We start from the raw sequence: 72,089 nt of genomic DNA on the forward strand, positions 1-72,089 counted from the left end.
ACCCGTTGATTTATGACGAGAGAGTGTCTGTATGTTTATGCGAGGTTTAATCTTACCCCAAATGAATTTAATCATAGCTAATCTTAGTCTACGAAAGAAACTATGGGGAGGAGAGATCGGGACTGTTTGAAAAATGTACAAGAAACGAGGTAAAATGTCAATTTTGATGGCGTTCATTCTTCCAAATCAAGATAGCTTCAATTTACCATATTTCAATAGATCTCTATATGTTCTATTCAGTAAAGCTTGATGGTTAAGCACAAATAATTTATTAGGATCTGAGGGAATATGGACCCCTAAATATTTCAATGATTCTTTCTGCCATTTAAATGGAAATTTAGTCATAAGTTGTGAGACTTCAGTCTGTGGGAGAGATATGTTCAAGGCCTCTAGACTTTAAAATTACTGACTGATCCAAACCTATCAAATTCTTTTAGAGTCATTGGAAATGTTATTTGTGGTTGGGATATATAGAGAAGTAAATCATCTGCATACAGAGCTGCTTTATAAGACTTAGATCTCACCTTGTATCCATGAATATTGGGATTATTTCTGAGAGCATTGGCCAGATGCTCCATTACCACTACATATAGCAATGGAGATAGGGGGCACCCTTGTCTAGTTCCATTGTTAATTGCAAATGGAGCAGAAAGATAATTACTTACTCTCACTCTTGCTGTTGGGCTTTTATATAGTGCCATAATTTTCTGTAGGTAGCAAGGGCCCAAACCTATCTGTCTTAAAGCTTCCTCCATGAAACCCCAGTGAACTCCATCAAAAGCCTTCTCTGCGCCTATAGATAGAAGACTTAGTGAAGTAGACTCAATTCTTGCTATAGAAATAATGAGTAGTGTCTTAATAGTATTGTCCCTAGCTTCTCATCCTTTGACAAAGCCTACTTGATCATTATTAACTAAAGAGGGGAGTAAAGGAGCTAACCTATCGGCCCAAGATTTTTGAAAATAATTTAATATCTATATTTAATAAAGACATTGGTCTAAAATGAGCAATTATTGAGGGGTCTTTTCCTGGCTTGGGGAGAACATTAATATGTGCCTCTATAGATTGGGGGACAAATCCAGCATTTCCATCAATTGCATTAAATGTTTTAGCCATTATTGGAGAGAGTTGCTCTCTAAACTGTTTGTAAAATGCCGGCGTAAAGCCATCTGGGCTCGGGCATTTACATGATGGGGAGGCCCGTATCGCAGAATCAATTTCTTTTATGGATATCACCCCTTCCAGAGTTTTCGTAAAATAACCCTTTAAACAATTTGTCAATAATTAATTTTTATTTGCCCATAGGATTGCAGACATAGAAAATAATAAACCCACCAATACTGACGCTCCCCAAGTCCAATGCCTCCCAGCCAACGAGCCAGAAGAAGTTGTATTGTGCAATGTATGTACACAGAATAAAAGCATTACCAAACAAAACTTAGGATAAAACAATGAGCAAATACCCTGCAGTAAGTAAAGAAATAATAGTAGTATTAATACATGTATATATGGGGGTCTAGCTAAGTATTTTGGTGAGGGATGAAGTATGTAGATGACTAAGATTAGACCCTTAGTCGAGGATCCCACTCTGCATATTCTCTCAAACCTAGTTGAAATAGAAACTCAGGTATATTGAAGTAAAGAGGAACCAAAGTGGTGAATTTGAAAGTAGTGATATCTGCTTCAACATGGAAGGAAAATTTAGATGAAAGGTCCTCAAAGGACTGGGAAAATTTGGATAAAAAGTCCTCAAAGGACTGGAGGGATCTAGACCTGTAATGAATTATCTCTACAAAAATATGCAGGATAAGGAGAAAGGATTACCAGCTTCATGAATAGTTCAAAAAATAGGTTTCTTTATTGTGAAAAAAGCTCTTTAAAAACAGATTTCATAGTCACATAGTGTAGCCAGGGCAACGCGTTTCGAACCCTAAAGATGCGTTCTTTGTCAAGACTGGCTTGCAAATGGCATACCCATGGTATATAAACCATTGTTCACCAATCACATACAAAATGGAAGTCACATGATACATAAATTTGCATACAAAAATATAAAACCAATTTGCAGAGTATATGCATAGTAAAAGCAATCACATGACAAAGAAGAAATCACATATGCATAGACAAGTTACTCGCTATAATGGAACAGTAGTTCCCTCCGTAAATTTAGTCCATTTGGTTGGCAAGTGTTCAGATGATACATCCAAAATGCTTCTCGATCGAGTGGGCGTCTCCTATTATCCCCGCCCCGAGGATCAAAGGTAAGTTTTTCAATGCCAAAGACCTGAAATGAGGATGTCTCTCTATTATGCTGCTCAATAAAATGTCAGGAGGCACAAGAAATGTTATGATTAGTGACATTAAAAATATCAGAAAGATGTTCTGCCACTCGCTGTTTTCATTTTCTTATAGTGCATCCCACATATAACAGATCGCAGCTGGCACATCTTATGATGTAAACCACATAATTACTGTTGCAATTCAGATAGCTTTTTATATTGTGTGTTTCACTAGAATCAGCATTAGTGAAGTTTTTAGTGATTTTTACATAGCGACAAATGCCGCATCTGGTGTAACCACACTTGTAAAACCCTTTACAATTAAGCCAGGTATGCCGTTTTTGTAGATTATTTGGGCGACTAGATGCCAATAGCCCCCCTATTGTTTGCGCTTTTTTTGCCACCACCAGAACTCCAGAATCAAGAATTTTAGATAATACAGTATCCTCATATAAAATGGGAAGATGTTTCAGTATTATATTTTTAATCAGTTGAAATTGTGAACTATATCTAAAGGAAATAACATTTCGATTTTTATGTGCTGTAATATCATTGCGATTAATCCTTGCCCTAGACAGATCAATTAGATCCAGTCTATTTTTACTGTCCACAATTTTTTCTGCTCTCTTTAACCCCTTAAGCCCCGAGGGTGGTTTGCACGTTAATGACCAGGCCAATTTTTAGAATTCTGACCACTGTCACTTTATGAGGTAATTACTCTGGAACGCTTCAATGGATCCCCCTGATTCTGAGATTGTTTTTTCGTGACATATTGTACTTCATGATTGTGGAAAAATTTCTTCGATATCACTTGCGTTTATTTGTGAAAAAAACGGAAATTTGGCAAAAATTTTGAAAATTTTGCAATTTTCAAAATTTTAATTTTTAAGTCCTGAAATCAGAGAGATATGTCACACAAAAGAGTTAATAAATAACATTTCCCACATGTCTACTTTACATCAGCACAATTTTGGAACCAAAATTTTTTTTTGTTAGGGTGCTATAAGGGTTAAAAGTTGACCAGTGATTTCTCATTTTTCCAACAAAATTTACAAAACCATTTTTTTAGGGAATACATCACATTTGAAGTCACTTTGAGAGGTCTTTATGACAGAAAATACCCAAAAGTGACACCATTCTAAAAACTGCACTCCTCAAGGTGCTCAAAACCACATTCAAGAACTTTATTAACCCTTCAGGTGCTTCACAGGATTTTTTTGAATGTGGAAGAAAAAAATGAACATTTAACTTTTTTCACAAAAATGTTACTTTAGACCCAATTTTTTTTATTTTCACAGGGGTAAAAAATGGACCCCAAAATTTGTTGTGCAATTTCCCCTGGGCACGCAGATACCCAATATTTGGGGAAAAAACACTGTTTGGGCGCACGGCAGGGCTCGGAAGGGAAGGAGCGCCATTTGACTTTTTGATTGTAAAATTTGCTTGAATAATTAGCGGACGCCATGTTGCATTTGGAGAGTCCCTGTGTGCCCAAACTTTGGAGCTCCCCCACAAGTGACCCCATTTTGGAAACTAGACCCCCCAAGGCACCTATCTAGATTCATAGTGAGCACTTGGAACCCCAGGTGCTTCACAAATTTATTCATAAAAATGAAAAAGTGGTTTTTTTTTCACTTTTTCATTTTTACAAATCAATTTGTGAAGCACCTGGGGGTTCCAAGTGCTCACTATGCATCTAGATAGGTGCCTTGGGGGGTCTAGTTTCCAAAATGGGGTCACTTGTGGGGGAGCTCCAATGTTTGGGCACACAGGGGCTCTCCAAACGCAACATGGCGTCCGCTAACAATTTGAGCCGATTTTCCATTCAATTCGTTAGCTGACACCATGTCGCGTTTGGAGAGCCCGTGATGTGCCTAAACAGTGGAGCTCCCCCACAAGTGTCCCCATTTTGGAAACTATACCCCTCAAGGATTTTATTAAGGTGTATAGTGAACATTTTGAACCCAGAGGTACGGCACAGAATTTGTTTACATTAGGTCATCATATTGAATAAGTTGTCATTATTCTTGAGCGCAAGTGCTCGCTACTTGAGTTTGCATCGGGTACTCAGGTATGCACCATGTACAGCGTGTGCTCGAGTGACATGCTCGAGTCCCTGCTCCGCATGTTTCACGGTTATTAGACACCCCAAAAAAAACATGCGGGGATCGCTCGTGCATGGCAGGCAATCCCCGTAAAGTTTTTTTGGCTGCGAAGCATATGGGGCAGAGACTCGAGCATGTCACTCAAATACCCACGATACTCAATGCATACCAGAGCACCCGATGCAAACTCAAGTAGCGAGCACTTGCGCTCAACACTAGTCACCATATCGTCATCTTTTTTTCTTACTTTTGAAAAAAATCCCAACCCCAGCCCTAACCCTAGCACAACCCTAACCATAGCACAACCCTAGCCCTAGCACAACCCTAGCCCCAGCACAACCCTAGCCCCAGCACAACCCTAGCCCCAAACCCAGCCCTAACCCTAGCCCAATCCTAACCCAAGAGTTTATTTTTGACGCCGTTCCTTGTGCGGTATAAGTGATTAGACGACTTTATTCTTCAGGTCGGTGTGATTACAGCAATGCCAGAATCATATGGGGTTTTTATGACTGACAGCTGTCACACACTAAAAGACGCATTTTTTGTAAAATCTAGTTTTTGCATCGCCATATTTTGAGAGCTATAATTTTTCCAGATTTTGGCAGACAGTCATGTGACGGTTCGTTTTTTGCGGGATGACTTGACGTTGTTATTGGTGCCATTTTCAGGCACGTGACATTTTTTGATCGCTTTCTATTCCGATTTTTGGGAGGCAAAATAAATAAAAACCAACAATTCAGGAATTGTTTTTTTTTTTTATTCTGTTCTGCGTGTGGTAAAATTGATGAGGTAGCTTTATTCTTCGGGTCAGTACGTTTACAGCGGTACCACATTTGTATCATTTTTCTATGTTTGGCGCTTATACACAATAAAAGCTATTTTATAGAAAAAAATATTTTTTAGCATCGCTTTATTCTGAGAGCTATAACTTTTTTATTTTTCGGCTGATTGAGCTGTATGGCGGCTTGTTTTTTGCGGGACGAGATGACGTTTTCAGCGGTACCATTTTTATTTATATGCGTCTTTTTGATCGCGTGTTATTCCACTTTTTGTTTGGCGGTATGGTGATAAAGCATTGTTTTTTGCTTCGTTTTTTTTGTTTTTTTTTTACCGTGTTCACTGAAGGGGTTAACTAGTGGGACAGTTTTATAGGTCAGGTTGTTCCGGACGCGGCAATACCAAATATGTGTACTTTTATTGTTTTTTTTTTTTTTTTTTTTTATAATAATATTTATTGATGGGTACATTATATTTTTATTTTTGGTGGATTATTTTTTTAATTTTTTTTTTATATTTTTGCAATTTTTTTTTTTTTTTCCACTTTCAGACAGTTTATACACTTTATTACTTTGTCCCACTCTGGGACTTTCACTTTTTTTTCTCTGATCGCCTGCATGGCACAGGAAAGCAGCACCATCCCTATGCCATGCAGGCTATCAGCGGTGCACAGTGTGAAGATTGTTTGGAGATGCACTGGGCATGTCCAAACAATCTTCCTGCTGTCTGGTGACCCGGATGTTGTCATGACGACATCGGGTCGTCATGGCAACACCCGGGAAGCCTTTCCAGACTGCGCTGGAAGCTGGAAGAGGAGGTGAGTATCGGCGATCACCTCCCCTTGCCCCCGCAATGCCGCGATCGACTTCGATCGCAGCATCGCAGGGGTTAATGTGCTGGGAGCGGTGCAGGACCGCTCCCTGCACATACTACCGGGTGTCAGCTGTGACAATCAGCTGACACGCGGCGGCGATCGCGCCCGCACAGCCTGTGTGCGCGCGCGATCGCGATGACGTACTAATACGGGTCTGGCTCTTAAGTCCCAGGGCACAGACGCGTATTAGTACGTCAGATGTTGTTAAGGGGTTAAAGACCAATCCGGATAACCCCTAGATTTCAATTTACTTTTACACCTGATGAATTCTTCATCCAATTTATTTGCATTGTTACAGTTACGTTTGATTCTTGTCAGTTCCCCCACAGGTATAACTTTTATAGTATGGCGCGGATGTCCGCTTTTGGCATGTAGAATGGTATTCCCAGATATGGGTCTGGAAAATGTGGAAGTAGTGATGGAACCGTCAAGAATCTCCAATTTTAGATCAAGAAATGATATACACTTAGAATCAAAGGTGTAAGTGAAAGAAAGATTGAATTCATTGTTATTTAAATACTTGATGAATTCCGGTATGGCAGACGCATCCCCACTCCAGATGAAGATCAAATCATCTATGTATCTGCCATACCAGAAAACATCACGAGCCCATGGATTGGCGAAGGTGTACAATGCAACATATTCCCAATGGGACATTACCATATTTGCCAACGATGGGGAATAGCTAGATCCCATGGATACTCCTCTACATTGGAGATAAAATTCCTGATTGTACATAAAAAAATTATTAGTCATAAGATATTGTGTACAAGACAAAAGATAATTAATTAAATCCAAGGTATAATTACTATACTTATTAAGATGGAAATCCAATGCTTGCAGAGCGACATCATATGGTATACTCGTGTACAAAGACACTACATCACACCCTAACCATGTATATCCCTCCTGCCAAGTGATATTTGTTAATTGGTCCAGAACGTCTCTTGAATCTTTAAGAAAACCTGCAGATCTCTGCACTAGCGGTTGAAATAATGTATCCATCCAATTACCAAGATGCTCTGTAACAGAATTAATATTAGAAATGATTGGTCTCATTGTGGGGGGATTGATGCCCTTGTGTGTCTTGGGTAGACCATATAAAAGTGGTAGCATGGGATGCTCAACAATGAGAAAGTCTTTTTGTTTAGCTGTAATAACCCCTAAAACAAAACCTTTGTTTATTATAGCATGGGTTGTTATTTTGCAATCTGTGGAGGGATTTGATGGAATTTTTGTGTAAGTAGTTGTATCAGACAAAAGCTCCAACATTTGGTTGTGACACATGTCTGCATCCATAACTACTACTAGTCCGCCTTTATCTGACATCTTAATAATGACATCCTCCATCCGTTTTAGTTCCTGTAATGCCTTCATTTGTTTTTTGCATAGATTTTTTTCTCAAAGTAATAAAAAGATGAAAGATGTCAATAAATTTGTAAGAAACCTGACGGTAAAAAGACATTTTTTTATCTGCACCTAGCAATATAGATCATGACAAAATAACCAATGAATTTCAGACTCTTAATTTTCAGGAACAATCAGCATTACTACACCTTCAAGATTTGGAAACGGAAAATCGCTCTCCACAACCTAGCATCAATTCAGCAGAGTTTTTTTCAGGGCGGAATCTTTTTTTTTATCCTATACAATCGAGAACGGGAGCAATGGATAAATTCCAGAAAACTATTCAACGTGAACTAAAAAATCTCCATATGCAGGTGGAAAATAACAGCTCAAAAAGTAATTTGAACAAAAAACAAATGAAGGCATTACAGGAACTAAAACGGATGGAGGATGTCATTATTAAGATGTCAGATAAAGGCGGACTAGTAGTAGTTATGGATGCAGACATGTATCACAACCAAATGTTGGAGCTTTTGTCTGATACAACTACTTACACAAAAATTCCATTCCACAAGAATGTGGTTGTGTATTTGGATGACATTTTGATTTATTCACCAGATCTGGAGTCCCATTGGCAGAGTGTACGTGAAGTTTTGCAGTTATTGAGTGATAATTCACTCTTTGCTAAGCTGGAGAAATGTGAGTTCGCTGTGCAGAGAATTAGTTTTTTGGGCTACATTGTCTCCAGCGAGGGCTTTGAGATGGACCCTGTGAAGGTTCAGGCTGTGCAGGAATGGCCTAGGCCTATTGGTTTGAAATCTATACAGAGGTTTTTGGGTTTTGCCAATTATTACAGGAAATTCATTAAGAATTTTTCTGTAATTGTTAAACCTCTAACCGATCTCACCAGGAAAGGTGCGAATACGGTCCCGTGGACTACTGAAGCCATTGAAGCGTTTGAGTATCTCAAAGAGAGGTTCAGTTCTGCCCCTATCCTTATACAGCCTGATGAGAACAAAACTTTTTTGGTCGAGGTCGATGCTTCATCGGTGGGGGTCGGAGCAGTTTTGTCTCAGGAGAACAAGGGTGGAGTACATCCTTGTGCCTTCTTTTCGAAAAAAATTTCGGAAACCAAACTGAATTATGATGTTGGAAATCGGGAGTTCCTGGCTATTAAACTTGCGTTTGAACACTGGCGTCATTTTTTGAAAGGCGCTAGATTTCCTATTCAGGTTTTCACAGATCATAAGAATTTGATCTATCTGGATGCTGCCAAGCGCTTGAATGCCCGTCAAGCTAGGTGGGCACTTTTTTTTTTCTCGGTTTCATTTTTCTGTTACCTATATCCCTGGTACTAAGAATGTTAAAGCCGATGCTTTATCTCGCAACTTCTCTCCTACGGTCGGTGCCGAGGAGGAGGAGAGCATTTTGCAGAAAGGAGTTGTGGTGGCGGCATTGGACTCCGATTTGGAGAATGGGATTCTGAATGCTCAAGATGATGCTCCATCTAACACTCCCCATGGGAGGTTGTTTGTGCCTAGAGCCTTTAGGAGAGCTTTGTTTGTGGAGTGTCATGAGTCTCGGTTGGCAGGTCATCCAGGAGTTTCGGAGACCAAGAGACTTATCAGTGGCAGTTTTTGGTGGCCTGGATGGCAGAAGGAAGTCATCAAGTGGGTGCGTCAGTGTACTGTGTGTGCCAGGTCAAAGGCTTCACATACTCCTGCTGCGTGGTTGCTTTGCCCTCTGGAGGTTCCTAGTGATTTGGTTCCATTCATTAAGTTGCCCTGCGCCAAGACACTCGCTAAGGCGTTTGTTAAGGAGATTGTCAAGCTCCATGGCGTTCCCACGTATATTGTTTCTGATAGAGGACCTCAGTTTGTGGCTCGCTTTTGGCGTGCTTTTTGTGACTGGTTGGGAGTTCATTTGTCATTTTCGTCTGGTTATCATCCTGAGTCTAATGGACAGACTGAAAGAAAGAACCAGGATGTTGAACAGTTTTTGCGTTGTTTTGTGGCGGACAATCAAGAGGTGTGGTCTGAGTTTCTGCCTCTCGCAGAATTTGCTCTTAACAATCATACATCCTCCTCTGCTGGGTGTTCTCCTTTTTTTTGTTGCACTGGGAGACATCCGTCTTTTGGTTCGTTCTCCAAATTGGGGTTGGCGGTGCCGGAGGAGGAGAATTTTTCCGGTGATTTGGAGAGAGTTTGGACTAATGTACGTTGTAACCTGCAAGAGGCTAACAAGAAGTCCAAGAAGTATTTTAACAGGAAACGTAAAGAGGTTTTGTTTACTGTGGGTGACATGGTTTGGTTGTCCTCAAAGAATTTGCGGTTGATGATTTCCTCTAAAAAACTGGGTCCTAAGTTTGTGGGTCCATTTAAAGTGCTTCAGGTTGTTAACCCATCTGCTGTCAGGTTGGATGTCCCTACTTCCTGGAAGATTAATCCTGTGTTTCATGTTTCCTTGTTGAAAAAGGCTGACGTTTCTAATAGGGACGCCACTGTCACAGTTCCTCCTGTGGTGGAAGACGGTGAATATGAAATTTCTCGTATTTTGAATTCAAGATGGCATAGAGGGATATTACAGTATCTTGGTTCCTGGAAGGGTTTCGGTCCCGAAGACAACTCCTGGGTAAGGACGGATGATGTCTCTGCTCCTAGGCTTGTTAAAGCTTTCCACAGGAGGTTTCCTGACTGCTGTACAAAGACGAGGAGATGCCACACAGTGGTAGACATGACCATGACCTGATTTTGAGTTGTGTTGCTGCCGTCAATTTCTACATTAGGTAAGTTTTTCAAATGAAATGGAAAATGTCTGATGTTCACCCTCTGATCTGTGATCTATGTTCTGTTGTGAATAAAATGTGGCTATAAGAGATTTCCCAATCATTGCATTCTTGTTTTCTTTCCATTTTTACACACGGCCCCAACTTTTTGGGAATTGGGGCTGTAATTTATGGTCATGTTCACAATGTTCACAAAGATAAAACATGGATATATCCATTTTCCATCGGATTTGTAGATAAAACTCGCCCCTTCGAGAGAAAGTTTGTAAGGAAAATGCGCAGCACTCGGATGCTATCCACGTCATTTGAGCAATGTCTGTCTTTTAGGGTTTAATGGGCAGGAGACGCTTGGAAACGCTAAAGGAACGTCACATAAATGTGTCACATACATTGACATGATGCAGATTTTAATTCTACATTGCAAACAATTTCTGCATGAAATCAGCAGAGACATTTATTTTCAGCGTGCAGATTACATTTTGTAAACTTCCATCCGCTTTCCTGCTGCTATAATACGCTGCGGCTTTTCCACAGAGAGAGGACCCTGGTCCACAACATTTTGCTTATTTTGTTGGGAATTGGGCCCTCCGGAGTATGGGAGCTGACACTGATATGGAAGGTTTTATGCTGTTTGTGCAGTATTTGGGACATTAATCTATCAATTATTCGGCCAGGGTATAACAGTATTTTTAGGTAATGATTTGTATTGTACTAATATTTAAAACTTTAATACAATAAACTTTACGATGTGATGTCAGGACTATGGCACAGTTATTTGGCTGGTGTATTTCAGTATTGTACAGCACTATTATTTGGGGACTTTCTGACGTGTATTTATGGACTGTGGGGTAGAATTATTTTGTGCACTGTATTGCACTATTTTCCATAGAACTGTGTGGCTATATTATTTGGCCAGCATATGGTAGTAGTTTTTGGCACTATGGATACTATTATTCTGAAACTTTGTGTCATCATTTTGTGGACTGTACAATTCTGTTCATACTAATGTAATTGCTTCTATTTTTATAATCTATGTAACATTTTGCACACCGTACGTGCGGTATTATTTTATGACAGAATTATTTGACCACTTTATGGAATTATTTTCTTATGGACTGTATGGTGCCATTATTTAGTTATTGTATCGTCGTTTTTAGTAATGTGTTACTATTCTTTAGAGGTTTCATATGGTGGGTATTTAGGGATTGTTTGGTGGAATTAATTTGACCACTGTATGGCAGTATTATTGAGGCATTATAATAGGCCCATTGTGTGAATGTTGAAAGTATATCCAGTGGAGCCGTCACCACAGGGAGTCTCACATGTAGACCCAGGTGATGTGTTTGACCTGAGAAAAATACCTCCACTAGCTTTGGGGGGAGGGTGGGAACAGTTCTGTCCATTCAGAGGGCTGATCCCAGTGAAGGAGAAAAGAGCCACATGGTTAGAGCTGGTGGAATGTCGTTGAAGGGATAGTATCTAGTCTGAGGATCTGGACCATGGATGAATCGATGGCTTATGGCGTAGAGATCAGCTACCACCTGAGCTGAATAAATGTGCTACAGTTGTGGGATCCGTGATCCATTGTCTGGATTTGATACATTTTCTTAAAGGACTGTTGCTACTGGATACCTTTGCTTCTATCGTTTTATGTGTCATATGGAGGATCGTGGACTGTGACTACAGACTATACTTGCTGGAGATACGAAATATGTGGGCCAACCAAAAGTTGGGGGATAGTGATTATCGCTTGGCACAAGTGCAGTGGAATTACCTCCCCGGGGAGGGAATCTTGTGGACTGAGTCAATTGTATTTTGGACATTTACCTGGAATTGCTGTATTACCGTGGATGTAAGGAATAAAATAGTGTTGCTTGTAGATGGTAAGCTTAGGAGCAGGGACCTCACTCCTCATGTAAGTTTAAACTGTCTTACCTTGTATTGAACTTATTGTATGTACATGTCCCTGCTTAATTGTAAAGTGCTGCGGAATATGTTGGCGCTATAAAAATAAAAATCATTATTATTATTAACCTGCCTAAGTAATTATTGAAATGCACCATCTCAGATCTTCACAGTATGGACCCCAAAATAGTAAGGATAAAAACTACAGCAAACACTGCAAATAAAAAAACTAAGAAAGTTGGAAAGCAAAGAGGAAGCAATAGGACTATGTGACCCAGGACCTGGTGCAGCCATCTACTAATGTGCAGGACACCCTGGGGACAATGTCCTCCCCATCCATTAGAACTACAAGGTCCAGCAGACAAGCAGCAGAGCACATCACTCCTTCCCTCCATGTTCCGCTGCCGACATTACCGCACATGGCCGCTAGATGGCGGGGCACCTCTGCTGTTGCAGCCAATACTAGCGTGCAGGTGAAGTCGCTGGCCACTAGGTGGCGGGGCATCTCTGCTGTTGCTTCCATTACAATTGCTGAGTGCAGTCGCTGGCCACTAGGTGGCGGCACACTTTTCCAGGCTGGAATGTTGAGTCTCCAGTCTGATATAACGCAGTGGATTGTGGGCAGCAGAGATGACAGCCGCCCTGTCTCCTCCACACTCCGCGGAGAGATCCTGTCAGTGAGCCGCCCTTCCTATCAGGGCGCCGGGGAGAGCCTGACCGCTGCCTCCATCCATCACCGGCCACTGCTGCGGGCACAGGTAAGTAGCAGCCCCGTGACCGCAGCCCATGTCCCGGGCTGAGAAGCCTCCGGCTGCTGATTGCTGCTGGCAGAGGCGATGGCAGCCGGGACTGGCAGCAGGTGATGGGTCCTGTGTGATGTGCGCACATACTGGTCAGATGGGGGCGCAGCAGTGCCAGGGACGCTGGCAGGAGGAGATGCCCATAGCGTGTGGTGTCTGGGGTGATGGGGTGAGACTGGCACCTGCCCTGGTAACGCTGCCAGTGCCCGGGAGACTTGTGCCGCTCACTGTGCCCGGGGAGACTCGATCACCTGCTGATCTGCCAGTATTCTACAGCTGGGATTGGCTGTAAGAAGCGGATTGTAACCAAGTCCTAGTGATTAGCTGCAGCGTCGCTATGTGCCATTGTGATCGTTATATACCAGGGATTAGCTGCAGCGTCGCTCTGTGCCATTGTGATCGTTATATACCAGGGATTAGCTGCAGCGTTGCTATGTGCCATTCTGTTCGTTACATTCCAGGTTACAATGTGACCCTATAAGATGTGAGTAGCCCCTGAGTAATAGACACGAGGAGGTGAAGGACCCTCCTGCTGTTCCTCCTGGCCCGGTGGCCGTGGCACATATGGACGTCCACTCCAGTGATGGGTATAAATGTTATTATATTATTTTCTGATAACTGAATATTTTATCAACTGTATTTTCTGCCGTTAATGTTAGTGCAGTCCCAGTGTGCTATGAGATATACCCCAGCACCTTCTCTCCTGCTGATCTCCCTCCCCTCAGTCCTCCGCCCTGCTGATATCCCCCCCTCCATTCCTCCGTGCTGCTGATATCCCCCCCTCCATTCCTCCGTGCTGCTGGTATACCCCCTCCTTCATTCCTCCATGCTGCTGATATCCCCCCTCCATTCCTCCATGCTGCTGATATCCCCCCTCCATTCCTCTGTGCTGCTGATATCCCCCCCTCCATTCCTCCGTGCTGCTGATATCCCCCCTCCATTCCTCCATGCTGCTGATATCCCCCCCTCCATTCCTCCGTGCTGCTGATATCCCCCCCACTCCATTCCTCCATGCTGCTGATATCCCCCCCACTCTATTCCTCCGTGCTGCTGATATCCCCCCCACTCTATTCCTCCGTGCTGCTGATATCCTTCCCACTCCATTCCTCCGTGCTGCTGATACACCCCCCCACTCCATTCCTCTGTGCTGCTGATACCCCCCCCACTCCATTCCTCCGTGCTGCTGATATCCCTCCTCCATTCCTCCGTGCTGCTGATATTACCCCTCCTCCATTCCTCCCTCCTGCTGATATCCCCCCCCCTCCATTCTTCCGTCCTGCTGGCCGGGTCCCCGCCTGTTTCTTCTCTTCTTCCATTGTTGGCTCGTGCCTGTCCCATCCAAGCAGTGGTGGTAGCAGGTATGGCCACTGACTTGGCTGCAGCAGTCACATGCCAACAGTACTGGGCAAGGAGCCTGGTGGGACCCGACCAGCAGCATGGAGGACTAGGGGGGATCAGCAAGGGCTGTTCAGTATTTCCATCCCACACTCAGCCCATACCTACATATAGAATGTGATGTCTGCAGCCGATCTATAGCTACTGATTGTTTGCAGCGGTCCTATGATCCACCACCAATAGAGAGGTTATTTCCCTGCCAGAGCGCTCAGCACATTGTGTATGGACTCCATAGAAAGTCTCTGGTCCTCACACCGCACTGTGTGCACGCTCCTGCAGCCGCTCACTGCTTCTGCTGCTCAGGGGTTTCTATAAAGTCTGCTGCATGATTGTTGGGGGTCTGAGGACCCCAACCCCTCAATCTGCAGGACGTTTAATCCCCTGCAACATATAAAGGAATCTTGTGAACTCCTCGGTGCACTTCACTATTGGGGGCGCTGTCCGGGATCGTCCTCACCCACTGGGATTCTGGCAATAATGAGAAGCGATAAATGACGAGTGAGGAAAATCCTGGAGAAAAGCCGCAAAGAGAAACCTTCAGGGTGTTTCCTACTGATTCTATAGAAATCCTTTTCTCCTCCAGTAACATAGTCTATTAGTCCCCATAGTGACCGCCTGGTGGTCAGGGGGTCCGGGGTGTTGTGCCCTGGTTGTCAGGGGGTCCGGGATGTTGTGGTCAGGGGGTCTGGTGTGTTGCACCTGTGGCCTCTGTACATTTATAAGGGTGGAGTCGCTGATATCAGCCACAATATAGTGAGACATAAAGATGGAGAAATGCTGGAGATCTCGGATCCACTGTGATCTCCTAGAAGAGATCTGCCGGTGACGCCCCAGAAACGATGACTGTTCGGAGCTCCGCACCTTGGATACGAGTGGGGTCTCATTCACACCTCCGTGATTTTCACGTGTGCAAGAAAAATGCTCCCGTGGTCCTCCGTGTTCGGGATATAAGTATAAGGGTCTGTGCACACCACGTCTTGTAGATGCCGGCGACCCGCTCAGCTTTACTACAGGAAGAAGCTGCAGAAACCGAGACAGGGAGAACTCCGAGCAGAAACCGCCTGGAGAACGGAGCGGTCACTTCTAACCGTGTGGCCTCTTCATAAACGTGAAACGGTTAAAGGACTGACCATGTGCACAGCGAGGCGGATTACATTGCAGGGTATATGGTCATTCTATCTATTTATTGGGTGGTTGTTGTTCAGACGGGTTGTGGAGCGTACCGGCCTGATAAAGGCGCTGTGTGCACAGAGCCTAAACCTGCAGCGGGAATCATAGGGTCAGCCATGAATCTCTGCTCGTAGATCACATTGCAAATGCACAAGGGATTTATTAGTGTGAACTCCCGGTAACAATGCTCACACTCACTGGGTGGATGTGGACCAAGCCTGCTCATATTCACCACCTAACATGTATGGTGTTTCTTCATGTCTGGGAAGGAAAGATCAGGCATATTGGATATCAGCATGCCCAATCCTTTTCTTCTGAGAGAAGCTGTCACCAGAGGCGTCTGACAGCGGCTATCTCTCTGGTGAGAATAAATGCCCTCTTGGCTGTGGAGTGTGCATGTGTATAGCGGGGGCAGGAGGAATAGTGACGGCTGGACAAGCTTTCTTATGGCGGCTATCCCATGACTATTTCCCGGAACAAACAGCGGTGGAATAAGTATTCATCACGTCACTACTATTCTAAGTAAATATATTTCTAAAGGTGCTATTGCCATGAAATTCTCACCAGATGTCGGTAACAGCCCATCCAATCCACACAGGCAAAGAAATCACCATAGATGTCCATAAATGAAGTTTTGTGTAATGAGAAATGACAATTTCTCAGCTGGAGGACTACGAGGCATCGAGTGATATCATTGCTACTAATGGAGACAAGTGTAGAGAATTCTGCTACTTCTGGGCTTAGGACCATTATGTGCAAAAAGTGTATGGTGTGTGTTAACAAAATAGGAATACCTCTTTAAAGGGGTTGTCCGAGCTTTTATACTTTTCAATGTGTGTGTCTAAGTTGCAGAATGCTGACCCCTTGTAATATACTCACTGTCAGCATTCTGCACCGTTGCCTACATACTATACTTCAGCATGTGACCAGCCTCACTCCTGGTTTTGGAGGACCTGGTCACATCCTGACTAGTCTTTTTGTGTTCTGTTCGGAGACTAGTCACGAAGTCACAACTAACACCACACCCAGTTTCTGCCAGACCCTCCTCCTTCAGCCTCCTGTGCCTGCACACAGTGCAAGGCGGCAGTGGCATGTCACAGCTGGTGGCACTAACCAGTCCAATCAGCTGCTAGCAGAGACATACAGGTGAACTGAATGGTGGAACAAGGAACTGAAAGCTTCTTCCTCCACTGATCAATCTCAGGAAAGGCTGGAGGTCCTGTCACTGATGATGATGGTAAAACAGTGCTGCTGTAGGTGCAGCGCAAAATCAGATTTTGCAAATGGGAAAGTAATCAGACCTAGGTATTTCCAGTAGCTGCAGAGCAGGTGACATTACTTTGACCGATGTCCTAATAGACCTTTCTTCAGTCAAGGTCTAATAGGAGCAGTAAGATGTCAGTCATGGGGGTCACTGTTAGGACCCCAACTTCTATAGAAACTCATCAGCACCGTAATCGTATCTCCCTCTCCTTCTGTCCAAACCATCTAGATGCTGTATTTGCTACTGACGGTAGGGTATAAGGGATTAAACTGCCAGGATCAGGAATAGCTCCTCCAGCAGCGGGACTGTGTAATACAGCTGTACGACTGCTGCAGATCTCGTAGGTGCCCTGACGACACCTGCCTGATGAAAATGTGCACTATTGAGCGGGTGCTGGATCCTGACTGTGAAGTATATTTTCGATGCTTCTCGGGAACCAGTTATTCTTAATCTTTCAGCAGGTTAAGGGTAGAGAGTCTGATTCCAGTGATGTGTCAATTACTGGGTGTGTTTTGCTGTTTTAATACAATCAGTATTTTATCAGCAGGACGTTATCACTACAAGACTAGGTGTCTCGTGTCTCCTAGTCCAACCACACCGCCATCACTGGTTAGCGGCTTTCTGTCAATATACAGTGTACATAGAAAGCTGCCAATCAATGGTGTGTTCGGGGTTATACAGGGCTCAACATCTGAGCTCTGCTACAGAGAAAAGTGTGATTCTATCACAATTGCTGCACCCAGTAAGTGGCACATCCCTGGAATCAGGGTCTCTGTCCCTACATCATGCTGCTGTCAGATTACATAGCAAAAACCGGCTGACAGATTCCCGTTAAGGCCCAGCTATAATATCACTGTAACACTATCATTAGATGTGAGCTCCCTATACCTGTATACCTGCTGCTGTGGTGCTGCACAAAAAGTTATTCACAAAACGAGTGTATACATGTATATCTATATCTCCTGAATGGTATTACTGCTAGATTTACTATAGATATACAGTACAGACCAAAAGTTGAATCTCATCAAGAGAATGCCAAGAGTGTGCAAAGCAGTCATCAAAGCAAAAGGTGGCTATTTTGAAGAACCTTGAATACAAGACATATTTTCAGTTGTTTCACACTTTTTTGTTAAGTATATAATTCCACATGTGTTAATTCATAGTTTTGATGCCTTCAGAGTGAATGTACAATTTTCATAGTCATGAAAATACAGAAAAATCTTTAAATGAGGTGTGTCCAAACTTTTGGTCTGTACTGTAAATATGAGGTTCTTAGCGCACATTTTGAGCAAATTGTGCGAGCCCATCTGCCAACGACAAGGCGACCTCTTCAGATGGGTCCCTACACTAACCTAACACTAATTTATTTACTAACTGGAACTCGGCCTCACAAATATCTTATTATTACTACCATTTTTACGATTTATTAAAAATGTACCTTTTATTATTTACTTTATTTATTAGTTTTATCATTTTTTTTATTACTCTTGTGACTCTAATAATGGTATTACTAAAATCCCTATGTCTAAAGCTTTTGATCCAGAAGAAGGCAAAAACCCCAGGACACATTCAGCCAATTTGTGTCACTGGGGAAAAATTCCTTCTTGACCCCGAGAAAAGGCGATCAGTCCTAGGACCCTGGATCAAACCTAATTATGTTATTACTAGTTATCTAATTAATATTGCAGTGCTAATTATACTACTACTATAGTTATTATTATTTTATATATAGGGCTTTGTTCTTTTTATAGATATTATACTATTATTAATATCCCGCTATTTTATTACAGAACTATTCTAACTTTTAGATCCGGTTTTGTTCTTTTTATAGATTTTATATTTATTACTTACGTCCTGCTATCTTATAGTACTATTCTAACTTTTCTATGACTATTTCACTTTACACTACTGATTGAGCTACTACTATAATTATTTTAATTTAGTGTTTTGTTCTTTTTATAGATATAACTATTTTATATTCTTACTATTATTAATACTGCTATTTTATAACTATTATTCTAACTTTTCTGTTATCATTAATACTACCCTATTCCTACACTGTTGATCCAGAAGAAGGCAAAAACCCCAGGACACATTCAGCCAATTTGTGTCACAGGGGAAAAATTCCTTCTTGACCCCGAGAAAAGGCGATCAGTCCTAGGACCCCGGATCACACTGCTATTCCACCTACTACTGTACTATTACTACGGATATTTTATTACTACTTTTATGACTTTCTTATTATCACTATTATAATTACTCTTGTTAGTCTAATACTGATCTATTCCCACTATATTACTATTCTCCTGCTATTATTATTACTGGTGTTTTTATACTTACGGGCCGGTAATGCCGCATCTGATGTTATCGGCAGAGAGGTCCCAGCAGGACGGTCCACAGGATGTTCTTCTTTCTTGTCATAGGGAAGACTTGGCTGACTTGGTGGTGGAAGTTGTGCGGCCTGGTCCTGCTTCTTCTTGTGCTGCTTCTCGGGAGCTTAATGTCCAGTTTGATCTTCTTTGCCGCCTTCTGCTCTTCTTTCTTGTCTTCCTCTTCATCCAGATAGTCCAGCATTTCTCTTAGAGCCATTTGTTCTTCTTCTTCCCGTTTCCTTTTCTCCCTGGCTTGGATGCTTATGGGTGGAGCGGGCCGTTCTCTCCTTACAGTATACCTTCTTTGGGCTTCTGGGTTGGTTGGCATGAGGCGCTCCTTCTTGTAGAGGGGAGAAGGGAGAAGCTTCGTACAATACGCCAGTCTTCTCAGTATCTCCTCAGGGGGGACGTATCCGGGGCACATGGTGACTGCTGACATCTTCACTGACAATGTAGCCAAATCCTATAAAACATCAGGAATAGTCAGCAGGGGTTTTGACTATAAATTCTGGTGCAGGGGAAGGGCAACATTGGGAAATGTATAGGATACTGACTGCTACATATGTCGGCTCCATTACAGGGGGATTTTCAGTTGGAACAAGTTATCACTTATACCTGGGATAGGTGATGACTTATAGATCAGTGGGGTCCGTCCGCTGGGAACTCCAGCTGTCACCAGAACTTTTATCCCCGTTAGATGGTAGAGGAGGTGCACATGCTCCACCGCCGCTCCATTCACCCTCTCTGGGGCCTGCAGGAGCTGTACTCAACGTTCTCTGGCACCCTCGGTGGTTGGGCGAGGGTACTGCCGCTGCCTCCTAACAGGATAACAGGGCCCTGTTCTGGAGATTGGTGGTTCCCAGTGGTCGGACTCTGATCTTATCCCGCAGATAGGTGATAACTTGTTGGGAGCTCCCCTTTAGTATGTGGTATATATGGAGGACGGGGTATCGTGCAGAATACTAGCAATACTACACTGCGGCCATCCTGTGTGCGCCGGGGCCGTTCCCCATGGAGGAGCGGAGCGGGGGGTAAATATCGGGATCTAGTCGCCGGATCCATCCAGATGGGAGATGTGACGAGTGCGGCCTCACCCCCTGATATCTCATCCTATTGTGTGTTGGGGAATAATAAGTTGGTGCTGAGCAGATTTCTCAGGACGTCTTGGTTGTGGTCTGTGAGTGCGTGTGATGGGATGTGGCTCCTCCGTTATCTTATAGACGTCTTATACCTGGAATCTCGCGCTGACTGCAGGTGTCTGTCTTCACACTCGGATGAGATATAACAGACTGACTTCTTTTTTTTTTTTTTTCCAAATTCAAACTGAGCAATCCTATTGGTTGTTCAGAAATGCAGTTACCATGGTGACAGAAGTATCTGAAGATTTAAAGGGACAGGATGCTGTTGTAGTGCTATAATACATTTTACTATAATGTTCCCCAAATACTGTATATTATGTGGCCCTGTGCAGATAATGTGGGGGCATATATAGCTCTCCATATATAGCTCTTCATATTTTACATAGATTCATTTAGAGGATCTGCAGAGATATTTTGGGGGAAAATAACTTATGGTAACAATTGAACGTGTATAAAGAAGGCTGGTTATCTATTAATGGTCATACGATTGCGGTTTATGTTCAATACAAATCTAAATATTAATCAGAAGTCACTGGGAGAGATTTATCAGCTAAATGACAGAATCCTGTAGTTCTGTGCAGCAAAATCTGTATTTCATGATTTGCTTCACATGTTTTAAACTCTTTCTGTGCCTTGTCTGACAAGAGGCGTGGCTTAGCTGAAAAGGGGTGTGGCTTATATGAGAGGGGAGGGGCCTAACATTCTACTCCAGAAATTACACCAAAATTGTAGCTCACATTTCTGGCAGAAAATAAGTAACTAACTAACTAGATGGTGTAAATGTGGAGAAGACAGTGTAAGAATGTGGCAGATGGATGAAATGGCCGCTGCGGGAGGAATATGACGCCCCACACTGATTATTACCAGTTCTTGCAGCTGCAGCGCTTACTGAGCGGAGTCACTGGAGGTGACGGGTGGGCGACCCCTGAATAGAATAATGCTCCACATCGCCAGCATGGTCTATTCACTGGGAATCATTCACTATAATATCAGTCAGCATTAAACTGAAGGAAACTTCCCAGCACCTCCTAACAGCTGGAAGTAAGTGCCGGGTGCTGTGACTGCATTATACACCGTGTGCACTGAGGGATCAGCAAACATTGAGGAGCAGATGAGAGAATCTGGTAACATTTCAGTTTGCCAGCCATGATGAGTTTTCCACAATAAATTGATTTGTGGCAAAATATTGATGGAAAAATACGTGTATAACACATGGAGGTCTTCTCTAACTTTTTTTATTCTCTTTTGAGTTTTTTAACACAAACTTAGTGTCCAAGTGATCTCAACCTATCTGACTAGAGGAAAACGGATGGTAACTATTAACTGCACTAACAGACTTTATAGGAAAAATCCAGCTCACCAGCAATGGAAATGCTGGAAATCCAGCGTCACAGTCATACAAAAATTTCTTTAACCCCTTTCTGGCATGAGGCGTAATAAGACATCCCTGTGCCCTGGGCCTTAATGACCAGGTACGTATTATTACACCTCGGCGATCGCGCCCACACACATGCTGTGCTGGCGCGTTCATCTCCGAGTGTCAGCTGATTCTGACAGCTGACACCCAGTATTCTGTGCCAGGAGCAGCCCGGCACATTAACCCCCAAAATGCTGCGATTTGAAGTGGATCGCAGCATTTCGGGAGCAGGCAGAGGTAAGACAGCCCCTCCTACCTTGGATCGGAGACCCCTCGCTGCCTCAGTGGGGTGGTCTTATTTGTTGCCATGGTGACCCGATGTCTTCATGACTACATCCGGGTCACCAGGCACCAGCAAGTTTGTTAGATCATGTGCAGAGCACTAACTATCTAACTTGTGTCAGTGCAGAGCTTACAGCCTGCATAGCTTAGAGATGCTGCTGCATCCCTATGCTATACAAGCAATCAGCCTGCAAAAAAATGAAAGTCCCATAGTAGAACAAAGTAAAAAAGTGTCAGAAAGTAAAAAAAAAAATTGGAAAAATATAAAACAAATGAAAAAATGTTAAAGAATAAAAATATATTATACCCAGAAATAAATATTATTATGAAAAAAACAAAATGATAAAAGTAAACATATTTGGCATCACCACGTCCAGAACGACCTGACCTCTAAAACTGTCCCACTCATTTACCCATTTAGTGAACACGGTGTAAAAAAAAGATGCAAATAACAGTGCTTTATCATCATACCGCCGAACACAAAATGGAATAAAATGCAATCAAAAAGACAAATGTAAATAAAAATGGTACCGCTGAAAACGTCATCTTGTCCCGCAAAAATGAAACCGCCATACAGCTCCATCAGCTGAAAAATAAGTTATCGCTCTCAGAATAAAACGATGCAATAAAAATACAAAATATGTAAAGAATATTGTAGATATAATCCCATGTCAATCATTGTATCCTATTTGGCAGGGGATTATAAAGATCTACTGCATACAGTTGCAACTGGATACTTCTACAGCCAAGAAGGAGGAAGGGGGCCCGAGAGAGTGAGTGACAAATATTTCACTTAGCAGCTCCAAGCCAAGAAATTACACCCCCACCAGCTAGCGGTGGGCTTCAACAGGAAGACCCCCTGGAGATCCAAGCCATGCCGTTCCCTTTGTGTCAGTCAATTATAATTCAATACCAAATTATGGAAATGCTATATGTCCTAGTTATTTATAAAATAGATTTTCAAGATCCCAAGAGAATGGGGAATGTCAGCCTTACTCACAGCCCAGTCTAGCGCGTAGGGATGGGGAGATACTAGACACAGCCTTTTGAAGACCCGTAGGGTCACTGTCTTTAGTCTCCATGCGTAGCAGGGGCCCGCCTGGATCGTGATGACACCAGAACCGGCTCCCTAGGACCGTCCATTAAGGAAGTATAACCCATTTTCGTTTTTGGAGTTTATAGCTGAGGGAGGCCATGGGTGGAGATTTAGGTCCAGTCCAAGGGGTAGGAGGGGGAGTGACCCAGAGAGTTTAAAAGCTCCTGCAGTTCTAGCCCAGGGCTTTTTCTCTGGGAGGTTGCGACAACACATCATGTGAGGGAAGTCATCTCCACAGAGGGACCCACAAGCCTACCATGTGGCAGCCCTCCCCCGCAAGCCAGGCTTTCCATCTGACTGGTAACTCACTCTTAATATCTGTTTTTATCTTTTGTACCACTACTATTGTGTTTGCATCTCTGACCATTATGTATTTATAATCCTTATGTATATAGGCGATGTGATGGCGATTAAATATATAGTTTAACTTTGGGCTGATCTTTTATCTCGATCCACGAATCCTCATGTCCATTGTACGGTCCAACTAACATGATACCGGGGCTGGTTTCTGGCCCGATAATTCCCGTTAATGGACCGGGGGGCTTATATCTAATAGAAACTGGTAGCAGCTCTACCAGGCTGACAAGGTTCTGTTTCACTGGGGCTAGTGGAAGGGGCCTCTCAGCCTGTCAGGGGTGTGAGCGAGTGTGGTGCCACGTCAGACACTGAGTGGGCAACCTCTTCTCACGCCCGGTATCTTCCTGTACCTGTGTGGACAGGGGTGTCTGTGTAGAACTGTACCAATCTGACATTACGCATCCTCGAGGGGGTGCGGAATGTCACGTTGGTGCAAAGGGCAGATCCATATCATGTGATCCATCAGACGTAACTGTGATGTCAGGCGGGTGGCGAGGTGTGGATCCTTCACATGTGGTGGCAGTGGTGGGATTCTGCGGGATCTCTCTGGTGCCATATCGCCAGAAAAAAATTAACATACCGGCATGAGCTGAAACGACACACACATGCTGCTGCTCCCAACGCACGTTTCGCCATCTGGGCTTTGACTAGGGACAAGGAACAAAAAGGCAGAGTTGGTATTTAAGCCGGAGTCAGCCAAAAAGGGTGCAAAGTGCTATATAGCAAGCCGCGATTAGCTGGTAACAGAGAGAGGGATTGTCATGCATGACAACGTCACATCCGGTCCGCGTGACTCGACTCGCTTGAGTGCATCAATAGGGCAGAAGTGACGGCGGTATGCATTCAGCGTTGGAGCGCAAAACAAGATGGCGACTTCTGCGCTCCACGTTAGAACACAAGGGTCAAATAACAGCCGGCTGGGCTCAGTGCAATAAATATACAAGGAGCCTCATGTCCTGAAACGTAAAACAGAAGTGTGAAAGGTGAATGAATGAATGTTAGTGACCTATTATGAATAAACAGTGTGTGGGGGGGGAACCAAATGTGAAAAATGTAAGAATGAAAGAAGAAAATTGAAAAATAAACTAAGTAATGAGTATACAGTACAGACCAAAGTTTGGACACACCTTCTCATTTAAAGATTTTTCTGTATTTTTATGACTTTGAAAATTGTACATTCACACTGAAGGCATCAAAACTATGAATTAACACATGTGGAATTATATACTTAACAAAAAAGTGTGAAACAACTGAAAATATGTCTTATATTCTAGGTTCTTCAAAGTAGCCACCTTTTGCTTTGATGACTGCTTTGCACACTCTTGGCATTTTCTTGATGAGGTTCAAGAGGTAGTCACCAGAAATGGTCTTCCAACAATCTTGAAGGAGTTCCCAGAGATGCTTAGCACTTGTTGGCCCTTTTGCCATCACTCTGCGGTCCAGCTCACCCCAAACCATCTCGATTGGGTTCAGGTCTGGTGACTGTGGAGGCCAGGTCATCTGGCGTAGCACCCCATCACTCTCCTTCTTGGTCAAATAGCCCTTACACAGCCTGGAGGTGTGTTTGGGGTCATTCTCCTGTTGAAAAATAAATGATGGTCCAACTAAACGAAACCGGATGGAATAGCATGCCGCTTCAAGATGGTGTGGTAGCCATGCTGGTTCAAAATGCCTTCAATTTTGAATAAATCCCCAACAGTTTGACCAGCAAAGCACCCCCACACCATCACACCTCCTCCTCCATGCTTCACGGTGGGAACCAGGCATGTAGAGTCCATCCGTTCACCTTTTCTGCGTCGCACAAAGACACGGTGGTTGGAACCAAGGATCTCAAATTTGGACTCCTCAGACCAAAGCACAGATTTCCACTGGTCTAATGTCCATTCCTTGTGTTCTTTAGCCCAAACTTGTCTCTTCTGCTTGTTGCCTGTCCTTAGCAGTGGTTTCCTAGCAGCTATTTTACCATGAAGGCCTGCTGCACAAAGTCTCCTCTTAACAGTTGTTGTAGAGATGTGTCTGCTGCTAGAACTCTGTGTGGCATTGACCTGGTCTCTAATCTGAGCTGCTGTTAACATGGGATTTCTGAGGCTGGTGACTCGGATAAACTTATCCTCAGAAGCAGAGGTGACTCTTGGTCTTCCTTTCCTGGGGCGGTCCTCATGTGAGACAGTTTCTTTGTAGCGCTTGATGGTTTTTGCAACTGCACTTGGGGACACTTTCAAAGTTTTTTTTTTGCTTTTTTCTTGCCATAATACAAATTCTAACACTCTATTCAGTAGGACTATCAGCTGTGTATACACCTGACTTCTGCACAACACAACTGATGGTCCCAACCCCATTTATAAGGCAAGAAATCCCACTTATTAAACCTGACAGGGCACACCTGTGAAGTGAAAACCATTTCCGGTGACTACCTCTTGAAGCTCATCAAGAGAATGCCAAGAGTGTGCAAAGCAGTCATCAGAGCAAAAGGTGGCTACTTTGAAGAACCTAGAATATAAGACATATTTTCAGTAGTTTCACACTTTTCTGTTAAGTATATAATTCCACATGTGTTAATTCATAGTTTTGATGCCTTCAGAGTGAATGTCCAATTTTCATAGTCATGAAAATACAGAAAAATCTTTAAATGAGAAGGTGTGTCCAAACTTTTGGTCTGTACTGTATATGATTGTGAACTAAAAGTAAACGACACAAAGTGAATAACAATTGATCATACTTTCCATACACTAATGAAAGTGCTACAGTGCATATATGAACAATAAAAAATGTGTATATAATTTATTTAAAACAATAATAAATATATAAGGATTGAGAGGAGCCACTAATTTTAAAAACCTCTATATCAAAAAAGCTATTGTATTAATATACAGCAGCCTGTCACTGGTATTTATTCAGATAAGTATGATGAACATAACTCCGGAATGTGAAGACCAATTCCTCGTTGGTGAAATATCATCAATTCAGATGCATTTTTATTGTGTAAAAGCGCCAAAACATAAAAAACTATATAAATGTAGTATAGCAGTAAATGTACTGACCCGAAGAATAAAGCGACCTTATCAATTTTACCACACGTGGAACAGCATAAAAAAAGTAAAAACAATTCCTGAATTGTTGGTTTTTGTTTGTTCTGCCTCCCAAAAATAGGAGTAGAAAGCGATCAAAAAATGTCATGTGCCCGAAAATGATACCAATAAAACCGTCAACTTGTCCCGCAAAAAACAAGCCCTTACATGACTCTCTCGGCCGAAATATGGAAAAATTATAGCTATCAAAATATGGGGATGCAAAAACTAGTCTTTGCAAAAAAAAGCGTCTTTTATGAATATGAATCTGGTATCGTTGTAATCGCACCAACCCGAAGAATAAAGTCGTCTAATCACTTATACCACACGAGGAACAGCGTAAAAAATAAGCTCTAGCATTAGAGTTACGGTTAGACCACGGCCTCATTATCAGTATTCGGTCAGTATTTTTTCTCAGGAGTGGGAACCAAAGCCAGGAGTGGGTGATAAATGCAGAGTTGGTGACTTGTTTCTATTCTACCTTTTCTCTGATTGTTCCTCTCCTGGTTTTGTCTCCAACTCCTGAGAAAAAATACTGACCAGATACTGATAATGGGGCCCTGGCCTTAGGGTTGTTTTAGGGTTAGGGTTGTGTTGACGTTGGGATTTTTTCAAAAGTAAAGAAAAAAAAAAAAATGATGACGATATGGTGACTAGTCTTGAGCACAAGTGTTCGCTACTTGAGTATGCGTCGGGTGCCGGGTATGCACTGAGTATCGCAGGTGCTCAAGTGACATGCTCGAGTCTCTGCCCCATATGTTTCACGGCTGTTATACAGCCAAAACAAAAAAACACATGGGGATTGCCTGCTATGCATCGGCAATCCCTGCATGTTTTTTTTTGTTGTTTTTTTGAGTGTCTAAAAACCGTGAAACATGCGAGGCGGGGACTCGAGCATGTCACTCGAGCCCTCGCGATACTTGTTTCATACCTGAGTACCTGATGCAAACTCAAGTAGCGAGCACTTGCGCTTAAGACTAATGACAACATATTCAATATGATGACATAATGTTATCAAACTCTGTGTTCTGTGTCGTACCTCTGGGTTCAAAATGTTCACTATACCCTGTGACAAAGTCACTGGCAAAGTTCTGGAGGGAAGATGTGTAGCACTGAGATTAGGAGCTCCAGTAATTAAATATAGGAAAAAGGTTCCAGCACACGAAGGGGTTACTCAGCCATCTTTAGTTCTAAGGTGGTTAAACACGTGTAGAAAGGAAGGAGGTCAGAGGATAAAATCCCAGCCTTTTAGAGCATTTGTGTGTAGGGTGGGTTTGGAGGTGAAAGCTCTGAGCTGTTTTGTCATGTGAAGGAAAGACAAACCTTGAGTTGTTTGTTCCTGAAGCGGGCGGTTACTCGTAGCTACAAGGACTGTGCCATACGTTATGTTTTGTTTTTCCGGTTAGGCCAGGAAGGCCGTGTTTGTTTTTGCTGTGGTTTATGCAGCATTCTTAATAAACCCAGCGAAGATTTAAAGAGACAATGTTCCTGTGTACCGCTATATGCAACCAAGTGAGCCGATCTACAACAACCCCTTGATAAAATCCTTGGGGGGTCTAGTTTCCAAAATGGGGTCACTTGTGGGGAATGTCCACTGTTTAGGTGCATCAGGGGCTCTCCAAATGCGACATGGCGTCCGCTCTCGATTCCTGCCAATTTTGCATTCAAAAAGTCACACAGTGCTCCTTCCCTTCTGAACCCTGCCGTGCGCGCAAACAGTGTTTTTTCCCCACATATCAGGTATTGGCGTACTCAGGAGAAATTGCACAACAAGTTTTGGGGTCCATTTTCTCCTCTTACCCTTGTGAAAATAAAAAATTTGGGGCTAAAAGATCATTTTTGTGAAAAATGTTAAATGTTCATTTTTTTCTTCCACATTCCAAAAATTCCTGTGAAGCACCTGAAGGGTTAATAAACTTCCTGAATGCTGTTTTGAGCACCTTGAGGGGTGCAGTTTTTAGAATGCAGTCACTGTTGGGTATTTCTGTCATATAGTCACTTCCACCTCCTATCCACGATCTGTCACAAACTCTCGCAACCCTTCAAACCTTATTCCCATCCGCCCAGCCCCCGCCTCCCCAGTCCCACTAACAGGATCTCTATGCAATGCTCGCTCCGTGTGCAACAAACTTTCCTACATCCATGATCTTTTCATTACTAACAAACTCTTCTTCATCGACATCACCGATACCTGGCTCACCACCTCTGACACGGCGTCCCCAGCTGCACTTTCGTACGGTGGATTCCATCTTTCTCACACACCCCGCTCCAATTTCAAGCATGGTGGAGGAGTAGGTTTTCTCCTGTCAGGCAACTGCTCCTTCACCCATATCCCACTGCCACCCTCCATTACTCTCCCCTCCTTTGAAGTACACTGTGTGCTCATCTACTCCCCCCTCCAACTGGCCGTCGTTTACCGCTCCCCAGGACTAGCCACCACCTTCTTTGACCACTTCAACACCTGGCTGCTTAATTTCCTTTCGGATGACATCCCCACTATCATCATGGGTGACTTCAACATCCCCATTGACACTTCCCACTCATCTGTCTCGAAGCTTCTATTCCTCACTTCCTCCTTCAGCCTTGCTCAATGGTCTTCAGCCCCCACTCACAAAGATGGCCACACACTGGACCTCATCTTCACCCTCCTCTGTTCCCTATCTAACCTCTCAAGCTCACCTCTCCCTCTTTCTGACCACAACTTACATTCTCTTACCTCTCCTCTCCAGGTACACAAGCCACACTCCACAAACTTGCACACCCTCACAGAAATCTCAAACACCTTGACCTACACTCAATCTCTGAATCCCTTCTCCCTCTCACAGGCATAAGTTCATTACACAATGCAAATGCTGCTGCCACTTTATATAACACCTCAATAGCTGCAGCTCTCAAATCGGTCGCCCCCTCACACGTATCACAGCTCGCCCATTCAACCGGCAACCCTGGCACACCAACCTGACTAAAGAACTGCGAAGGGCCTCCAGGGTTGCTGAGTGGAAATGGAAAAGGTCCCACTCCAACGAGCACTTCATTGCATTCTAACAGTCCCTCACTACCTTCAAGTCCACACTTACTGCAGCAAAACAAACATACTTCTCATCTCTCATATCATCCCTGTCTCACAACCCTAAACAGCTATTCAAAACTTTCAGTTCTCTCCTCTGTCCCCCAGCGCCTCCTTCATCTCCTCTCATCTCAGCCGAAGACTTTGCCACATTCTTCAAGCAGAAGGTTGACACTATCAGACATATCTTTTGACTAAAGTCCCCACAGCCCCTCCTCACACCTACTCAACCATCCTCCTCCAAAACCAGCTTCTCCACCATTACAGACAATCAACTCTCCTCTTTACTCTCCAAATCACACCTCACCACCTGCAAACTTGACCCAGTCCCATCCCACCTCATCCCTAACCTTAACACTATTCTCATCCCAACCCTAACCCACCTTTTCAACCTGTCACTAACAACTGGTGTCTTCCCCTCATGTTTCAAACATGCCTCGATCACACCCATCCTCAAAAAGCCATCCCTTGACCCATCCTCTCTGTCTAGCTATCGCCGCATATCACTTCTCCCCTATGACTCAAAACTACTGGAACAACACGTCCATTCTGAACTGTCCTCCCACCTCTCCTCTTTGACCGCCTCCAATCTGGCTTCCGACCGCACCACTCCACTGAAACTTCCCTGACTAAAGTCACCAACGACCTACTAACTGCCAAATCCAAGCAACACTACTCTGTCCTCCTCCTCCTGGACCTGTCATCTGCCTTTGACACAGTCGACCATTCCCTCTTACTACAGACTCTCATCTCTTTGCATCATGGACTTGGCCCTATCTTGAATCTCTTCATACCTAACTGACCGGACATTCAGTGTCTGCCACTCACACACCACCTCCTCATCTCGCCCCCTCTCTGTCAGTGTCCCCCAAGGTTCAGTCCTAGGACCCCTGCTCTTCTCCATCTACACCTTCGGCCTGGGACAGCTCATAGGGTCTCATAGCTTTCAGTATCACCTCTATGCTGATGACACACAGATCTACCCCTCTGGAACCGATTTCTCCTCCTTACTAACCAAAATCCCACAATGTCTGTCCGCTATTTTATCCTTCTTCTCTGACAGGTTTCTAAAACTTAACATAGACAAAACTGAATTCATCATTTTTCCACCGTCTCACTCAACCCCCCCCAACTGACCTATCCATCAAAGTCAATGGCTGCCCAATCTCCCTAGTCCCGCAAGCCCGCTGCCTCAGGGTAACCCTGGACTCTAACCTCTCCTTTAAACCACATATCCAAGCCCTTTCCACTTCCTTCCGACTCCAACTCAAAAAATATCTCCCGGATCCGCACATTCCTCAACCACGAATCTGCAAAAACACTAGTGCACGCCCTCATCATCTCCTGCCTTGACTACTGCAACCTCTTGCTCTGTGGCCTCCCTTCTACCACTCGCACACCTCCAATCTATCCTAAACTCTGCTGCCCGACTAATCCACGTGTCCCCCGCCTCTCCTCTCTGTCAATCCCTTCACTGGCTCCCCATTGCCCAGAGACTCCAGTGTGGGGCCAGCAATGGCAGCCCTGGGAGCAGCAGTACAGTATATCACTATAACCATAGTGAGCATCCAGGAGATGTGTGGCTGGCATGGCCGTGCTGTTTCTGCGGCAGAAGCCACATGATATAAAGACAAAGTAGCACTCTGTAGTGCTAAAGCATGGAAACATGAAATACATGGAATTTGAATGTCATTACTGCTTTAGATAATAAGAAAAAATGGAGATGTTTAGCACATAATTTGGCCAATTCTTGCAAACCCAGCAGCCAACGACAAGGCACTTTCCGGTTTGCTGGGAACTGATCTAATGTGAATCCTCTGCTAGGCTAAAGCCTGCATTTATGGGTAGCTAGGATCCTGCTGCAATTAAATCCGCCACAGGCTGGAGGGTGGAGCGCTCGGTCAGAGAGACAATATACAAATAGCAAAAAACTGTCACTTCCAAATCAGAAAACTGGTGTGTACAAGGCCACTCTGGAGCGGGGCTGCGCCCACTAGTCGGGTTCTGCCCGGGAGTATGTATAATGCATATATCACCGCCGTCCCCGGGTCAGAAACCAGCGACTCCGCACAGTGCCCAGTCTCTGCGCTGGAGGATTTATAAGTCTGCAGTTACACAGTGACCCGACAACCCCTTACAGCAGGGGTCTCAAACTCGGCTTGGTATATGGGCCGCACACGGAAAAAAATTTAATTTGGGGGGGCGCATTCTTTGCAGGACAAAGTGACATTTTTAGTGATACCATTTTTTTCTATACACCTTCTAAACATTTTTGCTGTTTTATTTTTTATAGCTTGGGTCGTTGTGGATGTAGCGATAATAAAACATGCACTTTTTTTGTTTACTTTAGTTTATACAGTACAGACCAAAAGTTTGGACACACCTTCTCATTTAAAGATTTTTCTGTATTTTCGTGACTATGAAAATTGTACATTCACACTGAAGGCATCAAAACTATGAATTAACACATGTGGAGTTATATACTTAACAAAAAAGTGTGAAACAACTGAAAATATGTCTTATATTCTTGGTTCTTCAAAGTAGCCACCTTTTGCTTTGATGACTGCGTTGCACTCTCTTGGCATTCTCTTGATGAGCTTCAAGAGGTAGTCACCGGAAATGGTTTTCACTTCACAGGTGTGCCCTGTCAGGTTTAATAAGTGGGATTTCTTTCCTTATAAATGGGGTTGGGACCGTCAGTTGTGTTGTGCAGAAGTCAGGTGGATACACAGCTGATAGTCCTACTGAATAGACTGTTAGCTGCTTTTTTCTTGCCATAATACAAATTCTAAGTAAAGAAATACGAGTGGCCATCATTACTTTAAGAAATGAAGGTCAGTCAGTGCGAAAAATTGGGCAAACTTTGAAACTGTTCCCAAGTGCAGTTGCAAAAACCATCAAGATCTACAAAGAAACTGTCTCACATGAGGACCGCCCCAGGAAAGGAAGACCAAGAGTCACCTCTGCTTCTGAGGATAAGTTTATCCGAGTCACCAGCCTCATAAATCGCAGGTTAACAGCAGCTCAGATTAGAGACCAGGTCAATGCCACACAGAGTTCTAGCAGCAGACACATCTCTACAACAACTGTTAAGAGGAGACTTTGTGCAGCCGGCCTTCATGGTAAAATAGCTGCTAGGAAACCACTACTAAGGACAGACAACATGCAGAAGAGACTTGTTTGGGCTAAAGAACACAAGGAATGGACATTAGACCAGTGGAAATCTGTGCTTTGGTCTGATGAGTCCAAATTTGAGATCTTTGGTTTCAACCACCGTGTCTTTGTGCGACGCAGAAAAGGTGAACGGATGGACTCTACATGCCTGGTTCCCACCGTGAAGCATGGAGGAGGAGGAGGTGTGATGGTGTGGGGGTGCTTTGCTGGTGACACTGTTGGGGATTTATTCAAAATTGAAGGCATACTGAAGCAGCATGGCTACCACAGCATCTTGCAGCGGCATGCTATTCCATCCAGTTTGCGTTTAGTTGGACCATGATTTATTTTTCAACAGGACAATGACCCCAAACACACCTCCAGGCTGTGTAAGAGCTATTTGACCAAGAAGGAGAGTGATGGGGTGCTACGCCAGATGACCTGGCCTCCACAGTCACCAGACCGGAACCCAATCGAGATGGTTTGGGGTGAGCTGGACCGCAGAGTGAAGGCAAAAGGGCCAACAAGTGCTAAGCATCTCTGGTAACTCCTTCAAGATTATTGGAAGACCATTTCCGGTGACTACCTCTTGAAGCTCATCAAGAGAATGCCAAGAGTGTGCAAAGCAGTCATCAAAGCAAAAGGTGGCTACTTTGAAGAACCTAGAATATAAGACATATTTTCAGTTGTTTCACACTTTTTAGTTAAGTATATAATTCCACATGTGTTAATTCATAGTTTTGATGCCTTCAGTGTGAATGTACAATTTTCATAGTCATGAAAATACAGAAAAATCTTTAAATGAGAAGGTGTGTCCAAACTTTTGGTCTGTACTGTATATAGAGCAGCATTTTTAGTGGCAAAATATTTTTTCATGTTTTATTTTGAAGTTTTTGTACCAAAATCTAGTAGTAACGTGCCCCACCCTGGTCTGCGTCTTGTAATGTCCCCCATCTTTGTCCCCATCGTGTTGTAATATTCTATGCTGGGCCCCATATTGTCGTAATGTCACATACCGGTCCCCATATTGTAGATATGTCCTCATCTTGTAGCAATGCCCCATCCTGGTCCCCATCTTGTTGTAATGTCCCCATCTTCTAGGAATGTCCCCATCCTGGTCCCCCTCTTGTAGTACTGTCCCCAGCCTGGTCCCCATGTTTTAGGACTGTCCCCAGCCTGGTCCCCATGTTTTAGGACTGTCCCCAGCCTGGTCTCCATGTTTTAGGACTGTCCCCAGCCTGGTCCTCATCTTTTAGGACTGTCCCCAGCCTGGTCCCCATCTGTTAGGACTGTCCCCAGCCTGGTCCCCATGTTTTAGGACTGTCCCCAGCCTGGTCCCCATCTGTTAGGACTGTCCCCAGCCTGGTCCCCATGTTTTAGGACTGTCCCCAGCCTGGTCCCCAACATTTTAGGACTGTCCCCAGCCTGGTCCCCACCTTTTTAGGACTGTCCCCAGCCTGGTCCCCACCGTTTTTAGGACTGTCCCCAGCCTGGTCCCCACCGTTTTAGGACTGTCCCCAGCCTGTTCCCCACCGTTTTAGGACTGGTCCCCACCGTTTTAGGGCTGTCCCCAGCCTGGTCCCCACCGTTTTAGGGCTGTGCCCAGCCTGGTCCCCACCGTTTTAGGGCTGTCCCCAGCCTGGTCCCCACCGTTTTAGGACTGTCCCCACCGTTTTAGGGCTGTCCCCAGCCTGGTCCCCACCGTTTTAGGGCTGTCCCCAGCCTGGTCCCCACCGTTTTAGGACTGTCCCAGCCTGGTCCCCACCGTTTTAGGACTGTCCCCAGCCTGTTCCCCACCGTTTTAGGACTGTCCCCAGCCTGGTCCCCATCTTGGAGGACTGTCCCCAGCCTGGTCCCCACCGTTTTAGGGCTGTCCCCAGCCTGGTCCCCACCGTTTTAGGGCTGTCCCCAGCCTGGTCCCCATCTTGGAGGACTGTCCCCAGCCTGGTCCCCACCGCTTTAGGGCTGTCCCCAGCCTGGTCCCCACCATTTTAGGGCTGTCCCCAGCCTGGTCCCCACCGTTTTAGGGCTGTCCCCAGCCTGGTCCCCACCGTTTTAGGACTGTCCCCAGCCTGGTCCCCACCGTTTTAGGGCTGTCCCCAGCCTGGTCCCCACCGTTTTAGGGCTGTCCCCAGCCTGGTCCCCACCGTTTTAGGACTGTCCCCAGCCTGGTCCCCACCGTTTTAGGACTGTCCCCAGCCTGGTCCCCATCTTGGAGGACTGTCCCCAGCCTGGTCCCCACCGTTTTAGGACTGTCCCCAGCCTGGTCCCCATCTGTTAGGACTGTCCCCATCTATTAGGACTGTCCCCAGCCTGGTCCCCATCTTGGAGGACTGTCCTTTATGCCGTTCTACACATACAAGAGAAAAAAAAGATTCTTCTCACCTGTCCTCCGTTCCCTCGGCGTCTTTTCTGCACCTGTGGCCCGCAGGCACCATAGACCCCGATCCAGGAGCTGCTGGCAGCTGCGCTTCAGTTCAGTGTACTGCCGCGCAGAGACTGGCTCTCTGTACAGCAATACCAGTGGCAGCCTCCGGCCTATCAGAGGCCAGCAGCTGACATCTGCGCGTGTCAGTGACGTCATACACTGCTGCGCTGGACGCAGATGTCAGCTGCTGGCCTCTGATAGGCCGGAGGCTGCCACTGGTATTGCTGTGCAGAGCAGTACACTGAACTGAAGCGCAGCTGCCGGCAGCTTCTGGACCGGGCCGCCATCGGGGTCTATGGTGCCTGCGGGCCGCGTGTTTGAGACCCCTGCCTTACAGCAAACCAACCATTTGCTTTGTGTGTAATACCAGGGTGAACCCAAGGTTATGGAATGATTTGTACTCACAGAACTATAATAAAACAATAGATTTGTCACTTAGTTGATTTTCTTATAGAATGATCAGACTCGCAGAATTGCAAGAAATCAGTTCTGCAGTTTTGTAGGAAAGACTTTGCCCATAAATCCAAAAGACTTTGCTAAAACATCTGAAAAGAATTCTGCCACCATCCCTTTCTTTTAGGAAGGATAATGGCCGTTCTCTTTCTTCCCTTTCAGAAGGCGTTTAATGTGTCCAGCGACTGCTCTGCACTTATACCGCTGGCAAACACCGCAATGAGGAGCGACGTCCAGGAAAGTCAGGCGTGCGGCTTACTACGTCTGGGGAGGCGCAAAGAAGCGCTGGAGAGCGCAGAACTGCTGGGAATGGAATTGGAGACATTATAGGAAAACATTATTTGTCCAACTTGAGAAGAAAAAGTTGCTTTATTATGTTTAAAAGTAAAAATGGATGAAACTTACTATTATGCTCTAGTTAAAAAAAAAAGGTATGGAAAAGTTGTCATATTTGCATTGGTCCAGGATCTCCTTCTGCCAGTGACACCTATGTGGGAATGGAGCTGCCAACACCTGGGACCAGCGCTGATATAGTGTTGTGGGAAAACGCTGCAAAGTCAGAATGCTTTAAAAAATAAGTGTTGTGTAGGGGGGGGCATGTCCGGCAGCCATTGGGTGCGTATGTGTCCAAGGGGGCTCCGAGCTACACAGAGGGCTCATCCCGGCATGGAGGGCCATCAGTGTGACTCCTCTTGGTTACAAGAAGCTTATGGGCCCATTTTCAGATGAGTTTGGCTGTGCTCCATTAGCATGGCCTACGCGATGCTCAGAGTTGCGGCCTCACTTGAGCTGAGGTGGGAGACCAGAGGACCTTGTCTGCCATTGTCCTGTTACGAATGGGCCCCAGACTGTGAGACCCGACTCAGAAACACATGGCCCCTTAGCAGCGCTTCACTAATTGGTACTGTCCCTTACCACAAGATGGCGTAGTTGGCCCAGACCAAGGGTGCAGTTCTAGGTAGACATTGTTCCCCCTGATACCATCACCTATTTACCAGCGCTCAGAGGGAGAGCGAGAGGAGACTGAGGAGCAGGGCACAGATACGCCCTCACAGACATTATCGGGCGCACGTACAGTCTGATGTCAGCCATACCAGTGCAAGTGGCAGTATCTCTCATTAGTCAGCACATGTAATATGCAGGTACTGTTATGTCTGACCTTATTCTGAGCATAGTACTCTGCTGCCCTCATGTGGTGAATGTGAAAACTGAAACATCTCTGCACATATAAATAAAAATGATTATTGTATCATAGCACCAACATATTCTGCAGCACTTTCCAATTAAGTAAGGACCTGTACAGACAATAAAAACAATACAATGTAACACATTTTATCCGTTACAGGAGGAGTGAGGGCCCTGCTCGCAAGCTTACAATTTATATACTGAACTCGCTCAGTATCTTAAGCTGTGCAAAGCCCCCCGCTCTCATTGTCTGATGCCGGTGAAATCTGCAGCATTAACTCTGGCTTTGTGGGGTCCGTCCTTTTCAGGCTCATTATAGCTCATTTGTTAATTCTACTTTGGCTACATGAATCCAGTTCTCTATGAATTTGTCTGTCACCCCTCCCCCATCAGATCCTCTTGTTTGTGTGTCTGGAGTAGATCATTAGTGATCCAGTCTCCTTGGGAAACTGTGCGATCTCCTTTTGCGTTGGATTCTATCCTTCTCTTCCTGCCCCTCTTGGAGTTGTACACCCCCGGTAGCACACCGGACCCTTACCTTATTCTGTGACAGAGACCACCTACTACACGGCTCATTAGAAGGGGAGATGTAGTGTCCGTCCTTTGCTCGGCTTCACCTGCATCCGGCTATTGCTAACCCGGGCTGTGGAGTCAGTAAGCCAAACCTCCGACTCCTCCATTTCCAGGCCTCCGGCTCCCTCATACACGGCTCATGTGTAAGTGATAAATTTACTGTAGCACAGATTCATCTCAGCTAAAAGTCTAGACCCTTAGATCAGGAATAGGACAGACATTTATAGGACATTTCAGAACTTTACCAAATTCTTGTGAAAAAAATATTCCCCACAAACTACTGTACCCAATTTATTATATATTTTAGGAGTCTGAGTTGATCCATTTTATACGGACTCCACCAAAATGGGCTTCATCTCACAACAGAACAGCAGATAAGCTGCAACTTGTTAGGGTGCTTTCACCTTGCATTCTGTGTCCCCATCGGGGCATACTTCCGAAGTTCCCCAAAAAACAGGGTCCAGGCGTATTCACTGACTGGACATAGTAGACTGGGTCTGGGTGTCTGTCTCCGGGAGGCGTATACTGGACGTTCGCTCAGTTTGCATCATTACAGTCTATGGCCCCTTTGGCGCATACTCCTGGACCTTGTTTTGTGGGGGTATTTCAGACATATTCCCTAGTATCCACGGCTCTTTTTAGGGAATGTACTGATCTCCACCTATGGCCGGGATAGTTTCTCGGCTATGTACATTGCAGAGGGCATATCACATCCCTCCATCCCTTGCCCCTTGGGTCTGCACCTTACACCTTCATTGCAAAATTCTTCAACTGTAGGGACAGAGACTTTCTTCTTTGCTTGTCTCGAAAAGACCATATGTAGTTTGAGAATACTCGCTCAGTTCTGTCAAATTCCTGAAGGAACTCAACCTTATATACTCCATGTTCTCTCTGCCTCGCCTGAAGGTCATTGCTGACAACCAGTCTGACTTCTTTGAAATCCCACTGGAGGCGTTTTCACGTTATCTGTCTTCAGGTGGGCTTACTATTCAGTCTTTTGTACATATGCCCGGGGAGTTTCTATCCTAGTCATGCGCACCCTAAATTGTACCCTTTACAACATTGAAATTTATATAAAGAAGGTATGTGTGTATTCTTGTACTGTACGGAACTTGTGTGTCCTATTACCCATCTGGATATTTATATACCCCCTCCATTTATACCAGTCGTCATGCACAAAGCTGTTGCTTTCATGCTACTATATAGTTCCCCACTAGTAATCTGGCTCCAGTATTTGACTGTACTCGTGGTATAAATAGGGAGCGGTCCCGGCTGTTGAGCCCTGACACTGATGTGGACTCCTCTGTAATATTGCAGTGTATGGGGACTGGGTCTGGTGCTCTTCCATCTCCTCGTCTAGGACACACTCCTGTTATCCTTTCACTCATGACTGCCTCTCCCACATAGAATAAGAAAGCACAGCAGCACTCTGTAAGGACCAAGACATATGCAAACACTAAGAAAATAAGATCTAAACTGCACTATTGCTAAATAAAATGTACTTAGAAAAAATCAAGGTTCTTAGCTCCTAAATTGGCCAATTCATGTGTGCCCGTCAACCACAGCAAGGTGACCTCTGCATGATGGGTAACTATTTTCCTAAACATGCCTCTCTTGGGCTATAAGCCTACAATTTTAAGTGGGCAGTTAGAAAGCAACACTAATTAAAAGCACCCTTGGGTTGATGGGTGGAGTGCAGAGTCAGAAAAGGAGGCAGTCAAAACCTCCATGGTAAACTGCAAGAAAACAAAAAACCTGACCACCACCTCTTGGCCCTTACAGAGTGCTGCTGTTCTTTCTTATTTTATGTTATGCAGTCATTGCAGCGTGCACCTGTTCACACTATATGGAGGCTGTTAGGGATCCGGGTGGTGGAACCTCTGTGCTGCGGTGCAAGGAGGGACCAGAGGGGCGTAACTAGGTATCAACTCGGACTGACCAAGGTCGCACGGCGGCTCACTCGACTCCGTGAACCAGGGAAGGACCGAGCAGAGGGACCAATTGCTACTCTGGGCCAGTCCTTGTATGAGAGCAGGTGACTCCCATGGGTCAGAAGGCAGGGACTGACCAGTACAGCAGATGAGCACGGCAGGCAGACTGACGGGTGATCCGGGTAGACGGACTGGCGGACACCACAGGTAACTGGCAGGAGCCTCTGGGTAGGCTGGCTGGTAGGCACGGCAGGTAACTGGTACGTTCTCCAGGTAGGCAGGCAAGCCTGGCCCATAGACAGACTGGCGGGTTTGGACCGTAGGCAGACCGTCGGGCTGGAGAGTGTACTTGCCTGGCGAAGTGGACTGGTAGTCAGGCTGGCGGACTGGACTGGTAGTCAGGCTGGCGGACTGGACAGGTAGTCAGGCTAGCAGCGGGACCTGAGGGCTGAAGCAGAGTTTAGAACACCGAGCTACAACCTTGCACAGGCACCTCCATTTTGGAGGAGGTTCCTTTTATATGATAAGACCTCCGGCCATTGGCCGGGAACTCCTTAGGACGGCGCGTGCGGCCCCTTTTAAGAGGGAGGGAGCGCGTGCCCTAAGCACAGTGCCCGGGAAGCTGCACGCGCCGGCAGCAGCAGCAGGAGAGCCGGAAGGTGCCGGGCCGTGAGCGCGGCGGTAAGGGGGACGGCGTCTCTGCCTATCAGGGGGCAGAGACGCCGATGCTACAGAGGTTCTGGTCAGGTTTTTGTTTTCTTGCCTCTCCCACATAGATCTTGCCCTGGTGCCGGACTCTGCCTTGGCTGCAGTCATTTTCTATTATTACCTCTGTCACTCCATCCCAGATCTTACTCCTCTCCCTGTTCCCCTCTTGGGAGGGTCCATTTCCAAGGCCACTGTGACATATAAATCCATCTTGTGTCTCTCTCCTTCTCCTTTTTTTTTATTTCAAAATAACAATGAGGACCGTATAATACAACAGGTATGGGAAACTTTTGAAGCATTTGCTCATGATATCCTGGCTCCTGCTGTGAGGGATGTGAAGATGACTGAGGTATCACACAGGAGCTCCAGTACCTGTGGAGCATAAGTCCCAGTGGCCGGCAGCCTTACTTGTTACACTCCCTCTGCTTAGAGATGATGAGCAACATGGTCCTTTTATGTATGACAGGAATACTAAATGGGGACAAATGTGGTAAACTACTTACCTATATGGCAAATCGTTACTGTGACCCCATGGTAATCAGGGCACTTAGGGGCGAGGAGAGGAGAACTAGAGGGGACCCTAAACATGTTCTGTCGGAGTTTGATAATTTTTACCAATCTTTATTCCTCATACAGGCCTGTTTATTACTTCAGTTTGATGTAAAAATTCTAGATAAAGTATTGGAAATTCCTCTGCGTTCATATATTCGGCAAATTATTCATTGTGACCAAACTGACATTGTGCCAGGAAAGTCGACAACCCTCAACCTCCAGCGTTTTTATTTATTTTTCTCTAAGGAGGACACGTTATGGTCTCACTTAATGCCAATAAAGCCTTCAGCTCTATTGAATGGTCTGTTCTTTGGGCGACCAAGCGTTGGATGGGCTTTCGGCCAGTGATTACTAAATGGGAGAAGCTCCTATACGCGGACACTGTGGTGCGTATATGCTTCCCCCTGATCCAGGGCGCGCAGCAGGGATGTCCGCTGTCCCCAATGCTGTGACTGTAGTGGAGCCACTGGCCGCCCTTATCCGCTCCACCCCAGAGATTCAGGGGTTTATCCCGGCCCCAACACACAGCAAACTTAGTCTCTACGCAGACAGCACTTTCCTGTACCTGCAAGGTGCTAACGTGTCAGTACCAGCAGCGCTGAATGTGATTGATGAGTGCGGCCTCTTCTCAGGTCTAAAAATCAACTGGGATAAGTCTTTTGTCTTCCCTGTAGACCTGAAAGTCACCTCCAGACAAGCCTCCCTCCTATCTTTGATATGGGTTTCAAAGTTCTCTTATCTAGGAGTCCAAGTATCTACATATTTAGATGAATTCACTACACAGCTTCGCTCTTTTGTTGATTATAAAAGCTAAGATAAGGAGATAAGAGAAGTTACTCCTGTCGGTCGCGGCTCACATCAGGTTATATCCCCAATATATGTGAACTTCAATACCTTCAATAAGCGTAACTCCATCTTTTCCTCATTCATTTTGCAGGGTCACAGAACTGGGATCCATCGCCCGGTCCTGTAATATGCTCGGGTGAGGGGGTGGCTTTATCGGACCCTAGACTGTATTATTGGGCGTATTATTATCCTTTTGCGCATTATTGGTTTGTTCAGCTTTCCTGTATATGTAGGTGGAACAGGGATGACTTCCTGAGATCCCTTGTGGCCATTGTTTGACCCTATGACCCAGAGATTAAACACCCTTTGCACATACTTTTTTGCTCCTCCAAGAGCATACATGGAAAGCTCTGGCCCGCAGGGTGATTTATATTTGGCTTGCGGCACCAGAACCTCCACCCCTATGTGGAGCCCATTACCCTGTATGGAGGACTATGTGGGGCACATTATACTGTATACTGATTGGCTCACGACTTTGTCCAAGGTTTTCATTTTGGCCCTCTGTGTGTTTGAGTTTGACATCCCTGTTCTAGAGGGCCCCTTCAATACATAACTGATTTTCATGCAAGCTATATCAATCTAGACCATGGTATGGAAACTTTTCTGTGCTCCTTTTTCTCACAATCATACCCCTCTCTGGCATAGCAGCACTCTTATTGAATTATTAGATTTGGAGTGAGGGCCTTTATGGGAAAGGGCAGGCTCGGTTTACCTGGATCAGGTCTATGTGGCTGGTGACCCATTTCATGTTCTGAAGTGAAATCTTCTTTACCCTTCCATTTCCTACAGCTTAGACAATTAATTCCTAGCTATTCCGAGAGAGCTGCTCAACTCTATATCCTACATTGCACATATTACACCACAGCCAGGATGAGTAGGGTCCAGCCCCAGTTCCTGGATGTATGCCTCATGTGCCGCAAGGGCCAGGGGACGTTCCTCCACCTTCTGTGACACTGTCCAGAGATTTGGGCTTACTGGCCAAGTTGGTTAGATTCCTACATGACAGTATGGAGAAGCCTGTCGCAGAGGACCCTGTAACCTGCCTTTTGGTTCTTGACCTTGAGGCGTGCCCGGGTCACTCCTAACTGCCTGCACTCTTTTGGGGCTGGTGGAAGGGTGAGAGCGTCGATCCTCATATCTGGTGGCAGAGTTTGTGGTATGGTGGAGTGTTCGTCATTTTTTTCCTTCTTACTGTTCCTCGGTCTCACCCCCGGCCCATTCTCTGTTTCCGGGCCCCCAGTGGGAGCAGTTTATTTTTATTTTTTTATTATTAAAATTGTTTGATCCCAGGCCTTCATAATGTACAATCTCATGGCAGTGCACTTGGTATACGTGATATTTTCTTTGCACATCGGTCCCTCCTAGTTGTACACTGCATGTTCGGTTGACTTGTTCTTTTGTTGTACTGTAGTATGTACTTCATTCTGTATTTTCTTAATGACATTGCCTGGATCGTTGTCGTCCGGCTGCAGAATGATTTTGGCACCAGTCAGACACCTCCGTAATGGTACTGAATGGTGGATAAGAATCTGCCTGTATTTCTCAACATCGAGGACACCAAGAAATGGGCAACGTTAAGTGCTGTAGATGCAATGGTCAACCAAGGAAACGTAGTGCAGCAGATGAAAGATATATCAGGATTACTTCCCTTCAGTGTTGGAATATGTCCAGCAGTGTCATCAGCTCTAAGCTCCGTTTGTTTGTTTAGTTAAATGTCCATTTATGATGCCATACCTCTGTCTTTTTTTGTGCATATATTTGTGTTTCTTCAGATATTTTGTTATACCATGCCTGAGGAAGAGACCTAAGAAGTCCTGAAGGCTTGCTTTGTAACATCGTTTATTTTATTATTTTTGTTAGCCATTAAAAGATATCATAACTACAAGATTATCTTGTTTTTTCCTACTGAGAGCAATCTTTTTTTTTTTTTTTTTAATTAGCTAACAAGTAGAGATGAGCGAACATTTCAATGTTCGGTTCGGAAATGTTCATAGAATATTTAGACATTCGCCGAACATTTCCGAACACCATACTGTTCAATGGGGGGGGGGGACAAAAAAAAAGCATATGCAACACCTTCACTCTGGCCCAAAAGCTGTCAAAACACATCAAATTAAGGGTGTAGACACCAGGAAAGTGGGTCAATTGATGCCAGAGTACAAATACTATATTTATTATTACTATTGCAGCGACATTTATTCCGTGGTGCTTTGCATGTGAAAAGGGGTCACCGACTGGTACAAGAGGAGAGCGGACCCTGCCTGCGAGGGTGCACAAACAATCTGCAAGGGATGGTTGAGGATACAGTAGGTCAGGGTACAGCTGGTTGTGCAAAAGTACGCTGGAGTGAGGGTTACCACATATTGTACGCTTGTCAGAAGAAGTGGATCTTCAGCTTCTTTTTCAAGGTTTCCATGGTAGGCGACAGTCTGATGTGTTGGGGTACAGCGTTATCACAGTAGGGGAGATGCATGGAACAAATCTGCTGAGAGCCTAAATCACGGTAAGCTTCCAAGAGCTCACAACTGAGCAGATAAACCCCTGCACCAATTAATATGAAGGTGAAAGGCTTCTAATGACTGCAGGAGTGGGAGGAATCAAACACTTCTGGCTCCTCTCTGTGACGGTAAACCCATAACACCTTGCAAGCTTCAACACAATGTTCACAAGGTAGACAGCAGTGGTGGTCGGTCTCCTACACAACGAGCTAACTCCATGATGATAGAGGACAACATCTGCAAGTAGTTTGTATGTTCTCCCCGTGTTTGTGGGGGTTTCCTTCAGGTTCTCCGGTTACCTCCTCAGTGAAAAAGCAGCCATACAGCAGTGTTCACAGTTCAAAAAATTAGGGACTGACACCACCATTTGCGTGGCCAACAGTTTGGAGATGGTGGAGTTCGACCTCTTAGCTTTGTCATGTGTGGGAGGAAATTTGTAAGAAGTAAGGGGCAGACCTAGCACCACACTAAATATAAATTATGTATTTGAGCCAATGTCCCCATGAATGCAAACAAGCATAAGAAAAAGACAAGGGGGATTGGGACAAATCCAGGGCACCAAATACAATTAATAAATAGATATAAAGACACTAATGTACAAAAATATGCAAAATTTTATTAGTCTCAAAGCACACTACATAGGACATTATTAAAAAACATGATAAAAAACATACACAGGACAAAGAAGGAAAAAAATCCACCCAGACAGAAGAAAAATAATCAATAGATATGTCAAAGATGTATTACACAACTGTGCAAGATAAATGTACTTCAATAACAATGGTACATAATTCCAAATATCGCTAAAATATATATGGCATGTTATAGATAAATCAATTGGTAAGAGAGCATAGTGGAAAATATCTATGCTCCACTATCGAGCCCACAAATAAATGAAGTATAAAGCAATATAGGAATAAGGAGAGTACCAGAAAATAAAGATGCACAGAGAAAAGGAAAGAGTATAAATAACCTACGCGTTACGCCAAATGCTTATGAAGCCATGAAGCCATAAGCATTTGGCGTAACGCGTAGGTTATTTATACTCTTTCCTTTTCTCTGTGCATCTTTATTTTCTGGTACTCTCCTTATTCCTATATTGCTTTATACTTCATTTATTTGTGGGCTCGATAGTGGAGCATAGATATTTTCCACTATGCTCTCTTACCAATTGATTTATCTATAACATGCCATATATATTTTAGCGATATTTGGAATTATGTACCATTGTTATTGAAGTACATTTATCTTGCACAGTTGTGTAATACATCTTTGACATATCTATTGATTATTTTTCTTCTGTCTGGGTGGATTTTTTTCCTTCTTTGTCCTGTGTATGTTTTTTATCATGTTTTTTAATAATGTCCTATGTAGTGTGCTTTGAGACTAATAAAATTTTGCATATTTTTGTACATTAGTGTCTTTATATCTATTTATTAATTGTATTTGGTGCCCTGGATTTGTCCCAATCCCCCTTGTCTTTTTCTTATGTGTGGGAGGAAACAATCTTTTACGTGACCACAAATGCGGGACTGAGGGCTGGCTGTGGTGCTGATAGAGGTCGGAGTATGGTGAAACGGACAAACTGCTGGACCGTGAGTGAGGTGCAAGCACAGATGTAACGGTGGATTGAGAAACGTGGTGTGCTCAGTGAAACAAACACAGCAGGCATGTCTGCTTCTGATACAGCTGACAGGCTGTCATTCAGCCTGACTGGAGCGGGTACAGAACTAGAAGTTCTGCGGTGGGAGACCTGCGTGACAATACTTGGCACGGTAACAGAGGAGGAGGAAGAAGCAGCTGATGCGGTTGATGAGGCAGCTGATGGTTGTTGAGGTCCGCATTTTAGCGCGGTAAGATTACCAGCGTAACACATATTGTGTGCGCATGTGAAGGTTCATGCATGTAGTAGTCAAATCATTAGCACTTTTTCCCTCTACTGAGTTTTTTATCGCAAACTTTGCAGATAACGCGATCTGGCTCATCCTTTGCGGTCTCAAAAAAAAAAAGCCCAGACTAGGCAACCTTTGCCGCCCCTGCGAGCTGCAGACCAGCGGCCGCTTCCAGTCACTGCCACGGTTGTTGCGAAGGATGCAGTGCTCCTCGTGTTTGCATTACTTTGTGTCTGCGCCATAGGACACAACGTAACCTTCTCGTCTTCCTCCTCCACCTCCTCAGATGAGCTACTCAGCTGCGTACCTCTGGGTTCACACCAAGTTGGATGAACAACCTCATCATCTCATGTGCTATCCCATTCCTCACCTTCAGAGTCACCCTCCTCCTCTTCTTGCCCCGACCGCACAGTACAGTCGAGGGTCACGGAGCTACTCTTACTCAACTCCCCCCTCCCCCCCTGTATGGAGAACAATATCTGTCCCAAACAATTTTAAGCGGAGATGTAGCCTGCTTTATATACCAATTTTGAGTTTATCAGGTCTGTGTACCCCTTTTGTGGAGAAAAATATTGGCACCAAAAAATTTATTTCACTAGAGTATAACTATTGTAAAGGAGACCAAAACCTCTTCGAATACAGCCAACCCAGCACATCGAGATCCAATCAGGAGTGTTCACATTTCCCTAAATTAGGGCCTAAAACCACCGAAGTGGCATCAATTTCACTACAGTAGAAATTGTAGAATTAGGAAGGACACCTCTTCCCCTACAGCCAATCCAGTAGATGGAGATCTAATTAGGATTCCCCACATTTCCAAAAATTAGGGCCTAAAACCTGCAGCAGCAGCAAGAGCAGGCACACAACCCACATCACAGACGCAATTCCGCAAGATCAATGCAGCAAACTAAAAACTACAACATCGCCTACTCTGTACAGTCTGCAGTTATGGTGCAAAAGTCCTTGGAGATCCATGACTTGTTCATCTTGATGAAAGTTAGGCGGTCAACACTTTCATGGGACAGCCGGCTGCGCTTATCCGTCGGGACACGACCAGCAGCGCTGAAGACACGTTCTGAGGGAATGCTGGCTGTCGGGCATGATAAAACCTCCAAGGCGTGACAGGCGAGCTCAGGCCATTGATCCATTTTTGAAGACCAAAATGTAAAAGGGTTAAAATCCTCCCTGATAGTATTCATATTGAGCTCTAGATACTCCTCCACCATCCTCTCCAGTCGTTTACCATGTGTCAAACTTGTACTCTGTTGTGCTGGTGCATGAGCTGGTCTAAAAATGTGTGAAAGGACTCAGAAATTGCTTCTGCCACTTACGCTGCTGCTGCTAATGTTTTGGCGTTGACAAACTGACGTGCTGGAGGTTGAAAGACTACAGCTGCGACGCACACTGTGTGCCTCACTCCTATCTTGGGGAAAAGCTCTATTAAGGTTGCTTAAAAGCTTGTTTCGAAACTCCAACATTAGCAGGTCCCTTTCCAGGGCGGGAAGCATCTGGCAAAATTTAGTTTTATAACGTGGATCTAACAAGAGTGGCAACACAGTAGTCAGCATTATTTCGAATCCTAACTATACGAGAATCATGTTGCATATAGTGCATCAAGAAGGCACTTGTATGTCAGGCTCTTCCAGGTGGTCCAAAGCCAGGCTCTGTTGCTGGCTGCGTAACACTGATGCTTTTTTCCTCCGTCCCCTCCTGCAAACCACGTTCAACAGAGAGGGGATGATTATCCTCTTCATCCTCTGACAGCTACTCGCCCATCACCTCTTCCTCCTCCTCCTCCATTTGTTCCTCGGCTCTTGCACCTTCACTAACAGTATGTCTGGTGTCACCAAACCCCTCGATCGCCGGAATCCACCGTCACTTGGCATCCGCCTGTGTGACGATAGTCTGGAACTTTGAGACATTCTTATCCCTTCCGCATCCTCCTCTTCTTCTGGGACAACCACCTCGTGCTGCACACTATTCAAATTCTGCTCCAGCATGTGTATGACCGGAATAGTGATGCTGATGATGGCATCGTCAGCGCTAACTATTTTAACCCCTTTCTGACCTTGTCAGTAATAGTACGTAGCTGTGCCCTGGGACTTATGGACCAGCTACGTATTATTACGCGCGCTGCGATCGCGCCCGCACACAAGCGGGGCGATCGCCGCCGAGTGTCAGCTGATAGCACCGGGTGTCAGCTGTGACAATGTGCTGGGAGCGGTCCCGCACCGCTCCCAGCACATTATCCCCCGCAATGCTGCGATCGAAGTCGATCACAGCATTGCGGTGGCAAGGGGGGAGGTGATCGGTATACTCGCCTCTCCTGCCGGCGTCCAGCGATGTCTGCGGCGGCTTCCGGATGTTGCCATGACGATCCGATGTCATCATGACAACATCCGGGTCACCAGGAGGCAGGACGTTCCTTTGGTCATGCGCAGTGTGCGACCAAAGTAATGTCTCCCCGGTGTGCAGCGCTGACAGGCTGCATGACAAAGAGAGTTGCTGCTCTCTATGCCATGCAGCCGATCAGGCAGCAAAAAGTGAAAGTCCCATAGTGGGACAATGTGTAAAAGTAAAACAAAAAAAAAAAGTAGAAAAGTGAAAAAAAAAAAATGTAAAAAAAATTGTAAAAATATAAAAAAAAAAGAAAAAAAAAATCCCCCAAAAATAAAAATATATTGAACCCATAATATTTATTTATTATGAAAAAAAAAATAAACCAATAAAAGTACACATATTTGGCATCGCCGCGTCCGGAACGACCTGACCTATAAAACTGTCCCACTAGTTAACCCCTTTAGTGAAGACAGTAAAAAAAAAAAAAAACGAAGCAAAAAACAATGCTTTATCATCATACTGTCAAACAAAAAATGGAATAACACGCGATCAAAAGACGAATGTAAATAAAAATGGTACCGCTAAAAACGTCATCTTGTCCCGCAAAAAAACAAGCCACCACACAGCAACATTGTCCGAAAAAAAAAAAGTTATAGCTCTCAGAATAAAGCGACACCAAAAAATATTTTTTCTAGAAAATCGTTTTTATTGTGTAAAAGCGGCAAAACATAAAAAAAACTATATAAAAAATGCACTGACCCGAAGAATAACGCTGCATTATCAATTTTACCACACGCAGAATGGCATAAAAAAAACGCAAAAAAACAATTCCTGAATTGTTACTTTTTGTTTATTCTGCCTCCCAAAAATCAGAATAGAAAAAAAATGTCACGTGCCTGAAAATGGTACCAATAAAAAAACCTCAACTTGTCCTGCAAAAAACAAGAAATCACATGACTCTGTCGGCCAAAATATGGAAAAATTATAGCTCTCAAAATATGGTGATGCAAACACTAGTCTGTGCAAAAAAAAGCGTCTTTTAGTGTGTGACCGCTGTCAGTCATAAAAACCCGATATGAATCTGGTATTGCTGTAATCGCACCGACCCGAAGAATAAAGTAGTCTAATCACTTATACCACGCGAGGAATGGTGTAAAAAAATAAACACTAGGGTTACAGATGTGCTAGGGTTAGGGTTGGGGTTGTATTAGGGTTGGGGCTAGGGTTGTTTTTTTTTTCAAAAGTAAAGAAAAAAAAAAAGATAATATGGCGACCAGTGTTGACCCAAGTGCTCGCTACTTGAGTTTGCATCGGGTACTCGGGTATGCACTGAGTATCGCGGGTGCTCGAGTGACATGCTCGAGTCTCCGCCCCATATGCTTCGCGGCCAAAAAAAAACGTTGCTGGGATCGCCTGCCATGCACGAGCGATCCCCGCATGTTTTTTTTGGATGTCTAACAACCGTGAAACATGCGGGGCGGGGACTCGAGCATGTCATTCGAGCACCCGCGATACTTGGTGCATACCCGAGTACCCGATGCAAACTCAAGTAGCGAGCACTTGTGCTCAAGACTAATGACAACTTATTTAATATGTTGACCTAATGTTATCAAATTCTGTCGTACCTTTGGGTTCAAAATGTACACTATACCCCTTGATAAAATTCTTGAGGGGTCTAGTTTCCAAAATGGGGTCACTTGTGGGGGGTTTTCACTATTTCGGCACATCAGGGGCTCCCGAAATGCGACATGGCGTTCGCTCTTGATTCCAGGCAATTTTGCGTTCAAAAAGTCACACAGTGCTCCTTCCCTTCTGAACCCTGATGTGCGCCCAAACAGTGTATTTTCCCCACATATGGGGTATTGGCGCACTCAGGAGAAATTGCACAACAGTTTTTAGGTTCCATTTTCTCCTCTTACCCTTGTGGAACTAAAAAAAATTGGGGCATTTTTGTGGAAAAAGTTAGATTTTTTTTATTTTCACGGCTTCATGTTCTAAACTTCTGTGAAGCACCTGGGGGTTAAGGGTGCTCACCACACATCTAGATAAGTTCCCTCAGGGGTCTAGTTTCCAAAATGGTGTCACTTGTGGGGGTTTTCCACTGTTTAGGCACATCATGGGCACATCCGCTAATTATTCAAGCAAATTTTACATTCAAAAAGTCAAATGGCGCTCCTTCCCTTCCGAACCCTGCCGTGCGCCCAAACAGTGGTTTTCCCACACATATGGGGTATTGGCTTACTCAGGAGAGAATGCACAACAAGTTAGATGGTGCAATTTCTCCTGTTACCCTTATGAAAATGCAAAAATGGGGGCTGAAAAACATTTTCGTGGGAAAAATGTGAAAATGTTATTTACATTGCTCCATGTTATAAACTTCTGTGAAGCACCTGGGGGTTCAAGATGCTCACCACACATCTAGATAAGTTCCCTGAGGGGTCCAGTTTCCAAAATGGTATCACTTTCCACTGTTTAGGCACATCAGGGGCTCTCCAAACGCAACATGGCGTCCGCTAATTATTCAAGCAAATTTTACATTCAAAAAGTCAAATGGCGCTCCTTCCCTTCTGAGCCCTGCTGTGCGCCCAGTGTTTTTTCCCCACGTATGGGGTATCTGCGTACTCAGGGGAAATTGCACAACAAATTTTGGGGTCCATTTTTTCCTGTTACCCCTGCAAAAATAAAAAAATTGGGGTCTAAAGTAACATTTTTGTGAAAAAAGTTAAATGTTCAGTTTTTTCTTCCCCATTCCAAAAATTCCTGTGGAGCACGTGAAGGGTTAATAAACTTTTTGAATGTGGTTTTGAGCACCTTGAGGGGTGCAGTTTTTAGAATGGTGTCATTTTTGGGTATTTTCTGTCATAAAGGCCCCTAAAAAAAAAATGGTTTTGTAAATTTTGTTGGAAAAATGAGAAATCGCTGATCAACTTTTAACCCTTATAGCGCACTAATAAAAAAAAAATTTGGTTCCAAAATTGTGCTGATGTAAAGTACACATGTGGGAAATGTTATTTATTAACTATTTTGTGTAACATATCTCTCTGATTTACCGGAATAAAAATTCAAATTTTGAAAATTGTGAAATTTTCAAAATTTTCGCCAAATTTTCAATTTTTTCCACAAATAAACGCAAGTGATATTGAAGAAATTTTACCACTATCATGAAGTACAATATGTCACGAAAAAACAGTCTCTCATAATCAGCGGGATCTGTTGAAGCGTTTCAGAGTAATTACCTCCTAAAGTGACAGTGGTCAGAATTGTAAACATTGGCCTGGTCATTAACGTGCAAACCACCCTCGGGGGTAAAGGGGTTAATAATAGCCATTTCAAAACTGTGCAGAAGGGTGCAGAGGTCCTTAATCTGTTCCCACTCCGTAAACGTGATACGCCCCACGTCCGTACTGCGTTGGCACAGGCTATACGACATGACATACTGCGTCAGGGCTCGTTGCTGCTGCCACAGTCGCTGCAACATGTGCAGAGTGGAATTCCACCGCGTTGGCACATCACTATCAACCTGTTAACTGTCATGGAGAAAGACCTCTGTATCAATGCAAGTCGATGACATGAGGGGTGCGAACGGCGGAGGTGAGCACACAGCTTCCCGACTTTCTGAAGCAGCTCATCCAGGCCGAGATAGTGGCGGAGAAATCGCTGTACCACCAGGTTGAGGACGTGAGCCATGCAAAGCACGTGTGTGGGTTCGCCTTGGCGTAGAGTCGCAAACAGGTTCGCACCGTTATCGTACATGGCCTTACCTGGCTCCAGGTTCAGCGGAGACAGCTATTGCTGAAACTGAGCCTGGAGAGCTGTCCACAACTCTTCAGCTGTATGACTGCGATCTTCAAGGCATATTAATTTGAAGACTGCCTGGTTGCTGTGCTGCGCAGTATGGAGGTGGTGTGAATTTGCTCTGCACTGTGGGAACGCGTGTCTCGTTAAGGCAGAGGTTGATTGCCAAGTGAAGCATAGTGGATTGTCCTTGCAATTTAGCAAATGGAGTTAGGGATTTAGTCAGGATTGATGGCTAATTATCTGCCTGTATTTTTCAGCTTTAAGGACTCCATCATACAATTCCATCAGGGAGGCGTCTGATTGCCTCCAACATTATTCTGCAGCAGCAAAACGACCACAAATATACAGCCAATGTCATTAAGAACTGTAAATGGCAAAAAGAAGAAAAAGGAGTCCTGGAAGTGATGATATGTCCCCACAGAGCCCTGATCTCAACATCAAGTTTGTCTGGGATTACATGAAGAGACAGAAGGTTTTGTGAAATCCTACATAGGATCTGTGGTTAGATCTCCAAGATGTTCGGAACAATCTCCCTGTCGAGTTCCTTCAAAACTGTGTAAGTGCATCCAGAAGAATTGATGCTTTGGTGATGTATTGTGTTCATTCACTTTGTATTTTGTTAATTGATAAAAATAGACACTTCTACTTTTTAAACCATTTTCACTGTGCAGCATTTTTCCACACCTGCCTGTCTAGTTGATTGGAGGGGTTTCGGTCCTGAGGAACGGTCTTGGGAGCCTGCCGACAACATCGTTCTCCCCCCTCTTCCCCCCTGCGATTTTTGAGCAGTTTCTCCGTCGGGTTGGCCTAAAGAACAGTGGGGCGTCAGGGGGGTGCTGCCACAGCAGTAACTCACGTGCCTCCTCAGCGTCGTCCTACTCTCCATCGTCAGCGTTCGGCGTCTCCTCCCATCAGGTCGGCTCGCTGAGGTTTGCCTCTTGCAGCTCTCCTCTGCACAGCTGCAACAGCATGGTGTTTTCCATTTGGCCTTAGGGGGCGTGGCCGGTCTCTGCAGGAATTTAACCCTGCTTTGTCCTGCAGAGATCAGGAGTGGTACCTGGCGACTACCTGTGGCCAAGACTATCCTCGCCACCAGAGACTCTAGTGAAAACCAGTTAGTTGCTTAGTCACGCCACTCCAGGGTAAGCCCGGCCCCAGGAGCAGTGGGTCCACACCCAGCCGTGTTACAGGAAGTTTCATCAGGTTTTATTTTAAGTACATTAAGACAACTTTTTCTGTTGAACAACTTCCTTTGTAGAGAAGCTGTCACTTGACATAAATGTGTAATTTTTTCCGTTCTCATGAATCTGCGTCATTTAGTTTTTCATTCCTGTGCCCCTTCATTTCTAAAAGATGGCACTTTACGCCTTGTGTAAAGTAGTCTTTTTAGCCAACTCGGAGTGGTCTTTAACCCCTTACTGGCCAGGGGCGTATTAGTACACCCCAGGCCATCACCCCTGGTTCAGCACTGGCTCCGGCGCTGAGCCCGCACTGAACCAGGCACATGTCAGCTGATTCTTACAGCTGACATGTGGCTGCAACAGCCGTTGGTGGAATTGCGATCCACCCGCAGCTGTTAACCACTTAAATGCCGCTATCAATCTCCGACAGCGGCATTAGCCCCGCCCATTGGTGACCTGTCACGTGATCGCGGGTTACCGATGCGTGGGCATGGCAACCTGGGGTCTGCAGCAGACCCCTGTGGTTGTCATGTCTTGCTTGCTATGAGCGCCACCTAGTGGTTGGCGCTCATAGCACATGAGCATTTCTGCTACATAGAGGCAATCTGGTCATCGCCTTTCTGAAGCCGAGCCGATCAGGTATCTGCAGCTTCTGGTCTCCTGTGGAGACTATTGAAGCATGCAGAAAGTGGAAAAAAATGTTTTTAAAAATATGAAAAAGGTAAAACAATATATAAAAGTTTAATTCGCCCCCTTTCGCCCCATTCAAAATAAAATAATAAAGAAAAAACACATATTTGGTATTGCTGCGTTCAGAATCGCCCATTCTATCATTATAAAAAAAAGAATTAATCCGATCGGTAAACGGCATAACGAGAAAATTCTAGACGCCAGAATTATGTTTTTTGGTCGTCACAACATTGAAATAAAATGAAATAACGGGTGATCAGCTCGACACGCAAAAAATAAGCCCTCACTTGGCCCCAGATCCCGTAAAATGGAGACTCTACGGGTCTCGGAAAATGGCGCCATTTTTAGCAAACTTTGGATTTTTTTTTCACCACTTAAATAAAAAAGAACCTATACATGTTTGGTGTCTACAAACTCGTAATGACCTGGAGAATCATAATTGCAGGTCAGTTATAGCATTCAGTGAACGTGGTAAAAAACAAACAACCGTTGAATAGCATTTTTTGTTGCAATTTCACCGCGCTTGGAATTTTTTTCCCCGTTCTCCAGTACATGATATGGTAAAACCAGTGATGGCGTTTAAAAGTACAACTTGTCCCGCAAAAAATAAGCCATCACATGGCAATATTGAACTAAAAATAAAAAGACTATGGGTCTGGGAAGAAGGGGAGCAAAAAATGAAAATGCAAAAATGGAAAATGCTCCGGTCATTAAGGGGTTAAAAAGCCTCCCATGTAGAGGAGTTTTGTATCACTACCACTTAGCTAAAGGGACAAGATTAATATATAAGTAAGAGGAGTGGAGTGGCCGATGGAAAAGGGAATAAAACCAATCCCAGATTCAGAAGAACAGCGGCATTTACACCAAATAAATGTTACAGATTTATGACAAGTGACAGATCCTATTTAATGTGATTGTTTCTGTGACAAAACAGACATTTTCTGATGTTCTATAACTCCTTTCCATATAAATGTATTGTGGGCTCTAGATGGCACCGTGTATGCTATCATTGTAATCTCCATTACTGGATAGAATTAGAGAAGAAAGACTAAGGCTAGAAGCTGTGACCAAAAATTATCAAAAGTGACTGCAGATTTTATTTGTATTTTTTTTAGGCAAAAGGAGTTAATAACAGCGACCACCTGACTGGGGTCTTACATCTTCAAGCAACTATTCCCAATCATCCGGGGAATCTACAAGAAGAAATGTCTTGTTTGCAGCCACTGATTTCTCTGCCTCCATTCAGTCCACAGTTGTGGATTTGTCCGGCTGAATCTTCCATGAGGCTTTTCCTCCATCACTGACTGCGAGGATCCATCACAGAACTGCCATAGATTCAGCTTATGTGCTCAGACATCACTGGGAGCCCCCCAGCAATGTATACATGACATTGCCGGAACAGACCACCCCACTGTATCCAGAGCTGATCACTCCGTACTAGGACCCTGTAATAGAAGTGGACGGCCCCCACACACAGGGGGCAGCTGTGGACGTGGTCCTGTGCCGGCTTCATTAGGGCAAGGTATATAGAGGATCTCATCTGTACCGAGAAGCCGGACGAGCAGTCCTGCAGCAGAAGTGACCGAACACTGCGAGGGTCAGTACCTAGGACCACCTCTTGGGAGGAGGAGGATGTTTTAATGAAGTATAAAAACTTAGGACACTATAGTCCTGATTGATCAATGCAATTATGCCAGAATTCTGGTGTAAATCACTTTGAAAAGTCACAATTTTTGTGCATTGTTGAGTTGATCAAAAATGTTGTGACGTTTGGTGTTTTCACGTCAGTTTTGCCCAGCTTCACCAAAATGGGTAGAGTTGGGGCAAGATGGAAGTGTGGCACCACAGCTTGTCTAATTCATGGCGAAACTGTGGATTCCCTTACACCAGAAATCTTACTCCAGTCCGTGACTGGAGTAAGATTTGTGGCAAGGTGCACGCACCACTTGTCAGAAGTGCATAATTCATGCGCCACTTAATGAATCTGGACCGTCTGACTCCAGCACGCTCCCTCATCAAGAGCAGCTTGAATATGGCCAGTCTTAATGAATCCGTGTCCTAAGTGCTTTATTAGTTAAAGAATAACCGTTGTTTTAATTTTTGTTTTGTAAATTAATATTACACATGAAAATAAGTAATTTTATAATCTTATCAGAGAAGTCGTCTTTTTCCTGCTGGATTGATCTTTCAGTCTCAATTCGCGGTAACATCTGTAAAATCTGTATTCAGTGAAGACAAACTTTCCTATTAGTGAGATAGATGACAGTTAGTGCTATTAATACTCTTTAAAGAAGGAAGGGGGAGGAGCTAGTGGAAGGGGGAGGAGCTAGCGGAAGGCACAGACCTTCTGCTGCAAGTTCTCCTGAAACCACAGTTACTTCTCCATGGAAGATTGCAGCTGGTGTTTATACATAGAATCCTAGAACATTAGAATTGGAGGAACCTCCAGGGTCCTAGTGTCCAACCCCTGCTCAATGCAGGATTCACTAAACCATCTCAGACAAATGTCTGTCCAGCCTCTGTTTGAAGACTTCCATTGAAGGAGAATTCACCACCTCTCGTGGCAGCCTGTTCCATTGAAGAACGCACCAAATCTGCAGCGTGTGCACACAGCCTTGTTGTTCTTTTGGTCACAGGCAGGTCTTTGCACAGTCCTGAATGATGAGTACAGCACATACACGCTAAGGCTATGTGCCCACGTAGCAGATTTGATGCAGAGCGTTTTTGCCTCTCTCTGGCAGAAGAAAACGCATGCAGATTTACATGCAGATTTACATGCATTTTTTCTGCCAGAGAGAAGTGTTTTTTCAGCATTTTTTCAGCGTTTTCGCATGCGTTTTTTCAAGCACTTTTCCAAGTGATTTTGAGCATAACTTGGAAAAGTGCTTGACAAGTTGGTCACACAATATAAATCCATACAACCGGCATGGATTTATATTGTGTGACCAACTTAGATGCTTTAAATGCGGCATCTATAGTAAAAAAAAAAGAATTAAAAAGTTAAAAAAAACAAAACAAACCTGTATACTCACCTCTCCAGTCTCCTCCCGGCGGCGTTCTCTCTCTTCAGCGTCCCGCGGTGTACTGGCAGGACCTGCGGTGACGTCATTTAGTCAGCTGATGGTCACGCGACCATCACCTGACCTCTGACGTCAGCGGTCGCGTGACCATGAGCTGACTAGATGACGTCACTGCAGGTCCTGCAAGTACACCGCTGGACGGCGAGGAGAGAGGACGCCGCCGGGAGCAGACCGGAGAGGTGAGTATACAGGGTTTTTTATTTTTAACTTATTTATTTATTTTTTTCACCGCTTAGTAGCCGGGATGAAGAGGAGTTGTAGTCTCTTCTTCATCCTGGGTACCACACGCACCCCGATTACGCTGCAAATTCTCGGCCATTGAATTTAATTGAAACGCAGCAAATCCACATATACCTGCGGGGTTGCTGCTTTTCAATGGCCGCGAATTTGCGGCGTAATCGCGGTAGAAATGGTCATGCTGCGTTTTGCAACGCAATGCGAATTCGGCGCGCTAATTAGCGCATCATGTGCACAGCACATCCGAATTCACATTGCTTTGCATGGCAGACGGTTTTACAAGCGTTTTCATGGGCACATAGCCTAAGAGCGGGGAGCGGCTCTAGTGTCACCTGCTGGGATGGCACAATCACTGTCACCAGGATACAGGGGACATTATCAGAAAGGAGGAGATGACGTCTCTTCCCTCTCGCCTATCAGAGAATAGATTGCTGTATACGGGGGGCCTTATCCTCCTCTATTACACAGCACTCAGTTCCTAAAGGGAATGATTTGACCATAATACAATATATTTGAGTGGGGCCAGTGCTCCAGTTTTACGTTCATAATGTTGAATGGAGATTGATCAGTTCCAGTGTGACTGAACAGGGTCCGAGCCCACATCTCCTGAGCTCAGGCTTTACACTGAGCATCACTGTCACGGACGTCAGATGAGAAGGGCATGGAGCACGATGTGGATGGTTGCCTCCGTATCCGCCATTACCTGGACTGCTAGCTTTACCTGTACGCTCTGTATCAGCTCCTCCGTCTTGTCGAGACCTCTAAGGGCCTGTTCACACAAGCAGATAAAATATCATTCAGAGTTTCATCCAGAAAAGTGGGAGAATTCTTTTCTCACTTGTCATCCATGTGCAGTCCAGATCTAATCTGGCTTTTTAACCATTTACAGTTTCCAGGGCTACAGGATTGCAATGTATCTGTATAAAGCAGATTTTTTTCTGTACCCATAGACTTGAATGGGTGAATCTTGTCTGACGGATGAAACGAGGACATGCTGCCATTTTCTTTCTTTATTTTTTGCTCACACACAGATTCGATCAGTGACAAAAAAAAAAAAGACTCCTCTGCACTTTCCCATTGAATAGCATTGGTCTGAGTGCTGTCCATTTGTTCCACAGACAACTTTCCTACTGAAAATACATTCGTGTGAACGAGTCCTAAGAAAGACCTTGTAATTGGTTATTAGATGTTGACTGAAGTTTGGCTCTGAAAATGCAGGGCTCTTAAAGACGTTCTCTAATACTTTAATGCAGATGATTTATGCATAAAATAGGTCGTCTATATCAGATGGTTGTAGGTCCGACTCTTGGCTCCCCACCAATAAGTTGTTTATAGCTCTGGCAACGGCCGGATGTAACTTGTGCACAGAGAGCACCCCAGTGGCCACTGCCTGGTGCTGCAGATCACCTCCGGTACTCCTCAATAGCTGGTCTGCACCCGGCAGCGGCCGCAGTGTACGGAGCGGTTTTGTTCCACTTTGAACATTGCCTGCATCTTGCCAGAGGTGATGGCGGCTGATCATCGGGGGGCCGATGGTTGGACCCCAACCTATCTTATATTAATGACCTATCCAGTGGAGTATAAAAGTGTTTGATAACTCCTTTTAAAATCTTGTTTCCATACCATTGTCTTGTACAGCGTGTATCTGTGTTCTTGCTGTAACCAGATCGGCCTGACCTCTGATGGTTCTTCTAGGCCTCTATTACAGCTCTTACAGCCCCAGCATGCATCATTTGTGCTGGAGAGGAATATGAAGACGCAGGAGCAAATAGAAGAACAATTAGGAAAGCTTGGATTATTAGAAGAGCAAAAAATGCTCATAGTGGAGGTGAGCCTATTATTATTATTATTTTATTTTTTTTAACTTTCATTTTTATATTTTTTTATTTTTAGGACATTTGTTTCCTCTCTTCAGAAAATAACAGTAGATAAGATTGATTAAAGCTTCTGGAAAGGTGTTCAATAACGTCTGATCAGGTGGCTGGTTTGTAATGGTTGTCCCAACTTACCAATCCCTCTCTCCTGCGGTGAATGTGACATTGTGGGATGAATATATATATATGTATATGTATATGTGAAAAGTTGTTTGCCCCTTCCTGATTTCTCATTCTTTTGCATGTTTGTCACACTTAAATATTTCAGATCTCAAAACAAATTTTAATATTAGACAAAGATAACACAAGTAAACACAAAATGGAGTTTTTAAATGAAGATCCTAATTATTAAGGGAAAAAGAAATCCAAACCTACAGGGCCCTGTGTGAAAAAGTGATTGCCCTCTAAACCTAATAACTGGTTGAAGCACCCTCAGCAACAACAACTACAATCAAGTGTTTGGGATAATTGGCAATGAGTCTTTTACAACACTCTGGAGGAATTTTTTCCCACTCATCTTTGCAAAATTGTTGTAATTTAGCCACATTGGAGGGTTTCCGAGCATGAACCGCTTTCTTAAGGTCAGGACTTTGACTAAGCCACTGCAAAGTCTTAATTTTGTTTTCCTTAAGCCATTCAGAGGTGGATTTAATGGTGTGTTTTGGATCATTGTCCTGCTGCATAACCCAAGTGCACTTCAGCTTGAGGTCATGAACAGATGGCCGGACATTCTCTTTCAGGATTTTTTGGTTAACCAGCAGAATTCATGGTTCCATTTACCACAGCAAGTCTTCCAGGTCCTGAAGCAGCATAACAGTCCCAGACCATCACGCTACCGCCACCATATTTTACTGTTGGTATGATGTTCCTTTTTTGAAATGCAGTGTTACTTCTACGCCAGATGTAATGGGACATACACCTTCCAAAAAGTTCAACTTTTGTCTTGTCAGTCCACAGAGTATTCTCCCAAAAGTCTTGGCGATCATCAAGATGTTTTCTGCCAAAACTGAGATGAGCCTTTGTTCTTATTGCTCAGCAGTGGTTTTCGTCTTGGAACTCTGCTATGCGTGTCATTTGTAGTCATGAACACTGTCCTTAACTGAGGGAAGTGAGACCTGCAGTTCTCTGGATGTTGTTGTGGGGTCTTTTGTAACCTCTTGGATGAGTCGTTGCTGCGCTCTTGGGGTAATTTTGATCAGCCGGCCACACCTAGGAAAGTTCACCATTGTTCCATATTTTCGCCTATTGTGGATAATGACTCCCACTGTGGTTCGCTGGAGTCCCAAATCTTTAGAAATGGCTTTAGAACTTTTTCCAGACTGATAGATCTCAATTACTTTGTTTCTCATTTGGTCCTGAATTTCTTTGGATCGCAGCATGATGTCTAGCTTTAGAGGATCTTTTGTTCTACTTCACTTTGTCAGGCATGTCCTATTTAAGTGACTTCTTGATTGAGAACACGTGTGGCAGTAAACAGGGCTGTGTGGGGCTACGGAAATTGAACTCAGCTTCCCAAAGATGTGACAAATCACAGTTAATTTATGTTTTAAGGAGGGAGGGGCATCACTTTTTCACACATGACCCTGTAGGTTTGGATTTCCTTTTCCCTTAATCATAAAAACCTGCCTTTTAAAAACTGCATTTTGTGTATACTTGTGCTATCTTTGTCTAATAGGAGTCTGCTGCTGATATTGGTATTGGGGTAATGTCCCCCAATTCTGTTAATATCCTCCATCCTGGTATGTATGGTCCCTCCTTCCTGGTATATGTGGCCCCCATCCCATTTTGGTATACATGGCCCTCATCCCCATCCTGGAATGCATGGCACCCATTGATCCCCCATCCTGGTATTCATGGCACCCCTTTGATCTACCATCCTGGTATGCATGGCACCCCTTGATCCCCCATCCTGGTATGCATGGCATCCCTTGATCACCCATCCTGGTATGCATGACACCCCTTGATCCCCCATTCTGGTATGTATGGCACCCCTTGATCACACATCCTGGATATATACAGTAACAGACCAAAAGTTTGGACACACCTCATTTAAAGATTTTTCTGTATTTTCATGACTATGAAAATTGTACATTCACACTGAAGGCATCAAAACTATGAATTAACACATGTGGAATTATATACTTAACAAAAAAGTGTGAAAGAACTGAAAATATGTCTTATATTCTAGGTTCTTCAAAGTAGCCACCTTTTGCTTTGATGACTGCTTTGCACACTCTTGGCATTCTCTTGATGAGTTTCAAGAGGTAGTCACCGGAAATGGTTTTCACTTCACAGGTGTGCCCTGTCAGGTTTAATAAGTGGGATTTCTTGCCTTATAAATGGGGTTGGGACCATCAGTTGGTTTGTGCAGAAGTCTGGTGGATACACAGCTGATAGTCCTACTGAATAGAATTTGTACTATGGCAAGAAAAAAAGCAGAAAAACACGTCCCCAGCATGAGACACCCATTCAGGGCCAGCGTAAGGGCAAGCAGACTAGGCATCTGCCTGGGGCCTCCAGCCCGTGGCGTGCCGCTATAGGGCCCGTGAGTTCGTCCCCCCGCATCGCGCATTGAACTGTATCGGTAGCGGGGGAATGACTGTGCCTGCAGAGTGGAGCTGCTGAGACGCTCTGCAGAGCATGGAGCAGCTGGAGAACGAGGAGAGGTGAGTATTGTATGTATTTGTTTTTTATACGTGGTGACCATAATACTGCAGAACTGGGGGGCTGCACTATACTGTATGGAGTGGCTGAATTATACTCTATGGTTGGGTCCGAATTATACTTTATCGAGGACTATGGGTTGCATTATATTATATGTACTATATGTTTGGCTGCATTATACTATAGGGAGGCTGCATTATACTCTATTAAGGACTGAGGAGAATGCATTATACTTTATGAAGGATTATGGGGAGTGCATTATACATTATGAAGGACTATGGAGAGTGCATTATACTATAGGGAGGGCTATGGGGAGTGCATTATACTATAGGGAGGGCTATAGGGAGTGCATTATACTATAGGGAGGGCTATAGGGAGTGCATTATACTATAGGGAGGGCTATGGGGAGTGCATTATACTATAGGGAGGGCTATAGGGAGTGGCATTATACTATATGGAGGGCTATAGGGAGTGCATTATACTATATGGAGGACTATGAGGTGCATTCCATTATATGGAGGACTATGGGGAGTATATTATACTATATGGAGGGCTATGGGGAGTGTATTATACTATATGGAGGACTATGAGGTGCTTTATACTATATGGAGGGCTATGGGGAGTGTATTATGCTATATGGAGGACTATGAGGTGCATTATACTAATATGGAGGGCTATGGGGAGTGCATTATACTATATGGAGGACAATGAGGTGCATTATACTATATGGAGGACAATGAGGTGCATTATACTATATGGAGGGCTATGGGGAGTGTATTATACTATATGGAGGACTATGAGGTGCATTATACTATATGGAGGGCTATGGGGAGTGTATTATACTATATGGAGGACTATGGGGAGTGTATTATACTATATGAAGGGCTATGGGGAGTGTATTATACTATATGGAGGGCTATGAGGTGCATTATACTATATGGAGAACTATGAGGTGCATTATACTATATAGAAGGCTATGGGGAATATATTATACTATTTGGAGGAATATGGGCCACATTATACAATATGGAGTGCTGTGGGGCACATTATACAATATGGAGGACTATGGGGAGTACATTATACTATAGGGAGGGCTATAGGGAGTGCATTATACTATATGGAGGGCTATGGGGCAGTGTATTATACTATATGGAGGGCTGTGGGGCAGTGTATTATACTATACAGAGGGCTATGGGAAGTGTATTATACTATATGGAGGACTATGGGGATTGTATTATACTATATTGAGGAATATGGGCCACATTATACAATATGGAGGGCTGTGGGGCACATTATACTATATGGAGGACTATTTGGAGTGCATTATACTATTTGGAGGACTATGGGCCGTATATTATACGATATGGAGGACTTTGGGGAGTGCATTATACTATTTAAAGGGCTATGGGGAGTGTATTATACTCTATGGAGGACTATGAAGTGCATTTTACTATATGGAGGGCTATGGGGAGTGCATTATATTATATGGAGGGCTATGGGGAGTGTATTATACTACATGGCGGACTATGAGGTTCATTATACTATGTGGAGGGCTACGGGGAGTGTATTATACTATTTGGAGGAATATGGGTCACATTATACAATATGGAGCTCTGTGGGGCACATTATACAATATTGAAGACTTTGGGGAGTGCATTATACTATAAGGAGTGTATTATACTATATGGAGGGTTATGGGGCAGTGTATTATACTATATGGAGGGCTATGGGGCAGTGTATTATATTATATGGAGGGCTATGGGGAATGTATTTACTATATTGAGGAATATGGGCCAGATTATACAATATGAAAGACTATGGGGAGTGCATTATACTATATGAAGGACTATGGGGAGTATATTATACTATAGGGAGGGCTATGAGGTGCATTATACTATATGGAGGGCTATGAGGTGCATTATACTATATGGAGAACTATGAGGTGCATTATACTATATAGAGAGCTATGGGGAGTGTATTATACTATTTGGAGGAATATGGGCCACATTATACAATATGGAGGGCTATGGGGAGGGCATTATACTATATAGAGATCTATGGGGAGTGTATTATACTATATGGAGGACTATGGGGCACATTATACAATATGGGGGGCTGTGGGGCACATTATAAAATATGGAGTCTATGGCATGTATTATACTAAACAAGCAAAATGCTGCCTATTCATCGAGTAATTGGATTGTTTATGCCAGAACAAAAATCCTTGTTCTCAGCAGCACATCGGCCGGTGTAACCTGCAGATGTGCTGCTGATAACATGATGCTGTATGGGGACAGATTGATCTATTAGTGATTGTTCTGTATCCATCATTCTTCCTCAGCTGGTGTAAAGAGGTCGGGAAACAAGCGTCGAACGGCTTCAGTATTGTGGATTGTTCTCGTTTAGCGGCCTGATCTCAGCGCATGTAAATACAAGCTAAATGTTTGTGTGGTGCTGTATGTCAGCATTTGGGACCCCACTTTAAACTTTTCCCCAGGGCCCCACTTGACCGTATACGGCCAACCCGGGTTCCACCGTTCATATGCCTCCGCCCCCATCTTACCACACTTACATACTTTAACAAATAAAAACACTGCACCTGTAATTTTCTTTGGATAAATTTGGCCACAGCGGCCATTTTATTAACAAACAACATTAACATATATACATTATTATGAAATAAATAAGAAGGGAGGGTTCTTGGAGTTAAAAATTGATCTGGCAAAACTAAACCGAAGTCGAACCACCGTGTTACTCTCAGCCGTCCATCACCAGCTCGAGGGCACCAAAAGCTCCCAGGGTAAAACCCCGTCCAGAGCCCCAAAAACCAGATGCCAGATCACCCCTCTTAATCAAACCACTGCCTGTAAAATTCAAATAATTTTCCACCGACACTTCTGTGCCAACTCCAAGAACCCCACCCCCCGCCACAAACGAACAGCCCTGACCACCTCAGGCTTGTGAGCGCCCCAACACCGCCATGGCCCTCTCAATCCCCTCCTGTATAGCCAATGTCCACAAATCAATTCCAACATCGTTCAGATGTACGCCATCCTTTGCCCAAAATTCTCCAACCCCTGCCTCAAGATCAAGATGCCGAACACTTATTCCCCCGTTCCTACCGACAAACGCTGCTATGGCCCTATTTAACTTAACTCGTGCCCTGTTAATGTCCTTCACTGATCTAGCCTCCCTCCATTTTTTTCTCGGTACAATGTCAGACCAAACCGTTAACACCCCCGGAAAAGATGTCAACAACTTTAAAAAATCAATCCGAATATCCCTCATCAATTCCCTAACCGGCCGAGACCCCAAATCATTCCCCCCCAAATGCACTACCAAAATATCCGGCGCCCGGTCCAAACGAGCCGCCTTATGGAATTCAGACAGCATCCTTCTCCATACCATCCCTCGAAAACCTAGCCATCGAACCACCGCTTGCTCCCTGCTAAAACCCAATTGCCTACCGTTCGGCCTCACGTCCGCCCGCAGCGCCCCCCAATGAACGAAAGAGTGTCCGAGAATCCAGACTAATAATGGGACGCCACCTGCAAAAAGACAACCAAAGAATTGTATTCACTTCTGACCAGATAAAACATAAGCCTGCACACCTAATGCCGTACATAGATAGAATCATAGAATGTAGAGTTGGAAGGGACCTCCTGGGTCATCTGGTCCAACCCCCTGCTCAAAGCAGGATTCACTAAATCATCTCAAACAGATGTCTGTCCAGCCTCTGTTTGAAGACGTCCATTGAAGGGGAACTCACCACCTCTCGTGGCAGCCTGTTCCACTCATTGATCACCCTCACTGTCAAAAAGTTTTTTCTAATATCTAATCTGTGTCTCCTCCCATTTAGTTTCATCCCATTGCTTCTAGTCTTTCCTTGTGCAAATGAGAATAAAGATGATCCTTCTACAATGTGACAGCCCTTGACATATTTGTAGACAGCTATTAAGTCTCCTCTCAGTCTTCTTTTTTGCAAGCTAAACATTCCCAAATCCTGCAACCGTTCCTCATAGGACATGGTTTGCAGACCAGTCACCATTCTGGTCGCTCTTCTCTGAACTTGCTCCAGTTTGTCTATGTCTTTTTTAAAATGTGGTGCCCAAAACTGTACACAGTATTCCAGATGAGGTCTGACCAAAGAGGAGTAAAGTCCGATAATGACTTCACGTGATCTAGACTGTATGCTTCTGTTAATACATCCCAGAATTGTATTTGCCTTTTTTGCTGCTGCATCACACTGTTGACTCATGTTCAGTCTATGATCTATTAGTATACCTAAGTCTTTTTCACATGTACTTTTGCTTAGCTCTATTCCTCCCATCTGTCCCATAGGACAGATAACGATCTGAACTCCACCTCCCAATGCACTTTATCACCTCCTGGCTTAAACCCAAACCGTCCGCTTCTGACGCCGCACCGATTCTGAACGAATGCGACCCGTATACCTCAGGGCTAAGGCCCAATTCTATGATCCCTTTCTTAAACACTGCAATAAATTGAAAATGAGACAAAAACTCACAATTTTTATGACACAATAATGGGCCCTTACGTCCCGACCAGACTTGCCAATAAGCCATTAAACATCTCCTAGGACACATAAACGATCCATCAACTTCCCCGAATACCACTCGCTTGCCTCTTCCCAATTGATCCGTCTTCCCCCTCCTGATCCAGAATTCAATGCACCTGTCCCGACCGCTCACGTCCTCGGCAAACAAACCCCCAGCCTTATTCCTACTTGGTGCCACCAACTCACCTAATCTTAGTGCGCCGAAAAACGCCCATGAAAAAGCCAACCTAAACAGTGTGGCTTCAAAAGCCGAACAACAGATCTTATCCAACGCAAAACCCAACTGCTCTAAAATACTAAAAGTCACCGGTCTTCGTTTATCTAACACTTTACTTCCCCTCCTAAAGCCCTTAATTGCTTGTTTCACTAAAAACGATTTTGTAACATCTTTTAACCCCTGTAATCTAAAACCGAATGCCAATCCTGCAACAAATTTACTAACTTTTGAAACGGACCATCCGCTCTCCGCTGCCTTTCCCACAAGAAACAACACCGCCATCTCTCTATCTCCCTCACTCTCCACGCCACCCCACTGCAAAATACAGCTTTGCCATACTCGCCATGATGCCTCGTATGATGCCCAAGTCTGCCTTGTAATGGACTCCTGTATTAAACGTCCTGCTCTTCCATAACCAGCTGCCACAAATGCGAAGGGCATTCCTGTCCCGCGTCCTCGGCCTCTGGTGCTAGCGCCCGAAAACGGTCCCACTGAAAACGAGACAAGGCATCTGCTATGGTATTTTGCACACCTGGAACATGTACCGCTGTAATCCAAGCATTCAAGTTAAGGCAACAAAGAACTAGTTCCCTCAGCAGCCTAATCACAGGCGGGGACGAGGCCGATAAGCTGTTTATGACAGACACCACTCCCATGTTGTCGCAATGAAACTGAATTCTCCTGTTGGCAAAACACTCACCCCAAATAGTAACCACAACAACGATGGGAAACAATTCCAAAAAAGCCAAATTCTTCATAAGACCCTTCTCCGTCCACTCGCCCGGCCATACTCCAACACTCCACCTCCCTTTCCAATAGGCCCCATAACCAGCACCTCCTGCCGCATCCGTAAATATCTCACAATCAAAGCTGCTTAAGAACTCCTGCTGGATTAATGACCTGCCGTTATAACTTTCCAAAAACAGCTTCCAAACCTTTAGATCCTCCTTGTGTTCCCTATTTAGCCGAATAAAATGATGGGGGGCCCGCACTCCTGCTGTCGTGCCTGACAACCTGCGACAAAATATTCTGCCCATTGGCATAATCCTGCATGCAAAATTCAGTCGCCCTGACAGCGATTGCAACTCCCTCAGGGTCACCTTGCGCAGCCTCCCGACTCTATCAACCTCCTGCTTGAGCAAAATCAATTTGTCCTCCGGTAACCGACACTCCATCCTTTCTGTATCAATTACAATGCCCAAAAAACTTATGGTTGTGCAAGGGCCTTCTGTCTTTTCTTCAGCCAATGGTACGCCAAAATGCTCTGCCACCCACACCATAGTACCTAATAAATTCCTACACAACAACGATTGCGGAGGGCATATAAACAAGAAATCATCCAAATAATGAATGACTGACTTAACTGATGCCCAGTCCTTCACAACCCATTCCAAAAATGTACTAAACGTTTCAAACAAAGAACACGAAATTGCACAACCCATTGGCAAACACCTATCCACGTAATATGCCCCATTCCAAAAACAACCTAACAACGGGATACTATCCGGGTGAACTGGCAGCAACCTAAAAGCCGACTCGATATCCGTTTTTGCTAGCAACGATCCTGACCCATATCGCCGTACCCATTGCACCGCAGCATCAAATGAAGTATATTCAACTGAACACAATTCTTGTGCAATGCCATCGTTCAACGAGAGCCCCTTGGGGTACGACAAATGCTGAATTAACCGAAACTTATTCCTCTCTTTTTTGGGCACAACCCCCAGTGGCGAGATAATCACTTTGCTACTAGGTAAGTCCTGAAACGGTCCTGCCATCCTGCCCAATTCCACTTCCTTAGCCAATTTCACACTGACCACATCAGGATGAAGGGAGGCAGACAACAAATTTTTTACTGAAACGGGGACCTCGTGCTCAGGAAGAGGTATTCTAAAACCTTCCAAAAAACCTTCCGAAATAACCTTAGCCTTCAACTGATCCGGATACCTACTTAGAAAGGGGGCCATTGCGTGCACCCTCACTGGAGTCCCCCCTTTGACCGGTACCCACTGTCGGCTTTCCCTTACCCTTTTTAAAACATTTTGTTGCTCCGTGTGACCCTCCACTACAATGGGAGCACACATGTTTAAATTTACAGGAGCTCCCATATTTGCAATGGCCATCGTTGAATTGCCAGCAAGTTCCCGCTTCTTTCTTAGTGCTTTGTGCCCCCTGACAGTTTCCCCCATGTCCTGCTGATTGGTTCCCGCCACTGTTGCTCCCGTGAAAGGACTGCCCATACCTCACTGGGGCCATAACCTTCAGCCACAATCCAATGTCCTTTTGATCCCATCTAATCTCCGGGCGAACTGTCTTCCTCTGACGAAATTGCTCGTCATACCGTAACCATGCCTGACCCCCATAAGTCCTATGAGCCTCCCCAATGGCGTCCAAGTAGCAAAACAGCCCCGAGCAATTATCAGGAGCCTTTTCCCCAATAACGCTAGCCATTATTGCAAAAGCTTGTAACCAGTTAACAAACGTCTGTGGAATCAACCTCCACCTGCGCTTTTCTTCCTCCTCTTTCTTACTGTCGTCCTTTTTTCCCTTATCCAGGTTAAACTTTTCCATCGGAAGAAGGGAAAATTTCCACATACTCATCCCGCCAAATTTTTTCCTTAACCTCTTTTTTTAAATGAGCCCACAACGGCCCCTCAAAACACACATATACTTCCCCTTTCGCCCTATCATCCAGTTTTACGGTATCCCGTTTCTCCTTTTCCGTCTGCACACACACCGACACCCCAGACGGTATCCCGGCTGCCACCACCGCTGACCTGGCCGATTCGCTCCCCTCCTGTGACAGCGCCACTTGACTATGTACCCAAGCCCCCGCTGGTGACGACCCCACTTGATTAGCCCCACCGCCTTCTAATCTGGCCAGAATGAGCGACATGTTAACCAACATATCCCTAATCCCGCATACATCCGACCCACTACCTCCTCTAACATTTCCCCCGCTGGGGCCCGCCAACTGCCTATCCCCCACCCCGTCCGCTAAAGACCCCGCGGGCGACAAACCATACATAGATGCATACTCACCGAGCTGCACGGGTGCTGTGTCCCCGCCAGCCGTACGCCCCGAGTCCTGACGATTCCTTGCTTCGCCTTGATCTCCACCGAAGTCCAATCCACCCGCCTCCATGCGTTCAGGGCCCGCGCCCCTGGCCTCCACGTCACCAGGTGGGACCCGAGCCTGTGTTGATGTCCCAGCCGCTCGTCCTCCACTCATCTCTGCTCCGGTCCTCACCGCCATCCATGTACGGCCTTGATTGACAGATCCGGACTCCCTGGCCCGATCCGTGTCAGACAGCGAAAAACTGCCAGGCAACCCCATGCTGCTGCCTGCCGCCTCATCCCTCTGCCTGGTGTGACTTGGCCAGGCAGGAGGTCCTGGAATTGCTGCCTGCCCTTGCGCCTCTGCTGCATCCTTCCCCTGCTGGTCTGTCTAGCAGGCACCCCGACAGGTACCTCGCCAGGTGTGCCTGCCGTGCTAGTGTTCCCTCCGTTATCCGCCTCTGCAGTAGCGCTGGTGCTCCGACTTTTGAATTTCCCGCTCCGTACGTTGCCGCGGGATCTTGGAGTGGGGGGCGTGTCCCCACGCCCGCCGCTGATAGGCCTGTCGTTCCTGCCGTCTGTTTCCTGGGGCGGAAGTGACGTGGGCCGCCCTTCCGGTGAGGCCCCGCCCCCTGGATGACGCGTCTGCAGCATGGGCCTTCCTTCCGGCGCGGCCTGCGCTCTGGTACTGCGGCGCGCCGCCGGAGCAGGCCGCACCACAACGGAGCGGGGCACCATCTTCCTGGACCGCAACCCGACACTTGGGGAGCCAGCAGGCCGGCTGGGCGGATTCCTGCCGCGGCGTGCACGCTGGCGGGGGGTTCCGCCGGCATGGTCACCAGACGCAGGGTCCCCTGAGGGGCTCCGCAGCCTGCGCCTGCTGCCCGTACCCACCATCTCCGGGGAGAGCCTCTCGGGTGGCCGCGTCCTCCTGGCGGTTCTTCCTGATCCCGACGTGGATTCTTCTTCGCCTGCATTCCCCAGCAGACCAGACAGCTGGGCCTCGAGCCATCCTCCTCGCCTGGATCTTACTGCCTCCCTCAACCTAGCGACAAGGGACTCCACAGACTCCATGACAGCCAGAGAAGCGTCCCAAACGACTTGGAATTAAGGTAAGATTTTTTTTTTTTTTTTTTTAATGTTCCTCTGTTACTTTTTCCTATGCTCTTCTCCTCTGGACTAACAGTTTCCCGCACTTTTCCTTCTTATACCTCTCTTCCCCCATCTCCATCCCGTCCCAATGCCCGCCCTTCCTGACCTCTACCCAATCCCAATTATTGGGATTCAAATTACACCCTGCTGGCCCATCCCGGTCATGTGGGGCTTCCTTCTAGGTTGCCCTGCCTCCAGCCCCTTTCTTTATCTAAAATCGGCCCTGCACCCATTTAAATGGTTCCCGTCCGCTGCACAGACTGGGAGAGAGAGGGGAGACTATTTGTGGCTTATGTAGTGGCGCTCAGTTTTGTGGACATCGGAGGGAAAGTTTTCTTTTCATTTATGAAATTCAATTCATGTGCTAAATTTAAAAAAATAATATTAGTAACAATTCAACTTTATTTTAATCCTTAGGTTATGGGTGAGGATCTTTTGGCAGAAAGAGCAGAGGAAGGACAAACGGACACAAAAACCACTCAGACATTGGCTTCTTACATAATGCCGTCTGACGCCGAGTTCAGAGTCAAATGGTTTCAGAAAGCGACCACTTTCCTAATGAGCAGCGAGTAAAGATGATCAGCTCTCCGCCATCACTGACTGTCTGCCAACTGGAGCTTGTCCATCTCTAATCATTCCTGCTCAATGGGGGCGACAATATTTTAACTTCACAGTAATCCCTGACATCTTTTCTGAGTATATTGTATACATAGTGATATTTATAAGGCTGGAGCACTTACAGTAGCAAATCAGATGGCATGCAGGTAGCGTTGTGCGAGATACAGTATGCCGTCCTGCTTCTATCATTAGAGGGTCCTGCTAGAGAACAGCAGCCACACTATTATACTGTGTCCAGAGTTACAGGAGTCTGTCAGATGTGGACTGCTACGTTGCAAAAAATGCTTAATAAGTTATTTTTTTTCAAACTGGATTGATGTGCAAAATATTTTTAATAAAATCATTTTCTTATACTTGCAGGGTTTCTGTTTATTCAGTAATGTTGTAGCTGTTTGCTCTCACGCTGTGGATGATTGTAAATGAATACAGTTTCCTACATAATCATTGCAGCGGATCAGTTAAAAACGGGTGCCGTATGTGTTGTAGCCACGGCCGGCATCACCACTCGGGCAAGTGCCTGGGCCCTGAGTGAGCAGGGGGCCCACTCACCCTCTGGGACACCAGCGCGCTATGGGGCCCATGAGTCGGCGGGGCCTGATGCCAGCGAATGGGCACTTGCACTTGCACTGGGCCTTCCCCAGTGCTTTAAACTGTTTGCAATACTTACCTCTCCCTGTTCCTCTGCTGCTCCTTTGTCTTCTGCGTCTTCTTACTCTGTGACATCTCAGGGCAGAGGGCGCGATGACGTCACTACAGAGCGCCCTCTGCTGATCAGTACCAGTGCAGAGAGTCGGAAGACGCTGATAAGACAGGCCTGCTTCCAGCAAGGAGCGGTGAGTATTTGATTTTTTTTTTTATGTAAGGAGTATTATATGGAGCTCATT

This window comes from Phyllobates terribilis, unplaced genomic scaffold (assembly GCF_046119375.1).
Source record: "Phyllobates terribilis strain yellow unplaced genomic scaffold, ASM4611937v1 Scaffold_125__1_contigs__length_5108534, whole genome shotgun sequence".
Lineage (NCBI taxonomy): Eukaryota > Metazoa > Chordata > Amphibia > Anura > Dendrobatidae > Phyllobates > Phyllobates terribilis.